The sequence below is a fragment of the Falco cherrug genome, chromosome 7 (assembly GCF_023634085.1).
Source record: "Falco cherrug isolate bFalChe1 chromosome 7, bFalChe1.pri, whole genome shotgun sequence".
In the NCBI taxonomy this organism is placed as follows: domain Eukaryota; kingdom Metazoa; phylum Chordata; class Aves; order Falconiformes; family Falconidae; genus Falco; species Falco cherrug.
The window spans coordinates 25,284,324-25,345,271 of NC_073703.1; the positions used below are offsets into that span (position 1 = coordinate 25,284,324).

General features: G+C 46.5%; 2 long non-coding RNA genes across 2 annotated transcripts; both read right to left on the reverse strand.

The window, feature by feature from the left end:
- Positions 1-29,198: 29,198 nt before the first annotated feature.
- LOC129736551 (uncharacterized) lies at positions 29,199-33,651 on the reverse strand. The gene is made up of 3 exons (XR_008733315.1): positions 32,791-33,651; positions 30,503-32,703; positions 29,199-30,278 (listed from the first exon to the last, which is right to left on the reverse strand). It is a non-coding gene; the product is annotated as an uncharacterized LOC129736551 (long non-coding RNA).
- A 60-nt stretch (positions 33,652-33,711) lies between these two features.
- Positions 33,712-60,618, reverse strand: LOC129736552 (uncharacterized). Its single transcript, XR_008733316.1, has 3 exons — positions 59,959-60,618; positions 36,731-36,861; positions 33,712-33,975 (listed from the first exon to the last, which is right to left on the reverse strand). It is a non-coding gene; the product is annotated as an uncharacterized LOC129736552 (long non-coding RNA).
- Between the last annotated feature and the right edge of the window lie 330 nt (positions 60,619-60,948).

Below are 60,948 nucleotides of genomic sequence, written 5' to 3' on the forward strand. Positions count from 1 at the left end.
ATGCTTGATTTGTTCATTATAAATTATTCCCTTCATTATTCAGATTTGTATACATCATTTCACACATATAAAATAGTAAATACACTCCCAAGAAATCTCTGTTTAATATATTAAAATGTTTCGTTAATTCAAACTATCAGGAAGGGTGGTCCAAAATAAAATCCCCCAGCCTCTGCGAGGTTTTATACTTGGGTTGCATTCAGCAGAAGAGCCGTGCCACCTCCTTGTAGGGATGCTGAAGGATGCAAAGCAGTCTCTTCCTAGACAGCTGACTAGTCAGGTTTCAAAATACTTAGTTTTTCAGGGAACAACAAGAAAGAAGAATGTGCATTTGTCTGCATTAATAGGCAGCTTTTCTCCTGGTGGATTTGAAGCACAGTGAGTTTATGATATAGCACAGGATTATTACAGAGAAACAGACATCAGTGTGCCACTGCTTCACTGAACCTGTCTTTATTTTTCTGTAAGTATGGGGAGGATACTGGAGCCGTCCTCTTCCAGACCAAAACACTCCCTCTGGTCCCCAAACCCTCAGTCCTGTTCACTTTCATGCTTTGGGGACTACAGTGTCCCAGAGGGTAGGAGGAACCTACAGGGGATATGAGCCAGGATTGCCATCACCCACGCCACTGCCTTGGCTTTGAAGGAAAAGAAAATGTCTAGGAAATGATTTATTTTTTGTCTTTTTGGCAGCTGCTGCTGCTGAAAGAATTTGTGGGGTGGTCCCCTCGCACCTTCACATGGAAAAGGCTTGAAGTTCAGTGCTGGCAATGGGAGGATGGGAGAACTGTGGATGTCCCCTAGCACCAAGGACTGGCAGAGACCTTGGTGAGCCAGCATGCTGTGAGAAAAGAGCAACCAGCCATTCCCTACCTTCCCCAGGTGGACTGGGTCTTGCTCCATCACGCACACAAGCAGCCTTCCATTCTGAATGCAGCCTCAGTGCAAATGCAGACCAGAAGCAGGAGAACAGGTCAGCCTTGTTGAACACTTGAGATATTTCAAGCCAGGAATGAAAATCTGAACCTACACAATAATGGAGCTGGAAACCAGAAAGGGAGACCTCTGAGAAGGTAAGGCTTTGCCAAACACACCTCAGTGCTTCCCATTTACTGACCTACAAATTTATTGGTGTCTTGGCTGAAAGCAGCCTACATCAACTAAGATATAAGTCCTTTCATAAGGAGTTTGATTTAGTTCTACAATACATTTGAACAAATAGCTTCCTTTGGCTCTTTCCAGCCCTCAACTCCCCAGCTGCTAGCGAGAGGTAATTGAATTTCAGATCTACATGGTGGACATTCAGCAAAAGCTTTAGCAGTGAGAGGAAATAATTTCTGGGTAAAAATCTGAATTATGTGGTGTGATCTTGGGTTTAATGAGTGGGAAGGCCAACACACATTACGCAGAAAAACGTTCTAGGTTATTAGTAACTTCCAGGGAACAATACAGAACTGAAAAATCTGTATTCAGAAATTATTTGAACAGGGTTAATTAAGCTGACTGGTGCCCTAAATCTCTCTGCAGCACCCAGCCCTGACCACTCACCCAGATTTGTGCTTTCAGGCAGGAAATAACACTTTTCTATGTATAATTTTCCCCAAAGCTTTCCCACTGGTTTAGCAGTTGCCTCCTCTCAATTCTTATTTAAATCCATTATCCACCTTTGAATCATTTCTTTCCTTAATGGAGATGTATCTGCTTCCTTCTCAAACATTCAAACTAAGTTTTTCTGTTCCATTTACCAAATCTCTAATTTCAGCAGCTGTGGCAGCTCTCCAGCCTACAAACAAAATGAAACAGAAATGAAGAGGCATCTCCAGGAGCAGAGGGGTTACTGCGAGGCAGCAAGGCTGGGCTCAGTGAGGACTTCAGGACAGATTGTGGTAGATCAGATCGCCTGCTGTCCCAGCCTAACAGAAGAAAGCATTAGGTGCTTTCTCCTCTAAGTGAGACATCAAGAGCTGAATCTCCTCTTTGAGCACTTCAAGCTTTTGAAGCCATCAGACCAACCCTGTCTCATCTCAGTGCCACTGGCTGCAGCACCCCTGCTCAGCTCAACAGAATCAAGCTTGGCGGGGGGGGGGGGGGGGGGGGGCCTTGGGGAACCGTCCTCCCCCAGCACCCTTCTCTCCATGCAGGAATGCGGTGCCTGACCCCACTGCATGAGGGCAGAGCTGCTAAGAGCCATCTGCCCCTGAAGAACGCAATGGGCAAGCATGCATGGCATGAGCAGATGGAGCCCAGGGTCTTATCCTTGGGCTTCACCTGCTTTCATAAAAATAAGTCAGATTTAATATCAAACAGAAACTTTGATCAAAACTAGAAACATCTGAGCTGTGCTGCAGTGACATGTGGTAGACAAAGATAACGTGGGACCAAAAAACTTCTGCAGATAGTTGAGATGTCAAAAAAATTAATTTAATTGATAGAGGAAAAAGCAACAGGCTGCACTGCTCTAAGCTCTCACAGTTATTAGTGGCTAGTAGCACCAGGAGAAGGAAGGCTGGAGAGGGTTTGTTTCAGCATCATAGTTGTTTGTCCTATTACAGTTTGAAAAACCTACCATGACAGTAGTTGGGTCTTCATCAAACGGAGGAGACGCTCCAGTGACATTGCCCATCCCATTGTGCCACTGCCTTCAGTGCTGCAGGTAAGATGTACCTCACTGACAGTTTTCATACTCCTCATTATGTTTCTTTTCCCAACTCAATTTTTTTTTGCTTTATTTTTTCCTGTTTACAAAGATTTGTCTATAAGGCAATTAAATACAAATTCATTCCCAGAAATCTGTGGCACCAAAGAAGGCTGTGTCTCACCATTTGTAGAGCAAACCTGGAATAGTTAGAATCATAGAATCATTTAGGCTGGAAACAACTTTTTAGACCATCAAGTCTGGCCATTAACTCAGGACTGCCACCTTCTAATTTTGAAGGGTCAGCACGCTCGCTTTTTGCAATCATCCTTCTGTTTCAGGAGGAAACCAAACAACAGCTGGATAGTATTTGAGAAAGAAAGATGCAGCTATTTTAGGGGAAAAAACAGCCCCTGACTTTGCCAGTAGTCACCTTTGCCAGAGCAGACTCAGTTCAGCTTTGGAAAAAAGGAGTGGACTTCAGCACCAGACAGGGGTCAGGCTGCCAGCCCATCTCAGTTAAGTTGTTTTCTTCTTCAAAAGGCAGAGAGATCCTTTTTGGAAACTTTCTCCATCTACAAAGAAAGGGAAAATGAGGATTTAGAATTAAAGCTTTCTTTAACCCATCGCATTTCCGATGTCTTAACTGTTTGACTATATTTCATAATTTTTTTCAGTCTCATCCCTTTGGAATAAGGGTAATCTGCAGAAGGTGCAGCAAATAGCTGGAGGACAGGTTCCTGGAGAAAGTGTCGTAAAAGTAAGAAGGCAGAGTGCATGTAAGAGAAAGCTCTGGGGATTACCTGTTCTTCCATCCAAGAAAGAAAGGTGGCACAGGGAAATGGGAAATTTCAGGAGGGAACTTGGATATGGTCTTTATCGGTGAGGACTATGAATCCCTGGAGCAAAGCATTGCTGCTCTTCCCATGTGCTGGGCTGGACTTCCATGAGCTGGCAGGGCATGGAGAGGACACCATGCACGGGCTGGCACCAGCTGCTTCTCCCCAAGAGCTGTGCACTACCCTGCTCCAATGCTCCTCGCCCAGCTCCAGGTCTCTGCACCGTCCCCATCCCTTGGCATTCTCCATTCAAGCCTGAGAATGGCGCTGGGGTACGTGCGTCAGCCAAATGCAAGTGCCCAACCTCCACATAGGAATAAACAAGGTGGAACATGGCTGATACCATCAGAAGTTTCTGACTAAATGCCATCAATGTGCTACGAACCTTTATGAACACCCTGTGAACCCTTATACAAATACAGACAGATAGGAGTTAGCTGGTGCTTAAGATTTATTAGAAAGACAATATATTTGGATTGGTGTGCAAAAAGTCTGGTGATTCTGATTATATTAATGTTATTTGCAACTGTTTAGTTGTTACAGATATTTAGGGAAAATATGTTTGCCTAAACCACAAATTGTTAGTTTATGGTAGTTTATCTTGAAACTACCTTGACACGATACATATACCTACATGTGTGTGTATACATATTATCCAAAGATCATATGGGGACATAACGGTATGCAAAATCAGACGATAGTGAGGGCTAACATGATAAAAATTTGATATTTGAACTTAATATTTTACCACCTACCTGTACTGCAATTTGTTTAGGTTTTACTCTGCTGATCTCCCAATGTATCTTGTACTCTCTTTTTCTACATGGTAAAATTTCTCCTGTGGGAGTCTCCCATAAGGATACATCAAGCTATGAGATATACACAGATGTTAGCTATTCCTGGTTCTGACAACTTCTGATTCAATAAAATATCTACATTGCAAAATGGAAAATGGAGTCTTTTTCTCCTCAAAAGCAGCAGCAGCAGGGAAGAAAACACTGAGACTGAGTTTCAACAGACACATGGATCTGGACAGAGATCCTTGGCCAAGGAGCACAGAGGACTCATAACTCAACAAAAATAAACAGGACAAAGAAGTAAAGAATTCAAGGAAGGCTTAAGCTCCTGAATCCAAACATCTACCTACAACCCATCTTCTGCTTCTTCTATGCCCTTATCTCAGTCATGTTACTTTCAGGATTGACATAATTGAAACAAAACTAAAAACACATCAAGAGCACAGGCATGGGACTGCACTGCAGGAGTGGTACCATCCAGCATCCCCCTGTCCACTGCTGACCATGGTGTCTTCTAAGGGCTGGTAGAAATCAAGCATTTTCCCACTCATTTTCTACCCCCGTGCACTGCACGCCCTTGTGCTTTCAAGGGGGAGCAGAACAGACCCTCCCCGTGCATTCCCCGCACTGCACGGAGATGCTATTGGCACCTGCCCCGACATTGACATGGACACGTTTTCCCAGTACTTTCAGGTCCTGCATATCCACGGGTCAGCCAGGCCCCAGGTGACCACCGGTGCCTTTGGCCAATTTGGGCAAAACCACCCAAAGTCACATTAGTGACCATCATGCACTGCCGCAGCTGCCACAGCTCTTCTTGGCTGCTGTCCTCACCGTGCCCACTGGAGGCAATGGGTTTTCCACAGCAGGTGGGTGGAAAGGGTGAGATTACAGGAAGAAAGAGGAGCAGCCAAAAAAAAAAGCTTTGTGCCTCGAAACCACCTGGGTGGCTTCAACAGTGAAAGAAAATGACTGCTAGACCCAAGAAACAGCAGCTCCCTGCCTCCTCCTGCTCAGCAGCCAGTGTACACGGGGATTAACTCAGCTGGAGATGCCCCAAAGAGGCCATTAACCTGGAGACAAGTGCTGCAGGACAGTGTGGCGACACCACCAGCTGCCACAGACCAAAACAGGCCATGGCCGCTTGGTGGAAACCACAGCTATATTTACATGTCACCAGGAGCGTTGCACACCCTTTTTGACAAACCCCTTTGCTTTGGCACCAGTGACCCAAACATCTGCCTTTCAGCATGCAACTCTGTGTACAAGCGTTGCAGCAGGACTTCAAACCAGACACATTAGATCAAATGTTCTTAGTCAAATCCTTGCTATAATCCTCAAAAATGCAGTGCTACAAAGTTCCCATGACTGGAAGATGTGGCGGGAAGCGGGGCCCCACAGCAGCCGGGACCTCCATGTGTGGACACCCAGGCAGAGGTTTCTGCCATGGGACACGAAGGCTGCTGAGGTCCCTCAGCCCAGGAAGACACCAATGGCTCCGTAAGAAGCCATGTGCCTCAGCTCAGAGCACAACATCCTCTCCATGCCAGCCCAGGTTTCTCATGCACCGTGGCTTGCAGCTCTGTATGCTGCTGACTGGGAGGTGTATTTTCTTTTGGAGGTGCATTTGGGGGTCACTGAGCCTACATATATTTTGGCCTAATATGAGAATTTTCTGATGCATTTTTACCTTTTGCCTTCCATCTTGAGCCCTTGCCTTTTTTCAGTTTGGCCAAAACCCCCATCTAACAACTCCTTAAATCAAGTACCTGCACATTCCCCCCATGCATTTCTTGTACCTTGTAGCTCCTACCTCTACTTAAACAAGACTCAGGCTTCACTGACCAGCGCAAACACAGCATCCAGCAGCATTAATCCCCAAACATCTATGGATTTTTGAGGCGCTCACTGCGGGTCAGACCACACGCTCATGTATTCGTTAATTGCCTTATCCCCTAGCTATGTGCACAGGGAAGCTGCCCAGCAGCATGCCATTCTCAAGTAAGGCTCTGCATTTGGGGTATAGCCTTGTCCTTATGGTGGTTATTTTAAAAAGCACCCATCAGCCAGGGCAGTGGCACCAGCAGAATAACCTCATGTCATAAATGCAGGCTGAGGACCAAGCGATGGGCCATGCACCGTCCCATCTGCTGTTACTTTTAACAGCTGAGAACACAGGAGGGCATAGTACTAAGTGTATTTTCACAGCACATTACTAAATCTGGGGGGAGAAAAAAAAATAAAAAACCCTATATAAACAGCTAAATCAAAAATATATGTACTTAAAAATTATTAAGTTGGAGTGATGAGAACTGGGTTGTTTTAATTTTTTTCAAAGATATGTAAATATATTTATATACACCACTGCCCTTTCTCCTTCCCCCACCAGACTTCACAGCTCCAAGTGATGTTTGATTTTTTTAATAATATGACTTAATACTCTAGCTCAATAGTCAGGGGTTTTTTAAAGTAATGTAATCCTCTCAGCTTAGCTTTTTAATTAAAAAAAAAAAAGCAAGCAAATATCTGAGCTCAAATAGGTTAGCAACTACAGCGAGTCTTTGCAGAATGGTGTTATCTTTGAAGAAGGCAGGGAATTCTTCATACCACTCAGGTTCTGACTTGAAAATTTTCACCTCCTGCCACGTGCCCCCTTTACCCCCACCTCCTTAATGGAACAGGACTTTAGGTAAAAATTTCAGAACAGCTGAAAAATTAATGCACCTGAAACATCTCAAACACCAGCTGCAAAAGACAGCTGGGTGCTTTGGGGTCTGAGTGAGGCCAAACTGCAGATTTACAGCCTCACATGCCCTGGCTGGGGAGGGCGGGGGGGGGGGGGGGGGAGCAGCAGCCCCCAGAGCATCACAGCTGCTGTACCTGTAGCAGTGCTCCCTCAGACTAGTTTAAAGCTTGTTCATGTATAATTACATGAGATGCCATTGCACCTCTAAACTGCAGATTGCCTTAAGTTATTTTTCACTCAAAAGCCAAGAGCATTTCAGTGAAGAATATGTCAATTACAAGCTGATATGAGGAAACATGATATATCATTGCTAATGGATACAAAGTTTTCTGCCAGACTGCAGCCAGAGACCACGGCTCCTTGGGCACATGGGGGTCCTTGCTGCCTTCCAAACCCTACACTTGGTATACTGAAAATAACATTAAAAAACCCCAAACCACCAGCTTCTAAAATGTGGATCTGCTTTGCTTGACCACCTTCATAACTCAACCAATTCACAATTAAATGATTTCGGATCAGGAGTAGCTGTTTGTTGTCCCTACCCCAGATGCCAAATGGAACATCCAGGCCACCTGATGCCATGTAGTGCTATTACGGCACTGACCAAACTCAACCAGGGATGGACACCTGTGGGGCTGGGACCACGAGACCTTGCTTAAAACCCTAACATTCAGCACACTGACCATGGTCCCAGTCTCACATAGCACTGGTTAGCATCTGGGGTGGAAGAGAAAGGTGTGGAGGACAAGGAAAGACATACAATCTCCTTCCTTGTCCCCCCATAAACCAGAAACCCAATAGGTGGGGTGTCAGGTCACTCACTGGGTACATAAAATACAGATTTATGTCCTTGCTCAACACCACCAAGCAACACTAGCAGCAAGGACCATTAATGTCAAGAACTTTTCTCCAGCCCACCTGAAAACCTTGTGGTTCTTTTGTTCTCCCTTCCGTGGCAAATTATTACAGTTCTTGATTTCAAGTGCTACAAAACAAGAAGTGTTGAAATCCAGAAAAGAGTTCAGAGACAACACATCAAGCTCAAATCAGATTTAATTATAAATATTTTCTGTTGCTGCACTTTGGACGCACCATAAATCTTCAACTGTTTCTAAAGTTCCAATACTAGGCAGCATGTTCCTGTGCCATCTGCTGCAGGGTCACTCCTATCCTTGCTGTCTAAAATAAAACCTTGGTTCCCTGGAATGTCTCTTTTCTGAAGAGAAAGAATACCCTAAACACTTTGGGGGGAAATTCATCCATTAACACTTTCTCACATTTGCGGCTTCATCCAGGAGCCGAGGTATAAAATACTTGCCATTAAGGAAAGTAATATTTGAAAGGAAACACTCTTAATACAGTGCAAATTGAAATATTCCTGTTAGATGAATGTAATATTAAGGCTGTAAAGCGCATTTGGACTTTTATAACAGCTATTATCTATGTAGACTTGAGGTCAGCAGTGACCATGCAGCTTAGAGGTAACATCATGATACAAGTCATTCTGTCTAGTCTTCAGCAGTAATAAAAACCAAATTGCATAAACTGGCAATTTATTTGCTCATTTCCATTACAACTAAAATTTCTTTGAACAAGACCGCTGGAATTGTGTTACCTAGCAAGCTGCAAGGCCACAAGTTTTCTGTGCCTAAAAATGAGGCTGAAGAATCTATTTCCAGCTAGAAGTCCCCAGCTTGCAAAGGGAAGATGCTTTAGCAGCCTTGGGGGTTCTCTGTGGGGGTATTCAGGCTCTGTCAAACTGAGAAGACTTTGGTGTTTTTTTGCTTTAAATCCTTCCCATGCTGTTAGGGATCACATCTGGTTTACAAGCAGTAAGAATCAAAATCCTGGAATGGGAAGCTGAGCCAGGAGTGCTTGGTCTAACACCACTCAAGGAGGAGGGGAAGGTCCTGAGGCTCAGCTGGACCAAAGGTGCAAAAGTTTGGATCAGAGAGGATAGGACTGGTGTACCTGCACGGGAGAAGGTGGCCAGTTAATACAAGTACAGACTTAAATCTTTTAGGTATCAGTCTTTCAGTTGTGTTTTATCTTCATAAGATACCTGATGTTACATTTGCCATTTTCTGATTAAAGGGAGAGTATTTCAGTTTTCCACACCTTAATTTTGGGTAAGACCTAGCATCTTCAGATGACACTGCCTTCTTGTGGCATGACAAGTCCCAGGCCTCCCACTCCAGAATGCTATAAAATTCACATGGGATCACTTCTATTCCCATCATAGGCTGGGAATTCTAAACCTGATCCTCAGGTAGCTTTGCTTAAATGATGATGAATTTATCCTTGAGTTCAGCTGCACAGCTGAAATTCTCAACTCTGCTTTGGAGGTGACAGAGGCCTCACATGAATGATCTGGGGCTACTTCTTCCTAGGTCTGGGTCCCTGCCCCCTGCCTGCATGGTCTCCAGCTTTCCCACAGATGGCACGACCATGCTCCCACACTCACTGCCCCATGGATGCCCCATCCCTGGCAGTGCTCAAGGCCAGGCTGGATGGGGCTGGGAGCAACCTGGGCTGGTGGGAGGTGTCCCTGTCCATGGCAGGGAGGTTGTAACGAGACAGTCTTTAAAGGTACCTGTCAACCCAAACCATTCTGTGATGCTGTGGTTTTTGCCTGTTGCTCCTCACCTTTGGCAGGGGAGGAAGGAGCTCTGCACCAGGAAGGGGCCAGACCACCCAGAGCAGGGGTCAATGCCAGACAAGCTCTCCAGTTACAAGCCCCAAAGCCACTTTCTTTTTACAAAGTCTTACTCCACAATTATCTCAGCAGCCACGGGACTGGAAAACGCTTTCCCCTGGAAGAACTCAGCATCCTAACAAACAGCTACACCCAGTGCTCCCACAGCTGGGCAAAGAAGTCCTACGTGAAAAGCATTTGAAAAGGCACTGAAGACATCATTTCCGGTCCCTGAATTCTAGGAAAAACTGCTGGATCCAGCTGAAATGTGAGCATGGGTGATGGGCTTGACAATTTATCTTCTGAGCCTGTAGGAGCAGCAGCGGCACCCTCCTCTCACCAAAACTCAGCCCATGAGCTGTTGGGTGCTCCCATCTCCCAGAGATGCTGCCACATGGCTTGGGCTTCCACGCTGAGAACTTCACAGCACAACCCCGTAGGAACATCTCTGATCAAACATTCATTTGAGTATTTGGTCTCCTGGGAAGAACCAGTAGTAGCAATAGTCAGAAAGTGAGATGGCCAGCTAGGCTACCCAGCTCCTCTGTAGTTTTACAATATCATCAGCTCCAGCACAATCACTCAGCCCCGTGCACAGCCCCATCAGACCAGAGTCAGGAAAACACCAGAAAGGCATCAGAGTGAGCTGTACAGCACTGAAACCTAGCAGTTATTTTCACAAATGACTTCACAGCTCAAAGAAGCCATGTGCCACCGAGATCCGTGCGGTATCAAACCCAGGCTTTACAAAAGGGGCACACTCCCCCCGCGCGGCTCAGCTGCCCATGGTACCCAGCAGGCACTGGGTCTGGATCTCTGCAACACAGCCTGCCCACCTGGTGCCAGGTCACAGGGCTTAAGAGCTTTGAAAGCAGAGCGCTGCTGGGCTAAAGTGAGTGTGCCCGTGCTACCCCCAGCACACCTGCCTAGTTATACCTAAAGTACTTTTTCTTCCAGCCAAGTACTTCTAAAGTACAGTAAGGAGAAAAATGCTGAAACTTAAAAAAAAGAAGAATTCAATATAGTATAGTTAATTATTAATAGTTCTCTATTAGCTTTATCTGTAGTCCCAAAAGTCAGCTTGTTTCTCCGAGTGCCGGATGATGGACAGCCAAAATCTAATCTTTTTGGATTTACAGCATTCTGCAATGCCTATTTGCTCATCCTCATTTCTAGGAAGACACACTTGTCCCCACAGGACCACCAACATTTGATGCAGATTTTTAACCCAGGGTCATATTCTGATTTTTTAATGGAAGAACCATGTTGGTCACCCTCCCTTGTCCGCTAGTAAGCACCAGCTCCAAGGTGAGGCAAGAAAACACTGTGCCAAGGAAATTACACAGAGAAATCTCCAAATAAAGTGCCAGTGATGCTGTGTGCTCAGGAGACGATAGCTGTTCACACCCATACACACAGGTTCGGTTTGGTTGGTTGGTTGGTTTTTTTCTCTCCCCAGGACTTTCTAAGTCTTTAAGCTTAAAACCCCCCACCTTGTAGATCTCAATGTTACTTGTTGTTTGTGTTCATATCATAGCTTTTCCAGTCTTCTTCCCTCCCCCAAGGCCCGGAGACAAGTGAAAGCTTGGATGAACCCGTTACCAGCCCAGCTTTCAATAGCAAATGTCCTCAAAGGCTGCTCCCTCACAGGGACCCCTCACGCCTTCTGGGCCAGCAGCTCTAATTTGCATTGAAACACAGGCAGTAAAGAAAATCGCCTGTCAGCCTGCTAGAAACACCCACCAGCAGAGCCAAAAAAAGCTGCATTCTGTCCTACTTCTGCACTTAAAACAGGTGAGAAACAACAACAAAACAAGAGTGACCACCTGTCCCACGACCTGGAGCGATGCTCCTGCAGAGCACGCCACAGGCAAGGCAGCTTGTAGGTGCACAGGGGCCTTCCAAGGAGCAGCAGGCATTGCCTCGGCAGCATGGGGATCACCCAGCTTGCTGAAGCCCTGGGGACCACCAGTGCCAATGCAGCACAACCTGTGCAGGCTCGGATGGGGGCATTTTTATTGACATTATTATAAAGCACTGAAGAAAGTGGGCCACTGGGAAAAGCAAGTTATAATGAAATTCTGGCAACAAGAACTGAATGAAAGAGTTAAAACAGCTGCCAGATGCTTGTGTGAAACCCAAGTAAACCTCAAAAGCCAGCGCAGGCTGAGGGCTCTGGCACAGGGGTCTCACCAGCACCGCAGATGCATCTCCAGCTGGGCTGCCACCGCAGCAGCAAAGGTACCCGAGGCATCACCTGGCACAGGGCTTCCCAAGCTTCTTGAAAGGAGCTGTAGGACTGGGGATTTTAGGAAAAGCACAACTCAGACCATGAGATATTACACCAGGAGACAGCACCAGTCACAGGGGAGACAAGGCAGCCAGGGAAAGGAACATTAGAAGTTACGAGCAAAGAGACTGCTACACATTTGCATCCAAGGCCAGTGGTTTAGACAAGCTCAGAGCAAAATCTCTCATATTTGAGCTGCCAAATAAAGGCACATAACTCCTGGAAGGTCGGAAGACTTGAAGCTCTTTGCACCTGGAAAGCAGGTTTCAATGGGCTTTGAGTTTTCTTAGATTTGAATTGTCATGATAAAAGGCGTATCAGCATAGAAAGCCAGCTGAATGTCACACACATGCAAATCCCCAGCTACAATCTGGAAGCCCAATACCAGGCTCATTTTCTTCATCTTTCAAGAAAATGCTTTTACTCACTATCAGCAGTGCTACTGTGAACGTCAGAAGCAATGCTGGGGGGACACCAGGACTAGCAGGAGAACTCTGTCACCCAAGGGACTGGGATAACTTGATGGAAGCTACTTATGGCACCACAGAAAACCATATTTTATCATAGAAATCTAATTGAACTCCACAGAAGGATGCTGTAGGAAAGCTTTTGTAGCAAAGGGCTCACAAGAGGTGCCAGATATTTCCCAAGAAGACCAAGCACAGTTTTCACCACTATCTATTAGAAATGTATACAAAAGCATTCAAGCCATCAGTTGAACTAGTGAGGAACGAAAAACCCCAGAGGCTCACAGTATAACATACCTCAGAGAGAGAGCAGGGCATGAGCCAGCTTGCACAGCACCATATTGAGCAAGGGCTCCCAGGGGGATGAGACAAGGGACCCCAGCATGGGAAAAGACACACAGGGCCTTGCAGAGGCAGAACAAACCAGGGACAAGTCATAAGGCTTTGGGCAACTGTCCATCCTTTCAAGGAGAACCAAAAGTAGGGCTGCTCCACAAAGGATGGTGAGCCAGGGGCTTAGAGTGATCACAGCACAAGGAAAACCCTCACCAACCTAGCAGATCCAGCAGCATCCCAGACAGCACAGGCTGGAGATAGCAACAGGCATCTCTGAGAACCTGGTCATCCTTAGCCTAGGTGAGGTCTAGAATCCAGAGCAGCAGAAGACACAGTAACCTACAACATGGGTTTAGGCTGAGTCAGAAGACTGAGCACAGGCACCAACAGCAAATCCCCAGCCAGGTCTAGGACCCAGGCTGAGGCTTAAACAGAGTTCAGCCCATGGCCAGGGAGGTGGGGCTGCAGGGTGGTGAGGCTCCAGGTGGAGCTGGTGAGGGTGGTGGTGGGGCTCCAGGTGGGGTTGGCCAGGACAATCAGCACCTACAAGGGCCACACACACTTTGTGGTGCCCCTTGCTGGGAGGCTTGGGGTCAGCATCACTGCCACTAGCTGCATACCTTGTGCACCACGGCAAGCAGAAAGCTGATGTGGAGTGTTGGGGAGCAAACGCTGCTTCTTCCCTGCTTGCCTTTTTCGGGTCTTCCCAGCAGCAAATCCTTGACTGTCAGATGCTCCTTCCCCTCCCCCTGTGGACTGATCTGATCACCACAGGACGAATCCATGAAGCCCCTGGGGACAGGTCCTTCCTGAGGTTTAACACCCAAAAACTGCACAGCCCAGCGCTGCAGGCAGCCCCAGGCAGCAATGTGCTGGGGGTGAGGTGTCCCCGCTGTCCCTTGAACCCAAAGGACACCACGACCATCGGCAATGGGCTCGGGGAGGCAGAGGTGTTTACAGCAGCTGTTCTTGGGGGACACAGCAATGTCTATGTTGTAAAGAGCATCCCCAGCTCTGATGCAGCTGTAGTGTGGGGACCTGAACAACCCCCTCAGATATGAGATTAAGCTGTCACCTGATTAGTTTTTTCATGAAAATGGAAAAAAAGAGAAATCAGCAACTCTTTTATTCTCCTGAGTTAGTTTACCAAAAGAACATTTCTCTTGACTTTGGTCCTGAGCTGCTGTCATAACCTTCCCCAGAACTGTTTATTTCCAGCAGTGAATAATAAACCTGCAAGACCCAGTCACCTTGTACTAAAAGTCAGAAACTAAGAAATTCTTAGTGATGCTGGGAAAGAACATTTTGGAGCCGGTACCACAGACACTTGCTGCTGCATCGACACCAAATTTGTGCTGGGGGGGGGGGGCGGGGGGGGGGTGGTGCGGAATTGCCAAAGCAGGCCAAAGCCTGGCCAGGAGATGGCAGCTGCAGTTCTGAGCCCAGAGGTCCGTGCAGGGGGTGCATGTAATGATATGGGTGATGAATTGTTGGTCATAAGGAGGTGGCCTGAGAAAGGAGGGTTTGAGGGACAGCTGTGCCTCAATGGCAGTCACATCCCAAATCTTCTGTACGCTGCCTCTGCTGGGGCTGCATCCCCCCTGTGGATTTATGGATGCTGTCCCTGGAGAGGGGATGCCTGCGGTTCCCCATCGCCTCATAACCCCAGTGTGAGATTGACTGCACCTGATGCAGCGTGACCTACTGTTTGGCATTTCTGGTCTGGCTGGGAAAGCTCGTTTGCTCACTGCTATTTGGGCCAGTGGCAAACATAATTACTCTTACTGATTAGTTAGGAACTGCACACACAGCTATTGTACCTCAGACCAGTGCAGTTAATATTGCTATCCATCTACCCCGAGCCACACGCCTGGTGGACTGTGACCTCAGAGAGGCAAAACCTGCACATCTAGAAATACATAACAAAGTCCTCAGGCATCTTTGTGATAATGCTGCTATTTGCTAACCACGATGGCGAGTGTGTTGTGTTATTTATAAAAGAGGAAGGAAGCATCACTGAACGGAGCACCCATCCTCCTGCCGAGAGCCAGGACCCACCGCAGCATTGCCCAGGTTCGCAGACAGCGCTGAAACCAGCCTGGCGCATCGAGCAAGCCACCCAGCACCAGGAGCGCTGTGTCCCTGTCCCAAGGACCTGAGAAAAACATTCCCCCATGCTTAACCTGTCCAGCTCCTCTGCAGTTTACACGGTAACATCTGCAGATGCTCAGAGCAGTCTTCTTATGGTTTATGAACATTTTGGGTATTCACCATGGGAATGGCAGCCAGTCCCCAGCTGCCTGTAGTTACTCATGAGGCATTTCACATCACCTACCGGGTAGCCTGTATGTGAGACATAACCCGTATCTGGAAATGACCAGTTATATTGTGAAGCATACTCAGCCTAGCCACTTTCTCTGATCCTTTTGTCTTGAATTATCTGCCTTGTACAGACAAAAAAAGTGTACATATGCAAATGTTTAAACTCCTTAAACTATAACCCTATTGTATCATCAGCTTGGTAGTTTTAAATCTATATATCCACCTAAAGACTAACCCATTTTCAAGATTAAAGAGGAAAACAAAAATAACTCAGTACCTTCCAGCTCAGAGAAAAATATATTATTCACTACATTAATCTAAATCTAGGTCACTTACTAAATACACATACTATTAAGGAAGACAAATTAAAATTTTCTCTTAATAAAAGCTACTATTTCAGAAACTTGGTTTTATGCTATAAAGCTGATCTGCAAAAATGTCAGTACTGTCAGCCAACACCAACGCATTGCTAAGAGTTAAGCCTCTCGCTGTCCTTTTGAGAAGGATGGAATGAGAGGAAAAGCCTGTTCACAGAACATGCCCGGTACGGTGAGGCTCTACCAGAGATGCAACAGAGGTAGAGCCCTTCAGAGCCTCCAGCACTGCTGGCACCACATTGATGAGGCTGCTAATGAAACGGGTCTGTGTGGAGGAGGAGGTGAGAAGCTGGCCAGCCTCTCATTGTTACCTTGGATGAGAGCACCACGCTCCTCCTGCCCAAGGGGCTGTGGTAGAGCCAGGGGAAGAGGTGACAGGTGGGAGTGCAGCATCCCCTGGGTGACTGAGGGTGTCCAAGGGGTGCATGGCCATGGGTCAAAGCTGGGGTAGTGTTATTTTCCAGGAAACGGACTGCTAAATGCAGCTCACTGCTACGCCAAGCCTCAGCATAACACAAACTGTGTCTGCCCCAGCAAGCTCCCAGCATCTGAGCTACATACCAACAGAGGCACAGGGTGGCCTTGACATTAAGTCTTCCAGTGCTTATTTTTTCAAGATATTCTCTGAATGGTGTACACATTCAGGTCTATGAAATGGTCTAGGGCTGCAGGGACCAGGAGGAGTGACAACCAGATGGAGGGGGAGCAAAGCAGATGCACTTTTCTCTCCACTCATGGAAAACATCTTTTCCCATGAGGGGCAAAATCTGTGCCTGCCTAGTACTTCTGAGCATCTCCCTGCCTGAGCCAAACAGCTGCCCAGCCAACTCACTTCAACATGCATGAAGAAACAGTTCAACATGCATAAAGCACGAAAGGAGAAGCAAAACCCAAATCAGGCACTCTACTGGCATCCAAGAATCCTCCTCCTTGGTTTTCTTTAATGAATTTGAAACATTGTGCTGCAAATCTTAATTAAATTCACATTTTCCAATATTCAGGTGCGTTACCAGAAAATGTTCAGCTAGGTCCTTCCACGGGAGCACAAAGGAGCTTTCTAAGTTTTTAGGACTTTGTCTTCCTATTTTCATTCTTAAAAGGTACTTTATGTTCTTCATTCTTTCAGATCTAGACTCCAGGCACTCAGGTTTTGCAACTTGCACATTTTTTTTCCATCGTAACCAATGTAGTCTTTAAAAAAATAGCTATAATTCAAAAGTTTCAGTTTTTCACTCAAACCTTGTTTTTCTCAGCTGTCTCCTGGGTTGGCTATACTTTTAATGCAAATTTTCTGTGATTATGCAAAAAGATCTAATTAGATTGATTGATATTGTCATATCAACAAAACCCAGACCTACTTTCAAATCCCTATGAAATATGTGTACCAGCAGTATTATCATTTCAAGCTTTTTCTTTGGGGACTCTGTTTTGCATTTATTATTGTTTCGGAAACAGTGGTTGCTCCTCACACCACCTTGCTTAGAGATCATATTTCTTTAATCAGAGCTTTCATTTGTGGTGCTAATAATTTCAGAATTTTCCAGATGGCTTCGATGCTGCCAAAGTAAGGGGAGTGGTGCTGGGCCGTTGTGCCTGCACAGAGAGCAGGGCCAGAGATGAGCGTATCCCAAATTTTCCTTGAAAATATGAATTCTGGGGGTTACATGTTGAGATCAGTCCTGGTTCCTGGAGAAATAGGAGCTAGCTGGTCCCAAGGTCAGATCAGTGTAGCTCAGAGCTTGAAAATTAAGTTTTCTTGGGTGGAAGAAGCAGGGAGCACCAGTCTTTAAATACAAGCTCATGTGGGTCTGGTACATCCCACACATGTGACAAGCCATCAAGATGGAAGGGGAAATTTTCTTCCCCAGCACTGTGAGTCTGGCAGACCTCAGGTCCCTGGTTTGGGCATCAGCAGTGCCTGAGCCCTTCACACACCCTGCTGCAGCCCCCAGCCCCTTCCCAGGCAGACCTTAGCATCATCTGCACAAGGCAGCCAGCCCACGCTTGGCTGCTTTTGGCCACTCAGTATGTAGCCAGAGAGGCTGTACGGGCAGGAAAGGTGCACAAAGCCAGGCAGGGAGCACAGCACCCATCAGTAAACCCCCTGCTCCCCCTGTAGGAGTGCCATACAGACACCGCCAAGGTGTCCGACGCTGCTTCTCACGAACACTGAAACTCTCACTCTCCAAAAAAAAATCCTGTTGCTACTGTAAGTCTATTCTACATGCACCCAAATCCAGAGAAGTGGAAGAGCAGCCTGAAAAGAAGGAGGGGACCTGCGAAGGCAAATCCCAGGTCTCACACAATGATGCTCTTACCCAAGAAAGAGCATCACCGAGGGTGTGGAGGTCAGTCCTGCAGCTGCCCAGCAGCTCTGCCTCCCTCTCCCAAGCCCTGAGCGAGGGTCTGCACCTGCCAGCAGCCAGCACAGCCTTTGTGACAAAGTTATGTGACACAGGATTTGGCAAGGGGTTGAGGTTTTGACTGCAGCTTAGTAAGAGCTGTACGAGCGAGCAGCATCCCAGCGGGGAGAAGCAATGCTCTGCAGCATCTGCCACATTCAGCCACGCAAAGTGAATGGCAACAGCCTCATCTGCCCCTCGTCCTCTCCCTCCCTGCTCTCCCACAAGGTGGACAGCGAGCTCAGCTGCGGGGTAACCTGGGAGTCACTGAGGGAGGAACGTCTCCCTACAAAATCCCACCTGGTTAAATTTTTGGTGAAAGTTAAGAGAAGTGCAGCAAGCTCTGCAGGTTTTCAAAGCAATACAACCCTGCTGTGAAAGCGGCTGGTAGCGCGTGTGAGCTGCAGGCCCCAGTTCCACAGGACTCCCCAGGAGTGCGGGGACGGGACCGTGGGCATCGGGGGCTGCCCGGGCCCTGCACTGCACCGGGATTTCCTCAGCTGCAGGAACGGGTCCTCCAAGGATTTCACACAGCTAATTAGTGGCTGCACAGGTATTAAGCAGCTCAGAATACAGAGTGTTTTGAACTCAGTTTGCTCCACACCACTGAGCTTGAAGAGGGAAAGCAATCAGTGTCATTTTTACAGCAGGAGACCTGTACCTTTTACAAGTGGGAACCAGCAGCTTCGGAGGAGACTGGTTAAGCCCAACCTATCACTTGGAGATCGACGGTACGGTAATGCTTTTTTTAAGGGACAGGAGAATGCAACCGGACAGTGACAGATATGGGAAAAGGCTGTCCTGCATCTTGTTGCGCTTAGTTCAGAGCTGCACGGTGGTACGCTCTGCAACAGGATGGACTTCAGGGCTGACACTCTAAAATCCCCACTGCCCGTGGGAGAAACATGCTGGACAAACAAAGAAATTCATCCCACCCACCTGCAAATAGCCCCCTCACTTTGCTGGAGGCCTGTGAGTTCCCCACAGACCCTCCCAAGACACAGCAGTTGTCTCCTCCAGTCACTGCCAGTGCATTTTGGTGTTCCCCAGTTTCACATCAGGAACATGTATGGAGGGAAATGGCCACATTTCAGCCTCAAGCTTGATTCAGTGGCGATGGTACCAGCTTCCTGCTCTCCAAACTGCAAAATGCAGCCTGTGCTTGGGACCCGATGTTGCGGTCAGTGGCACTGCACTGCGAAGAGGGGCAGGGACAGCAGATGACTTAATTTTACCGGCGGTTCCATGCTGACGAGAGCAGCAGAGCTGGCTGCTATCCTCAGCCCTATCACCAACACCGCAGGAGAGCCCGGAGGCATTGCTACCATCTCTGTACTGTCTCTTCCCTCTCTGCAAAAGAAGGGAGAGACACGCTAATATTGACATAGCTTTTCAGGCAGGCTTGGAAACCCGTGGATAGAAAGTGATTAAGTTAGCATTGTTATTAATAGATTTCCCTGCTAATTCACATAAGTGGAAAGATTACTAAGAAACAGAGTGAGTGTAATGCTTTGCAATTACCCTGCAAGTAAAGGCACATGATAGCAGGAAAAAATCTGCTTAAACACTAAGCGTGCTTAGTGAGCCAGCTCACAGGAGGGTACCCACCGCTGCAACTCAACAGTTTTCTCTTCATCTAATTCTTGTATTTTGCCATATCAGGAATATGTATGGAGGTAAATATTTGTGCGTGACAATAGCAAGAAGTGCCCAGATCAAAGAGTGCAAAATAAATTCTTTCTCCTCTGCTTTGCTCAAAGGTGTTAGACCTGGGGAGGCATGGGGATGCATGTGGTGCCCGTGGGGTCTCCAGGGCAGAGGAGGGGAGGGACTGGCCAGTACTGACAAATGACCACTGGAGGTTAAGTGAGAAAGCTCTAATTTCCAGTGAGAATATGAAACACAGAAGCCTAAAGAAATGAGAAGAATAAAATATTACCTAGCTTGGAAAGCTGCTAGCCACCCATCTGAGGAAATAAGGAGAATAAAGATAAATATACTGCAAAAGGAAAAACATCAAGCCTTTGGAGAGCTGATATTTTTGCAGTACGAAGCAGGGCAAAAAGCTCAAGAAAAGTGTCTCTAGTCTTTTTAAGTCCTGCAAGCCTCTTTAAAGCCATGTTTCGTAGTAGTTCTTATTATTTCTTCAGATACTAGTATTTTACCCCATTTCTGCTTTCCCAGTACTGAAGATCATCCAACTCTTCCTCTGTTAGAAGGATGCCTCCCAGCTCATTGTTACCAACACATTCCCTTGGCATATTTCTGGTTGTTGCACCAGCATTGCTAAAGACAATATTAAATAAAATTGGTCCTCACTTTTGTCTTTCAGAAAATCCTCTGGAAGCCTACAGCTTCCACTAACACTGTTGTTTTTAATCTCTCCTCTAGGCAGTTATTCATCTCCTTGGTCATATTAGGGCTTTTCATTATTAGCTATCCTCTCCTATTTAAGCAGTAATATCCCATCTGGTACAGCGGCAACGTTTTTTTTCCCCTAGTCCCTATGTTTAACATAAACCATCCTTATTGAATAGAGAGGTGATGCATGTACTTCGTTTTGGCCAGTGTGCAAGTAACTTGTAAGTTCTGTTCATCCTCCCCACTTATTCCTTTATTTCTTTTTACTTCTATGAACTTTTTATTTATATGAACATTTAGTGTTTAATATCCCTTATGAGACATGGCTGAGCCTGTCTTGAGGCACTCATCATTTCTCTCTCTGTTTCCTGACCTAGGAGCTGCTGGATTTGATAGCTCGTTCTTTTCTTCATTCATTGAAGACTTATCCTTAATCCCTTTCTGAGGCGGACTTGCATTTTTTTACCTTGAGACCCAATTTTGATTAGTTTTGGCACTGTGGACTCAAACAAATCGGAGTTTTATCCATATTTAACTACCCGAGTTCTTCCGACCACGTAATTTTACTAACAAACTCCCTGGGGTCTCAGTTTGTCCCTTTGAGATTTAAAGCTTGGTTGAGAGCTCGGTCTCTTCATTAGCAGCACAGCTCCAGCCTTTTTAATTCTTTCAAACACTGTAATTTGAACTGAAGTGACTTGCAAGTGTTCAGGGCTTTTTCTCAAAAAAGACACCAATTCTTTACAATGTTCTCCCTGCTTACACAAACACTCAAAATACCATTATCTCCTATTGATCAACTGACTGCCAGGTAAATAAATCATTTGACTCTATGCTCTGAAGTATTATTGACTTGCCATTATTGCTGCAACTTTTTTGTCTTATTTATGCCTGGGAAGATAAAGTCTCTTCTACTGATTTTATTCTCATTTACCCATATGAAGGCAATAAATGGGCATATTTCCACCTGCCTCCATACCCTCCCCACAGGCCAAGAGCAGGTTCCTCTGTTACGCCAAAGAATCATTTTATCCACTTTTATTTCTTTTTTTTTAATCTTGTCATCCAACGACTCACCCTCTTTTCCGTAGCTGTTGCTGTTTGTTATTATTGTTTGATTATCTGGTCTCTGGACCATGAAATCAGAGCGATATAATACCAATAAGAAATATCACAAGAGGGAATGTCAAAAAATAAAATACTTAATGCTCCTTAAATATTTTTATAATAGTATTCTACATGGAAGGAGCAGAGGCTGTTGGCAATGCTCCTTTGAATTAATGCTGCTTAAATATACCAAATTTTGCTTTGATCTTATTCATCCCTATCAGAAATGAAGCACGGCTTTCACTCTGGGGTTGGTTTTTTTTTTTTCTTTCCTGAAAAAGATCAAAATATATCTTGTGTCTGGTAATTAAACAGTTTGTTTCTAAAGTCCATGAAGTTTAATATTCCACTTGAAATACAAGAATAGGAAGCTTATTAATTGGAAATATATTAACCATGCTTTATGCTGAGCTTAAATATTTTGCAGTGATACATTAAACTGATTTTGACTTATTTAAAGGTTTCTGAAAAGTGAAAAGGCAGAACAATGCTGTTCCTGGAAGAGAGATGACGTGCAGTTCAGAGCTTCCATCAAAACAGTCCATAGGACATGTTTCTGAAATTTTTTTAAAAACCCAACAAAATAGAAAATAGAGCATTGCAGTGCAGCTCTCCTTGTGTGGTATTTATGTGTGCTTTAATTGCATACCAAATGCTTTGTACAGCTAGAGATACTGTGTTATGGAAATGCTTTCACTGAAAGTCCCACATGGAAACAAGCCTTTCACCTGTGCAGGTTTTCCCAGGTGGCAGCTGTGCACCGGCTTAGCCTCAGACCTCAGAGCTGCTGCTTTTGTTGCACTTTCTTTTTAGAAAATAACAAGTTGAGCCCTTTGTAGATAGTTAGAACATAAAATTGAAGAATATTAGCTTACCTTACCGGCTCAAAGCCGGAAGGGAGCATTGGGTAATTTATTCCTACTCCCTTTACAGCAATATTCAGGGGCTGTAATTTTTCTTTTTTCTGGAGCCTTTTGATAAGCTAGGCTAAAGCACACTTGCTAAAAGTGTAACCACGCCTGATGTGAATACTGCAGGAGATGGAACATCTACTCAGTTTATGGGTGGTTTGTCCCAGCAGCTCGTTCAGTCACAGTAGGGCAATTAGCAACCAAAACACCATGTTTGCCCGGAGATCCTTTACCCACCATGATCACTCTGGGGGATGGGAAGATGCTCTGTGCTTTGCACAGCCAGTCCTCTAAGCAGCTTTTCTCAGATGGCAACAGCCCAGCAGCAGCACCTACAAGGAGCTAAGATGCTTTCTCAGAGGAGCTTGCATTACTTTGCAGGAAAACAAACGTTATGCCTCCTGCTGTTCTCCCGATGTAGCAGGCAGGAGTGTTCCCCTGGGGTACCAGACCTGCCCGGTTCCTGTTGCTCATCCTTACGCTCCTGTGCTGAACGCTGCTGGCCAGCCCCACTCTACCAGGAAATGAGTCTGGCAGCTCCAGCTGCTACCAGCGGGTCCTTCCCAATTCCAGCAAGCAGCTCGGCCTGCATCGTTGCCGGAATGGCTTTGCATCTATCATCTGACATGCTCAACAACACACATTTATTCTTTAATAAAGTTCAGCAAAAAAAACGGTATTTGCTTTCTGTTTTGGTGTTTCATCTCACTGCTGACTTTTATGGAGTTCTCATAAAGCTTAAAAGCTCATCTTGTAGTGTAATCAAGCTAAAAAGTCATGTTATCACAACAATGTGATTGCTTATGCAATATGTTAGAGGCGTTTTAAAAAAAACATATGTTCAGTCTGCTATAGAAGAGCAACAGGATGCTGTAAAGTTGATGCCTGTTGTTAAATCTGTCATAAACTATAATTTTTTATTTAACTCCAAGTAAAACTCAGCTGACAAAAATACTTTATGGTTGCCTATTAATGTGAATAGGAGCTGTGCATCATCACTAACGCAGGAAACAAATCATGTGGGCCAGCTGTTTAATAAGAAATATCTTTTGTACTGTATTTATCTTTGCCATCTAGCCCAACAGCTTTATCTTGTGTAAAGGTTCTTCCCTTGCCTTGTTTGTACTGAATATTTGATGTCACTGCTAAATGCATTAATTTCTGCTGAAAAGATAAGAAATATTTCCCTAAGTTTATTAGGGTGTCAGAATACAAACAAAATGGCTGTAATTTATGCATGAAGCCCACTGAGACAAGTTTAGCACAACCTCCCAGGAAGGACCAGCCCTCCCTTTCCTGGGAAGCCCAGGGAGAGAGTCTCCACAGCTCAAACCAGAAAGCATCAAACCTCCCGTCCACTGCTCTCTTCCCAGGCATGTGGGTCCTCCCAAGACCGCTCCATCTGCTGCCGATGAGCCACCACAGAAAGCAGATTGATTTTAACATCAGACTCCGCTTTACCTAATTACGGCAAGAGTTGTTTTGCAGAGGTGAAAACATCTCAACTGAATCCACCCTTTCCTCTCCCCAACTCCTCCCACTAAAGCGGATGACCCACGCAGCCGTCACACAGGTGATGTCCGTTCAGGCTGTCAGCACGTGCTGAGGGGAATATAAGACTGCATAAGTTGTCATGCCCCTGTAACACTTTGGCCAGTGAAATATTTACAAATCACTAATCTCCTTACCCAAACAAGAACACAGCATCAAAGCCAAAGAACAGGCTATTGGCAAGACAACCACAACAAAGTTGGGCAATAACACACAAGTGACATCAGCTACCTAGATGCTTGTTCTCTTCTTCAACCCTCTCTTGGGCCACATCCACACTAATTAATTAAATGGGGCCAGTGGGATCCAAAACCACAAGTTTTCCCTTGTGCCCAGGATGTGTTGTTTTTCTCCCTTCTATAAAAATTTTCAGAAATGAGCGGTAAGTCTTTCATCTGGAGTTTAGGGTTCAACTCACCTCTGCAAGCTGTCATTTCATTCGCTTTGAAGAAAAATTTCTTCTGACATGAAACCTCCTTATCTGTGTAGATTATTTCTATTTCTACAACCAATTATTCAAAAGATAATAAGTGTGGAAGATACAACAACTAAATATCAGGAGACAGTCTCTTAACAATTGGGTGTTTGAAGGCACAATATTCAATGTAGGAAAAGTAGTGACTTGAGTAGCTGGTCATGTCAGCTGCCGTCAGAAATAGCTACAAGAGGGAGATCAACACACCCTGAGCAGGCAGGAAGAGGAGCAGCCACCAGGCAGGATCCTGAGTGGCTCCTCCGAGCTTTCCCCAAACCAGAAAGAAATGCAGGGTACAATCACTGCCTGACCCTTGGCATTGGAACATTTGTCTTGGTTGAAAGATACTTCAAATGAACAGAGACACTTAATTTAAAGTCTGAAGAAAGAAAAAAACCCACCAGACTTAATGTGTGAAACCAGCAATTATATCAGATATATTAGAGAATGGGCCTTGAGAGCAAGCTGCAAGAAACAAGGAAATTCTTGCTCAGGGTCATTAGACTCAGTACCTACATACGTGCATGCTCACATGTATAGGTATATAGTGATGTACAAATGCACTTACAGCAGAGGAAGGGCTGTATTTTCAAATTACTATGTTTTGCAAGAACATAAAAGTAAATTCTTACATCGGCGATAGCAGAAACGCATTTTCAAAACGAATGTGCACCCTGGGGCATGTGCTAACCCAACCTTCCCACCCAAATGCCCGTTTGAAGCATCAGTGTTGCCACCACCCCAGGGCAGCAAAGAACAAACCCTCCCACAGTATTTCTGATGAAAATAAGAGGGGACTCAGCAGGACACTGCATGCTGAAACCCCCACTGTAAAGTCATGGTGATGCTTTAACTGAAACACCCGACGACGGCAGCTCTTTGAGAAGCCTGTGCAGAAGTGTCCTTAGGAAAGGAGACAAGAAGAACACAGACTCTCTGTGCCACCCAGCAGTAAAACAACCAGGAAATGGGAATGGAAATAATTGTATTATGCAGCTCATTTTGCCACAACACTCAACTTGATGCATGATGCAATCGATGACTCACAGGTACGTTGTGCTGCGAGAAGAGGACTCAGGCATGAAGCTGTGGTGGTGGCATGCAGAGGGAAAGAGAGGGGCAGCATCGGCAAAGCCTGTTTCAGAGCAGAAGGAGGTGAGAGAAGAACAGGCTGTGCAGGAGCAGATGCTGGGGATGGAGGGGGATGCTCCACCAGTCATCTTTACGGATTCCCTTTGTCTGCTGTAAGCAGACAAATTAATTTTTTTGCAGCATTGAGTAGCACAAGGATTTCTTCTTCCTTGCCTGCACTCTCTCACCCATTAGCATCCTGGATATGAGCTGTGCGGGTTCCTGCAGGGCCCTGAAGACCCACTAAATCCTCTGCCTGAGGCTCTGCACATATGCAGCAGGAAAGAGGAGCAAGAGGGTCAAGCTGGAGGCACTCGTGCTCACATAGCCTGTTTCTGACTTTCAGGCCCTCCCTTGCCATGGTTCCTCAGAAATTTTGAGCTGAGGTCACAGCAAAGCCGATGGCTGTGGAGGGACTGAGCGGCGCTGTGCCTCCAGAGCTGCTTTTACCAGAGGCACAGCAGGGAGCATGTAGCTGGAAGATGCTGGTGGAGCGGTGGGTGAGGTCTCTGTTGTCTGCTGAGCAGAGGATACCAGAAACGTGCCCTGGGGCATGCGGGGGCTGCTTGCCACTGATGGGAGGTGAAAGGGGAGCCGATACCTACACTCAGCTGTCAGAAACTGCTAGGCTCAAAGAAGTCAAACTGGCAGCTTCCATCTCTCCTCAGAGATTCTGAAAAGGTCGTTGCACATTACTTACTCTGTCCTCTTCCATGCAATGGGGGAACATCAGATTTTGTCATGTAAGTGCAACCGTGAATTTTTCTAGCAAAAACTGATGGGTTTCTGAAGTGGAAGCAGCCTAGACAAGCACTGGGAGGACAGCTGAGCACCTCTCCTCCCAGTGCTTGGCTGGCTCAATACTCACAGCATGTGCAGTTTCTCTGACCAGCATATAAGAAATAACCAGAGGTTAACCCATAACCAGAGGTTAACCCAGAAATAAACCAGAGGCTAAAAGGAGTGGCTGACTCTCGACCTCAAGGCCTGATCTTTCAGCTCAAACTGTGTAATTTGAATACAATGTTCATTTATTATCCTTCATGATATGATGCATAATGTTGTACCAAAGTGTCTTCAGCAGGCTGTAACAGAGAAAAGCAGATGGAAGCCAGAAATGTGCTAATTAAGCTCGATAATAGAACTGTTAATTAAAAAACCCTGAAGAGGAAAGGACATTCTGTAATATCCTGGTGCTCTCAAGTGATGCAAACATGTCCAGCTGGAAAAAGCAGTCTTGTTAAGAAACAGTCGGGCAGGACTCGCAGCTCTGACCCCAAAGCCCTCCCCAGGGAGGGAACAGGGCATGAGGCAGGGCCCATCCCAGGGAGTCGAAGCAGCTGTGCATTAGGAACAGCTTCGGGAAGGAAAGCCATTGTCATGGCTCAGCCTCATCCCTGCATCTCCTTCCTCCCCGCTGGCCACCAGTGCCATCCCACTGTGCTACAGCCTGGGAACTGCTCCAAGGGCTGTGCTTTGGGGAGCTAGGGGGCTTTGGGGAGGAGGGGCATTGAGCAGCAGCATGCTCTCAACTCCACTGAATGATTCCTGCCATTGAGGTGGTCTAGGTTCTGACTCTCACTTCCAGGAAAAAAATTAAAATAAGGTTAAAGCTGAATAAACTGACAGATCATTATTGTTTCATAAATTAGACAGAAACTGTAAAGCAACAATTCTTCTGAGCCACTGCTGATTGCAGAAATCTGTCACTTCTCAGGTGACTAAGCATTGCTCTTGCTGAGTATGGGACTTAAAGTTATCTGACCTAAACAGAAAGGATGGTGAGTTCAAGAGGAACTGCTGCAGTCCCCAACCAGGAGGAGCCCTCAGCTACAAAAACACCCTGTGCAGCCTTCAGCCACTTTCCCTGAACCCAGGCAAGGTGTCTTTTGGGAGGAGACTTCAGTCAAACACAAACCAATGAGTGCAGCTGGGAGACATGGCAGTGCTGGCATGACGACAGTGTCCAATATTGCAACAGGCCCCGCAGAGGCTGGCATCATCACAGGACCTGTCTGAATGCACCAAAAAAGCCACAGACACACTTTCTTGATTCCATGCTCTGGTGTTATGGATGTAAAAAGGAGACAATACTTGTTGGGCGTAAATCTACTGAGAGCACAGCTGCAGCCAGGCATCCCTGGGCAGGTTTGGAGGCTGGAGAAGATTGATGGCATTTGCTGGACAAATTACTCAGCTCCGTGCAAGGCAACTTGGTTATCGTGCTTATTAGCTGAAGTTGAGTGCAGAGTCGTATGAGAGGCACATCAATTAGCAGGGATAAAATATATTTCAAAGATCCTCTACAATTTATCAGTCAGCTGGATTAAACCGGGGAGCAAAATTAGCTGAGTCAGCAAGTGCCTGTATTATCTCAGTGCCTCTCCAAGATGAATATCAAAACCTTTCTTGGGCTGCCTCAAAAGGAGTTCAGCTGAAACAAACTTAATGAAACCAAATTATCAACAGGAACGTACTTATCAGGATAACCCTTTAATTCTGTAAAAAGCTGCTGTGATAATTGCAGGTAATTAAAGCATGGAGCCTCGGCCAGTGGAGAGGTCCCATTTGCACAGCTGGGAAGGAGATGCTCCAGACATGCTGCTCAGATGTGAGTTCCTCTGGGTGCAGCGCAGTTGGCTCTTGAGCTCTGTCTCCACCCCAGTGGTCACTGCAGAGTTGGTGCAGGAATGAGGCAGACTTCGTCTACCTGAATGTCCAGCCTGGCCTCATTTCATGATTTAATGCTACATTGACAATGAGAAAAACCACACTTTTCCAATAGGAAAGTGATGGGGTAGATGCTGCAGAAGCTAGCGTGCCTAGCTACCTAGATGCCCAGATGTGGTGGGATTTCAAGCTTTATAACCTACTTTTTCTGTGTTTTCTCTTCCCTTTCTGCTGTATCTTTCTTCGAGTCACATCAGTGCACAAGAAGCTCCTTAGCTTAACAGAGGACATAGCAGCATAGACAGAGGCCGTGTTCTTGCTGCCCTTCCTCTGCCTGAGCTCTACTCCCGCAGCTGCTCAGCACCACTGTCCTGGTCATTCCTGCTCCCATTCCATTCTGCTCTTGCAGGTCAGAGACTGGAGTCACTGAAGTGTTCAGAATACCATGTCCAGCCCTCCCGTCTTCACCCCCCTGCCTATATCCCTCTCTCACCCCGACTTAGCATCGGAGGTGCTTCATGAGTCTCTCAGGAACATGCAGTGTGTTACATAGTGTGGGAAAAACACTTAAATGACAGTGTCCGAAGGAACACAGATAACACAAACCATACAACGTCCTTCAATTAATTCTCATATAACTTTTAAGAAAGTATCCAATCTTGATTGTATTAATTTCCAGTGATGGACAGTCCATTACAACTCTTGTTAGGATGTTGCAGTACTTCATTACCTCCAGTGATTTCTTGCTTCTGATTGGAACTTATCCCGTTTCAGCTTTGGCCACCAGATCTCATTAAGCATTTATCTCCTTGATGGAAACACTCTGTATTGACAGCAGTCCTACACTTAAGCAGGTACCTGGTGCAGGGATCAGGTTATTTCTTAACTCTTTCTTGAACTAACCATCCTTTTCTAAGAGACATACTCACACCCACTTTTCCTTCTGCTGGTTCTCCTCTGAGCCAGTGTCTTTCCTGACTTTCCTGATGTCAAAGCTGGACATCACTTGCCAATAACAACACTGCTTAGCACAAGGTAGTATCACTTCCATCCACTTGCTTCTGAGATGCTTTCTTATTTTGTAGAAGAATATACTCACTATGTTCCGGTTCTAGTAAACAGAAGATTTCTCCTTAGTGAGAACTGATTTGCTGATATGGCTTTAAATTATATTTAGAATCATAGAATTATTTAGGTTGGAAAAGACCTTTGAGATCATCAAGTCCAACCATTAACCCAGCATTGCCAAGACCACCACAAATCCATGTCCCTAAGCACTGCATCTACATTTTTTAAATAGCCCCAGGGATGGTGACTCAGCCCCCTCCCTGGGCAGCCTGTGCCGGTGCTTGACCACCCTTGCAGTGAAGACATTTTTCTTAATATCCACCCTAAACCTCCACTGAGGTAACCTGAGGCCATTTCCTCTTGTCCTGTCACTAGTTATCTGGGAGAAGAGACCGACCCCAACTGCCTACAGCCCCTGTCAGGTATTAGTAGATCTCCCCTGAGCATCCTCTTCTTCAGACTAAACAACCCCATTTAGGAACTATTTAATGTTTCTTTCTTGGTTAGTGTCATCACAACATGGTCAGTCACCATGAGCAGATACAGACATTTCACCTAGGAGCTATTGCACTACCGTTTTGATAAGTCGTGTTGACACTGATGCCCCAGTTTCCCCTTTGTAACTCTTTTGCAAGCCCACAGGACTGCCACCCTCCCTCCAGCTCAGCACCAACAGCCAGTGCAAAGCCAGTGGGCCAGGCAGTCTGTCAGACCAGCTCAGTGCTGAACGGAGCTGCCTACCAGAAACTTCCCATCTTCAAGCGCTATTCCATGCACGTGTTCAGTGAGGAGGACCCAGCAGTAAGTGTTCACCATCACTTGCTGTTGTCCATGCAGTGACCACGGAAGACCAAGCACCATATAGAGAGATGGAGGTTGAGCAGAGATCATCTACGAAAGTCATCCTCAGAGAAGCTGTTCATGTAGCTTGAGTACATCCTTGTTGCTAATGAATCCCATCTATGCTGTCCCACAGCAGCTCATATAGGCTGCCAGCCATGGTGGCTGTCACCATGTCCACATGGGCATCAGCTGTCTTTCAAAAGCCATATCATTTCATTTGCAGCAGTGGCCTTCAGAATTGCCTCAAGGCTTTTGCTGGTGACATTAATACAAAAAGTGAGACGTTAGAAGTGAGAAGTTAGAAGGCTTTAGGGGAAAAAAGTTGGATAAGTTATAAGTTAGGTGGAACTCAACAACTCCCCCACCCCCGCAAAAAAAAAAAAAAAAAAAAAAAAAAAAGAGAGAGAGAGAAGAAATTTAGGATAGGTCCTGAAAACAATGGTAAAAAAAGTGCTTTAAAAACCACTGTAAGGCCTTACCTGTCTCTCCTGGTTGAAGAATTTGTCATGGGACACTTTCATAAATGCATAAAAGCAGGAAGCTTTTATGATCCGACCAGATACCACGTTCCAGCCCCACCATGGGAAGGGGTCCTTCCCAGCAGAGAATGATGCAGCCAGTCCTTTAAGGAACATAAGGACAAACCAAGTTCCCATCCACTGAACCATAACAGACTGAGACTCCTGCTGCTGGCCCTCAACCACACCAAGGGTCTGGGTAGCATTACATTTCCCAGGGAAGCACATTTTGCAATAAGTAGAGGAGGTCTTGATACCAGAACTGTGTCAAGATGGCCAACATAATCACAGCTACCAGCAGTCCTCCTTGCTTTATCTTGACTAAGACATGCAGAGCCAGAGGACTAGATGGATAGATATATAGCAGTCCTCCTACCCATTAAAACCAGGAAAATTGTCAACAGAGACTTGTGGAACGTTTCTTGGGCCAAATCCAACATTTCTTGTTGGTTTTCAAAGCAAGCTGCTTCACTTAGCTCATCTTCCATATTTAGAAAAATTTCTATGGGGATGCTAGATGAAAACTTCTACCGTCATGCAGCACACAGTTGAACTTGATGAAAATTCGGTCAGTGTTACTCAATCACTAACAGCTAGACACAAGTGTACCACCAATTCCACCTACTTCAGACCACACAGTGTCCTTCACATGCAAAATAAAATTATCTTCTCTCCATGAGCTTTAGGAGAAGCTTTTGGACCATACCCCCATGTAGGAGTATCTTCTGAAGTTCTGCCAGGGCTCTACCAGCTTGCCTTCCACACTGCAGATTGAGTTTTACTCTTCCTCTCTTTTTTTTTTTTCCTTTCCTTTTGTTGCAAACCATACTCTAGATGTTTTTGCCTGCTGATCAGAGGCATGCCCTCCCCCAGAAGGTGTTCTTTGGGTGGCATGACTTGACTTCCATTAGGTCAACAGATGCATATACCTGTGGCTCTGTGGATGCAAAGCATGCAAAACAGCGTTAGAAGAGACCACTGGCATGAGATTCACTAAATGGAGAAAATCCAGACTGATCAGGAGCGAAACCCCCAGATGACGTGATGTACTGAACAACCACCCAGGCAAAGCGAGGCCGCTGTGATGGGTGCCTGCCATGAAGTCCACTGCCTCCACCAGGCAGCATGAAGGAGCCCAGATGATGCCAAGGATACTCTGTCTCACAAATTCACAGCCAGACACCAGGCAGGACACTCATGATGTGCCCTCTGGGATATCAGAGGGTAAGAACAACCCAACCTCTACCAGTAGGGCACAGGTACACCCACAATGTACGTTTAGACATAGGCTGGCAGCAGAAGACAGAAAAAAACCCTGCACCCCCCTATGCTCTCTTCCCTCTATCAGTGTCTCCGTGAGCATCGATGCTGCCTGCTTAGCCAGATCTCCATGGCAACCGTCCAGGCTCAAATTAGCTAATGGCAGAGATAAGGTGGAGAATACTTAGGAAATTCTTATCAAATCATTACTGCTATTCCAGTTTGCTTCATTTCACAGTGTAAAAACGTCTTCCTGCTTGTGCAGAAATTACATGAGAACGCATTGCAAAGTGTTTGGTTTTGTGGCTTGGCTGATTTCCCCATAACAAACCTGAATGAATTATAAAAAATACAGAGTGCTTACAAGCATGAGAAACTGAAGTTTTATTTAGGTCATTACAAAAAGCCTCTATTAACTCACCTTGAGAAGAGTGCATATTAAAATGAAAGTATGTCTCTTCCTTAACTGCCTGTATCTACTCACTAAACTGGCTGTTTTTCATGCCACATACTATTATAAGTGCAATAAGTTGTGTAAAATGTTTCTTATTGCTTGTTGTTTGTCCTGTAGTTCCTAGAAAAGCAGACTCCAGCATGCATGTTAACATGCAGTGTGGCTTTTGGGCTTGCAGCTTACATGGAGACAGAGGCTCATGCTCACTGCCAGATGTTAGCTCCTGACCCTGCGATCATCTCCTGGCTGGGCAGATTCTTTTTGACCCCCAGGATCAGAGGATCTGTGCTTTGCCACATCACCTTGCAAGTACAAAGCTGTTGGAACTCTTCTGGTGCTATCTTCCTTTTTCCAAATATTGCTACTTGCAGCATCCAAACCATAGTTTTCCTTCATATCTCCTTTGCTTGATGGGTAATTGCACCCTCCCAATGGCTGGTGACCTTCCCTGGAAGCAGACGAGGTGATCATGCCTTACACTGGTGTCCTGTGCCATCCATCCATCTAAGAAGCTATCTAAGGCTTCTTCTATTACCTGTGTGAATTGAAACCCAGTGGTCCCAAAGCAGACAAATCTGAAATCGATTTTCTATTTACTGGTGCCTTGCTTAGTTTGATTTGTACTTTGCTCAGGCAATTGAAGATCAATGGTTTTTGCCACCTTTGGAAAAGTTAGTGGGAAGTGATGGTGCAGGACAGGAGCAGGCAGAACACGCCAGTGCCAGTGCCACAGCTGTGGAGGAGGATGCCTTCAGCCAGAGAGGTGCCTACGTGCCCGTCTTCCAAATCAACCCTCTGCAAACTCCAAAAACCCCCAAGTTACCTGAAGCAGAAGAAACTAGACATCTGTTAAAAATCTGCAGTTTTAGGAAGGGCCGCAAACTGATGCTCTGAATTCAGTGCTTTGGAAGGAGGAGGCTTGTCTAAAGCTCCCACACTGGCCAGCTGGATGCTCCGTATATGGAAGCAACATGAAAGAGGAAAAACCCACGAACCTCAAGGACTGATGGCTAGGGGATGACACTGGAGCTTTGCTTGAGGTGACACCTGAGACGAGGCTGCCCTTGCCCTGGAGCGGTGATGCACAGGGATGTCCCCCAGGGTCCACTGCAGCTGCAGCATCTGGATTCTGTCCCACCAAAATGCCGTGAGAGCAGTAAATGGGAATGTCCTGGGCTCAGAGATAAAGCTGACAATCGCAGCACGCCTGTCGCAGTTGGGCAGGGTCTTTCCACCGGGGGTGGGACAGTTCCCTGCTGCAGGGCTGGAATATTAACTCCAAGGGAGAAAAAGTACCATTGAGGTATTTTTTGCTGTCACAGCAAAAAAGAAAGAAGAAGTGCTCTGTGCTACAGCATGCTGAATAGAAAACAAGTTTTTTAAGCATGAAAGCAGTCTTTTCTATGCTCTCCCCCCCCCCCATCCCCCCCACCCCCTCCCACCCTAGTCTTTTTAATTCTGTGACATACAGACTAGAAATAAGAGGGACCCCAGGGTGGTACGCAGCCTCCTAACAACACAGCAAGCTAGACAACAATGAATTGCTTTGAGCACTTTTCTTATGAATTTTAGAGGGGGTAAAAGGGAGAACTTTTCTCTATTTAGGCTTTCTTTCAGTGCTGTCATATTCAGACTCACCTTTTCGCTCAGAAGCTTGCTCACGTCTGCTGGGATAAACCACACATGCTGAGGAACAGAAAGCGTGCCCAGGCTTAGCCACCTATGGAAAAGAAATGTTATTAAATTGTTCTCTTTCTTCTCCCTTTGTAGTCCACTGATCCTGAAAACGAAGATGACTGCTGGCTTATTGAGGCTTGTACATCCTGGGCTGTCATAAAGGAAATTGCCTTCTTGATCCGGGACGTGTGAGCCTGAGCAGATAAAAGGAGTTGGTGAGCGGTGGGTCAGAAAAGGCAATCCACTGCTGTTTACTGGGCTTCTGCAGCCTTATAAAACTTGGCTATGACTTGAAAAGAGATCCTCATTTAACGTTTAAGGTTAGCTGCAATGGATGGCTGTTCCCTTCCCCTAAGTTGGAGAAAGAGTCATAAATATTTTACCACCAAAAAATTGCGTTCCGAAGACGTGACTACAGACCTGGCCTGATTTCTACAGCCCAGATGTTCCTTTTGCCATAGGTACTGCTGCACTGAGGGATTCTTGAAGAGGGGTTCTTGGGGTTTGTTCCTTACTGTATAATTTTCTTTGCTTTAAAAGAAGAAATTTATTACCCATAACTAAAAAAATAGAGCAAGCAGGAGAGGTATACATCATTTGTCTATCACATCTCTTAAAAACTCATTGTTTTTTCATTTACAGCAAATAACCTGAAAAATTATGTGAAAATAAAATCCTATCACAATAAAAATGGCTTTTTAGAGAGTTGGTAGAGACAATTTCAAACTAAGAAAAATAGAACACTGGGAAATAACTTGATATTCAAGATATCAGACAATCTTTATCAACCTGCATTACTAGATCAACTTGTCAATGGAAAATCTTGATTTAGTGTTTCTTGCAGAAGTCCTATGACTTAGTTATTGAAATTTTCCAGTAAATAAAGTTGTACATGTGGACAGATCAGCACCTTCTGTCAAAGCATTTGTTTAGGGATTTGATTTGTGAGTAGAATATCTTATGACATTTATTGTCAGATCACTGAATGACAAGTTTAAACTTCAGTTAAATATTCAGTCTTCTTTTAATATGGTACTTTCACTGTTTATGTATATCAAAGTATATTTATCATTCAACGAATAAAGTTCAGATATGGGAAAATAAGCACAGGAAGAAGAAAGTCCAATATTGAAGAGCACTGAGTATGTTTTAGCTGTACTGCAAACTAATTTTGAGAGTAATTACTCACTGAAATATTGTCTTTAGGAAAATTTTGTTAACTTGCAGATTATAGGGTAATTATGATTTATTATAATTTCTCTGGGTCCCCATGAATATTCCTGGTAAATGCCCAGTCAACCTCCTGGGCAAGGACATAGGACCCATCTAGAATATTTAATATGTCCCCACAGGATCACATCACATGATTCTTTTCATAAAATGCTAAACTTCATCTTAAAATGTACTACACGCTTTTTTCCCCACTTTTCCTATTGGGAACTATTCTACAATTTATTTCTCTGAAAGCCATAAAGTTTCTTCTACTTCCCAGCCTAAACTTATTCATGGAAATTTTAAAATTCACTTGTCCTTGTGCCAACACTGTCCTTCAGGACAAATATTTCCCTTCCATCCCTGGTGTCCAGTCCTCAAAGTATTTCTCCAAGGCAATCATATCCCCTTTCAGTGCCTGCTCTGCTCATTTAATTAAGCCATCCTTTTAGCCTCATATCAAGGGAGAAGCTCTTCATTTCAACTTGTTTTAGACAGAATTAATTTTCAGGGGATGCAAGTAGGACACTTAGGCTGCTGGTCCGGCTCGGAGCCTGACCTCCTCCCAGCTCAGGACTTGGGATCGTATTTTCTTCTACTCCTACATGACTCCACAGCTTGCCAGCTCTGGTTTAGCAACGTTTGATGCCTTCTGCACCTACCCTGCAAAACAGATCCCAGCACACTGTGATATCCATCTGCTGTCATGCAAATAAGTGAGGAGGGAACAAGCTGTCCTTGCTCGCACCGAGTTCATTACTTCTAAGTGCAGATTGTGACTCTCCGAGGCTCCTTGTTTTCACTTCTAATGAAACAAGCTAAATTCCTTTCTGTTACCTGCAGAATACACGTGTATATAAAACAAAATAAGTACAAGAAGCCAGGGTGAGAGTATTTAAAATAGTAATCTCTAAGTGTTTTACTGAAGCAAGCCTATGAATAAAACCGATACCACCGCACAGGAAAAAAAAGTATTACCATCAGAAATAAACTTCACCAGCTGACAAGCTCCTAGAGGCACTGACTGAGAAAACCAGCTTCAGCACTAAGCATTAGCGCAGACACAGAGACCCCCGAAAAGGATGCACGTGGAATTAGAGGTGTTGTTTCACCCATCAGCTTTTACAAGAGAGTTCAGAACAGTGAAGTCACCTTGAATTTCCAGTTTGTTCTGATTCCTTTTGCTGATGAAAAAGGCTTCAAGCAGTTTATTTGTCTGTCACATGCACCCTTTACCTTACAGCACATCATCAGTGAGCACACTGGTAATGTGATGTGTGTCACCTGTTCTCCTGCCCAGCCAGACGGGCTGGTGTCTCCTGAGGATGCAGGAGACAAGCAGCTCTGGCAACCATCAGCAGCCCCGTGGCACCCTCGGTCCTGCCAACAGGACATGGCTGTGGAGGAGTGACACGGACAGACAAGGTGATTTCTCCCAAGCACAAAACTTCTCTGTTCAGTGTTACTGTCATGGCAAGAACGTTCAGGGGTCCTCAAGGAAAGAAGCAGCGGAATAAGTAGCTGACTCCTTTCTTTCACCGTCTTTCATCTGGAGAGCTTAGAAAGAGCTTGGAGATGTTAATTACCTTCCCCAGGCCTTGGAGACGAGTGCTTCAGTTCACGTGCACCAGAAGTCCATGGTGGCTGCTCACTCAGAGTCTCGTGCAGTGGCCAGGGGTCAAGGCAGGAGCCCTGGCACCGAGTTCATCCTCTAATCCTGGAATCACAGAATCATGGAATCATTTTGATTGGAAAAGACCTTTAAAATCATCAGGTCCAACCGTTAACCCAGCCCTGCCAAGCCCACCACTAAACCATCTCCCTAAGTGTCACATCTATTAAAACATTCAATTACTTCTATAGAATTAAAAAAATTACAGCCAAAGAATGGTGCACCGGTTCATGGCTTGTGTGATGATGACCCCAGGTGTGGCAACCTATAGATTGTCCTCAGACACCAGCCCATCTTCGTGGGATTCTGAACATAGGGCTTCACTGGCGCTCGGGGCAGTTAGAGCAGCAGAAAGCTGCCCACACACCACCAAGGTATGGGCAGCTCTATATAAGATGGTCTTTTATCACCAGACCCTGGTATGCTGCTTCCTTCAGCAAATGTCACAAAACCAGGAAGAGAATAAACTAGATTTTCTTTTTATGCCAAAGGGATTCAAAGCAGTTGGAACAAGTCCAGAGGAAAATAAATCAGTATCCTTTGTACAGAGAAAGGAGTGCATATCTCAGCCCCCTTGTAGCAGTGACAGATTAATGGGTTTTTTTCGCTTGTAGGAATCAACCCTATCGCAAAATGCATCTGTAACACAACTTGCAATACCTGCCACACATTATAATGTAGTGTGTTACTTTAAAGCAATGTGTACTTTAAAATGGAGCAATGTGAAATAATAGAAAAAAATCTTTTTCATTAACACCTGCATGGCCTGACTGCCACCAAACACAGGAGCCACTGTTTGACCTACATTGACAAGACTCCTTCATGCCATAACCTTGTCCAGCAAATTATTTTTTCTCAGCTCCCTGCCCCTGGAGCTCATCCGTCCCATCCCCAGTGTGCCTGCAGCCCCCACCTCCATCGTACCCCCATAACGAGGGCAGGGAGACCCTTGGACACAGCTCAGCTGCATCTTCTCAGGACCTCTGCACCACTGTTCACCATGGGCTCATGGCCACAAGATCTCTGGTGGCCTTTCACCACCTGAAACACTCCCAACGATGGACAACACTTCTTCGCTGCCACTGGAAGCCAAACTGCTAACATCCTCTCCAAGATAATAAAATATGGATTCACACACATCTCACCTCCAGACTGGGAAAAAGCATCTCCAACCTGGTCTCCTTACAGACAGCACCCATCAGTGCAATGGAGCAAGAACAAGATGGGTTTTGCTTGGGGCATGCAGGCATGTGTGTTTGCATGTGTTTATATGACACTGAAGCACATTTTTGGCTCCCATTAAAAGAAACCACATCAGATAGACCGGGTACATCTGCCCTTCTGCATGGAGGAAGCCCCAGGACCATGTGCCCCAAAGCCAAGCAGTTGGACAGGCTTCTCAGCAGACAGAGAGCACATCGCCTATTTGGTGATGTCTCAGAGAAAAAATAGCCCTTCTTTGGAGCCCAAGAACCACTGACCCTTCCAGCCTTGCAATTCGGGGTGAACCATTGCTCCTGACACTTCTGCTTTGCCTGAAATTGCTTTGGCAATCTCCAGTGACATTGCTACAACAAAGCAACCAAAAACTCACCCTAAAACTGGATTTGCCACTTTCCCACACCCCTGGCTGGTCATTCAGAGACCATGACTGGTTTCTTAATGATATGCAGCCACCACCACCTTGTCCAGCAGCCTGGGAGCACCCCAGGCACTGCTCACACCTCCTCTGACCTCTGAAGCCATATCAGCCTCTATTTCAGACAGTGGAGGCAGTAACAGGTTTCAAGGACATGGATCTCTCTCCAGCCGGCTGAGATATCCCTGGAAGGCTGCGGAGCAGCTGGCTGGGCTGGCTCAGCTCCTTCTCAGCCCCAGTGATCTGGTTAAAAATTGCTTCCTTAATTTCCCCAAGATAAAGCTTTTTTCCTGATGAGGATGGCAGAAGAAAAAATTTGTTCTTGTCTATAAAGGGCTTTGAAGATGGAAATTTCCAAGTATTGTAATTTGTACAAGGACTGAAATTTAAATTAGAACCAGGTTTACCTTTCAGTGTAGCATATAAAAAGCTTGCTGTGTTTTCTTCTAAGCTTTCTTCAGCTTCACCCCCAACTGCCCACCCACCCACCTGAAAGCAGGAGCAGGCACCCCTCCCCACCCCATCCCTTCAGTCGCACACCACTGCCAATTCCGCTCCGCCACTCAAGTTTAATGAGGTGTAACAAGTAAGGATGAATCAAAACAATCAGCAGATTTTCGGCATCCTTAAAGCTAATGGCTGTTTGAAAGCTCATCAGCAAAGCAGATGTTGCATTTGATCTGCAAACTGGTGTGTGGCACTGTCTTAACAAACCCCACGATGGCGAGCCAGCACCGGTGGCATGGGTGCCACCAAGGGAGGCAGACCTGCCAGAGGATTGTTGAGCACATTTGCATTGGCTGTTTGACTCCTTCAATGAGGAAGGAAAAATATGGTCCAAGTACTGGTGGAAACATCCCTTTACCAGGGTGTGCTGCAGCCACATCCATCAGGGGCCAGCAGTACGGCACCCCTGTGAAGGCCGTGAGAGTGTATTTCCTTAATATTTTTCATAAACTCATGTTATGGTGACACAGAAGCCAGAAGAAGAACTAGGCAGGAACAGCTTTGTGGAGAAGCTGCCCACACTCCTGCGCTGCCTGCAGCCCTTCCCCTGGCCACTCCTGCTCCCCGCTTGCCCTGTGGCACCCTGGCACCAATGTTAGAAGATACCAGTGTGTAACCAGTTACACCCTGTCACTCACAGCAGACACTGACATCCTGCAGCATGTCCAGAGAAGGGCAACAAAGCTGGGGAAGGGTCTGGAGGAGTCTGATGAGGAGCGGCTGAGGGAACTGGGTGTGTTTAGTCTGGAGAAAAGGAGGCTCAGAGGAGACCTTCTCACTCCCTACAACAAAGGAAGAAGGCTGGAGAGGGGTGGGGTCAGTCTCTTCTCCCAAATAACAAGTGACATGATGGGAGAAAATGGCCTCAAGTTGTGCCAGAAGAGGTTTAGATTGGATATTAGGAAAAAATTTGTCACAAAAAGGGTTGTTGAGTATTGGAACAGGCTGCCCAGGGATGTGGTGGAATCACCATCCCTGGAGGTATTTAAGAGACGTGTAGATGTGATGCTCAGGGAGATGGCTTAGTGGTGGGCTTGGCAGTGCTGGGTTTATGGCTGGACTCAATGATCTTAAAGGTCTTTTCCAACCTACATGATTCTGTGGTTCGATGGCAGCACTAGCCACTCGTGTATCAGCACCTCTTCTGCAAAACCAATCCCAACTAGCATGGAGGCACAAGTGGAGATAGCATCTACCAAAGCCCCATGACCCCCCTACATGGAACAGATAATGCTGCTGTCAAAGTGGTATGTTGTGTCCTAGGATGAGGTCTGGGGGTGTTTTTCTGGGAACCTTACCTACAAACGGCAGAACTGCGCGTTACCAGGCTTAAACACACACAGTTTATGACCATACACAAATTCAGGGATGGGTCTTTCTGGCAGTTTATTTGGAAGAAAAGGGACGTGTGACCTATCAAAACTCACTCTTGCTTTAGCAGCTTGACATGATTAAAGGCTTTGCCAGCTCAGCAAGGCCACAAGGTTGTCTGAGAAAGACACCGAGAACAAAGAAAACTGGATCTTTGGCAGTCGAGCAGGCAGAAAAAACAGGAAGCTGAGTTGGGAGCTGACAACCACAGGAATGTCAACAATTCTAAAAATGGGATTGAGTGCTTGTATACCTTTAACCAATTAGTATATCTATAACAGCGTGTGAACAGTGTATGTAACCAACAGAATTAAGGTGACATGTGTATGGATATGAAAATTGTATATAATTTTGCAGAAACTTAAGCAAAGCGTCCTCAACTAGGATCAGATTGATAGGTCGTTGAGTCCATTATTTCACTCCTGCAGGTCTCTACCATGCTGCACATCTGTCTGCAAGTGCGGGACCCACCAGCTGCATGGGTGCAGAGGCACTGCTCATCCAGGAGCACTGCAGGGGCAAGGTGTGTTGAACTGGGTGCAATTCACACACCACATCTCCCTGGCCTCCACACAGGCTGTGCAGGGCACAGCATGCCACGGTGCTGCTCATGGTATTGGATGTCCTGGTGTAAGAAACAGGACCAGAAGAGTCATGTAGCAGCCAACCGTAAGCAGCATGCTCATCATCTTCTCATCAGGTATTTAGGGCCAGGGACATCATGCCAATTGGCCTCAGCTGTCCATCTAATCCTGTGTGATTCAGACTGGAGCAGGTATTTATGCATTTCTCGTATGTGCACCCAAACCCCTGCAGAGACTGGTGCCTGTAACAGAAACCTGTGAAGGAACAGGCACAAGTACTCAAGCTTCATGACTGTGTGAAGCTCACCTTCAACGCAGTGATGAAGATCAACATAATAATGCTGATCAGAGAAAAATTTATGTGCTCAAAGCAGGTTTTCAACAATACACAATAGAGCTAGAAATGATGCAATTAAAACAAGAAAAGAAAAGAAAAAGAAAATATTGATTGCTGTGCAATAAGATAAGTCCCCACTGAAGCTGCACTCCATTGGAGGTCAAAATCCTATGGAAAGCAGAGCACATAATCATTTTTATTGCACAAGAGAGGCAGGTTGCAGAAGGAAGTCATCTCTTTCACTGTTGCCACTTCACTATTTCTTCCAGCTATACCAATTGACATAATAAAATAAACCAAAATAAAATAAAAGAGAGCCATCTAATTAAAAATAAATACCCTGAATTGAATTCTGCAGAATAAGGAATGGACAGCACGTCATTCCTGCCATTCCAAACATTAATGCTTGAGTAGTGCCCCAAACCACATAATTAGAGCATCAAGCTAAAATCACTGCCATAAGGAGGAAACCTCTAGTACATGAGGAATGCTCTTAGGAGACAGAAATGCATCTTCAGCTTCAACGGTAAACACAGCTCTTAGTCTGTCATGCAGGGGATTTCAAGTGGCTCTTACCTGCAAATGAAAACCCATTAGAGGAAGGATCAACAGCAACAGCAAAACTTCCCTTTCATACAAAATACCCAGCTCAGCTGTTAATCTTGGAGCTGGACCTGCCACCGGTGAGCAGCCAGCCAGCCAAGGCGCATGGGAAATTGGCAAAGGGGAAAGAAGCCAAAACTGCAAGACCTGTTCCAGAAAACTGTGAAGAGTGGAGCTCCTTCAGCTGGCTCCAAGATACGCTAGGACCTTCGCAAGGAGATCTTCCCCATGGTATGGAGCAGCATCTCCATCAGCACAGCTCTGGGGGAGCTGGGGCTGATGGATGCCCATCTTGGCTGTGCCACTGCTGCCATTGTTGGCAGGCCTGCAAGGAATTTGGTGCCTCCAGGAGGGCAGCTAGGTATAGCACAAGCTCTTTATTTATTAAGATCAGCCTTTATTAAGGGGCACATTTATCATTAGTGAGTAATTATCCTTTAGCTATGAGTCCTCTGTATTTTCAGAAAAAGAAAAAAAAATAGGAAAAGCACAAGAAAAGAGAAGACTTCCAACAGCTCAAGCACATATATCTAAATTCCACCCAAACACAATTAAACTGTGGCTTTCTCTCTCCTCAGCTCCTCATTTTACTATGCTAATAACCAACAGCACAACACAAAGCCTGCCTTCCTAAAGCGATGGGCTTCAGCTAAGGAATTTCTTGGCATCTGAGCCAGTGCTGCTTTAAGTCATGTCCTTACCTCGGCATGGGGACAAGCAGAAGAAGTGGGAGGTTGGGGGTGCCCCCAGCCCAGCCAGCGGCAGAGCCCCCCCGTGCCTGCATCAGCACCCGACAGGTGGCAAGGGGCTTGTGACACCGCTCCTGCGCCCTTACTGTAACTGCAATTCTGTATCACTTGTATTTTCTAAATCAAAAAATGGGGATAACTATTAAAGCAGCATTGTAAGACCTTTTAGATTTATACAGTGCATGCATCAAAAGAAATGGATGGCTCCATTATAATGAGAAAGGAAGAAAAACCATTTCCAGAGACCATTACAAAAAGAAAAATCATCAATGTCTTTTGTTCTACAAAAAAACCCTCTAATTCAAAGTTTATGACAAACATGACAAAACAAGCGCACACTTAGTAGTATCATTCATGAAACACAGCAATAGACTGAAGAAACAGCCATAAGTAATGCAGTAAAATTTTGTTAATTAAACATTTAATGTAACAGAGCCCATGAGCTGGCATGGGGTTTCTCTGCAGTTCTATTTTTAGCGCCTGCTGAGCTGAGCAGCAGTTCATCTACACACACTCAGAAATTATGGACTTGGAGTTCATTACAGATTTAGAAGTGCTACCTGAGAAATTCATTTTTATGCAGACCAAACAGTTAGACAGGCAGATGTCTGGTGCTGGCCGGGCTGGAGTGACTGCTGGTCCCGGCGCCCGCGTGGGGCTGGCTGGGGTCTGTGCTGGGAACAGCGCTGAGCACACAGGGCTGTTCCAGTCGCTGCTGAGCGGGGCTTGCCCAGAGCCAAGGGCTTTGCTGCGCCTCAGCCCACCCCACCGGCAAGCAGGCTGGGGGGCACCAGGAGCTGGCAGGGGACACGGCCGGGACAGCTGACCCCAGCTGGCCCCAGGGACGGCCCCGACCATACGGCGTCACGCTCAGCATGTAAAGCTGGGGAAGCAGAAGGAAGGGGGGGCGCTGGCAGGGATGGCGTTTGTCTGCCCAAGCCCCCGTCACCCTGATGGAGCCCGGCTGCCCTGGGGATGGCTGAGCACCTGCCTGCCCTGGGCAGCGGTGGGGGAACTCCTGGGTTTGCTTTGCTGCTGTGCGCGGCTTCTGCTTTGCCTCTTCAAGTGTCTTTGTCTCAGCCCGGGAGTTTTCCCACTTTGACCCTCTGGTTGTCTCCCCGTCCCGCTGTGGGGGGAGTGAGTGAGGGGCTGCGTGGGGCTGAGCTGCCGGCCAGGCTTAAACCACAACCGTAGACAAGAGAGAGGCACTTCTCCTGCAAACAAGCAACTTCCCTGAAGCCCCTAAGCCCCTGGTGCCTTTGCCTCCTTTCTGCCTCGGACTCCCTCTGAAATGCACCACCCACAATCGGCAATTGTTCTTATTTCAAGTGGCAACCCCAGGGAAGAACAAAATAAAGTATCCTTCCTCTTATGACAGCCTTATTAGTATGTGTGTTCAAATGCATCAACCTAATGAGGCCGTGCCACTACAGCAAACTGCTGGTTTGAGTATTGTTGAAGCCTCAGAATATCAGAAGAATTTTAGGGCAAAAGAAAGGCTATTAGTTAAACACAAATAGTCACAAAGTAATAGTGAAGACTGCCAAAAAATACATTCTTTTCACTAATAACTGCTGTGCAAAATGTAAAGGGGAGATTTTAAACATACTCATATTTTATTTCAAGACATGAATAGCTACAAGCTACTCTCAGAGCAGCACAGACCATATAGCACTTACATAGCACAGGCAAGATCTATCACAGCTCTCAGACAGGAACATCTGAACCACACATTAAATTAGGCAAGATGAAAAAAGGCACATTATTCTAAAATGCCAAAGACACTCAGCTTCCTTTTCCCTTCAGCATTCAGCCAGTTATTGCAGATGAGGCTAGAGCTGAAATTGGCTTCAATGAGAATAAATGGGCATTCACAGCACGGCAGGGAGGGAGCAGAGAAATCTCCACGTGCCTTAGCCCCCAGGAGCACGGGGTCAGAAATGTCTGATAGAGATATTTAAGAATATCTATCCCTAGTAAGCTTTCAGCATTTTTGTTATTTTTGCTATTCAAAAACAAAGCTTGGGGGAGAGGTAATTCGTCACTGAGTCACTGAACTGGGACTCGGGAAGCAGCCAGCCAGTTTCTGTCTCCAGCAGATCCACTATGAGACTTCAGGGAACTTGTTCCTTCTCAGCCTGCCTCTGCCTGCAAGCCATATTTGCATCTTCCTAAGGAGGTAAATGGGTATTTATTATCCCATAATTACAGTGAGTTATAACCCAAACAAGCAAAAAACTCCTCAAGAAACGTGTAGGTGGAAGAGTAAAACAGTCAGATCTGTCCACTCTTCTACAGAAGTCTCCACTTTCCCACCGCCTGCACAAGCTACTTGCTTTGTGGAGCAGACTCCAGTCACCAGGAGTTTGTGTCAGTAGTAAATTTTATTACAAAAGAAAACAGCAATGGGGAAAGTGACTGCCATGAACCGATGAGCCAATGCCATGGCCCATTTCTAGCAACCCACAAGACCTTCCCTGAAACCATCACTTGCCTGCAAATATTTTAATAAAGCAATGTCCCTATTGCACTTGAATTTTATTTTGTCTTTTATGAACCCTGTCATCTCCAGGTAGCCAGATGTCATGCTGATGCTCCCAAACTTTTGAACTAGCTCCTTCCAGCAGAAGCAGAGCGGGGGGACATCCACCCCGGGCAGGGGTGCGGTGGGCACACAGGCACCCTGACATTAAGGGCAGAGGCTAACAAAAAATAAAATTCTGAAGACAGTTGAAGCCATCCACGAACTTTTATCACAGCAAATACATCATGGCATGTAATTTATTACTTGCCAAACACTTTGATGCACCATTAATAAACTACGTTATATAACAGGTTTTTATTTTTAAGGAGCTCAAAGCTTCTTGCAGCAGAAACCACAACTTGTCATTTATTCAGGACCAAAATATATTCAAAAGCATTCATGCTGTGTATTGAGCAGTCTGTTTGTGCCTGATACTCTAGCAAAACTGCTGAAGAACACTTTATCCCCATGTAAAGATCTGCTTTGTAACGCTGACGGTGGCAGCCAGGGCTTGGGTTATCTGCCGCCTGCTTGACAGCCAGGACAAAAGAGTTTTGAAGAAGCAGTTTTAACTTTCCAACTCTTTCTGAATCCACAATGTGATTTCTCAGTGAAGTTTTTTTGTTTTTTTTTCTTCTTAAAGTCTTCCACAGCCTTTAAGACAGGCAGCCCTGCTCCCTGCTCATGCCCCAAGGTGGCCATCTCTAGAGGGATGCAGGCCTCAGAGGTGGGAGCCTGCTTCTGCCCTGCTGTGCTGCAGCAAATGACCTCCTCAGTAAAGCAGGCTCACAGTGCCCAAGCAAACCAGCCACAACGCTCTGGCACTCCTCTAGCTCTGTCAATGTCACTGGGCTTCCTCCCCTGAGTGATCCTCTTCCTGCCAGCTCACCCCCATGGAGCTCAGGGATTCCCTTTTGCCTTCTCGCTGCTGCACATTGCTCACTGGCATGCGCCGAGCCGCCGGTAGAGCCAGACCTCTTGGTTTCAGGGGTTTTGCAACACCTCCCTTTCACAGGGTTCTACATTAGACCCACAGCTGGTTCGTGCCTTCACAAGCAGCAGCAGATGCAGACTTTGCTTGCAATAATTGCATCCTGAAAGGAGATGCTTGCCTCCAGGGACCAGCAGGTAGGATCTTCTCTATAGTTTAATCGCTCATTCAAATGATACAGATAAATACCCTTTAAAAGTATTTAACAAATATGGGTAGAAGCTTTCCAACTGCAAAATGACACTTGGCTGCATTCATGAGCTGCATAAAGACTGGGATTTATGTCTGCCGAGTTAAAGGGGGCAGGATGCCAGCTACAGTTTTAAATCTTGCCCACGTAAGCACAGCAAAGGAGCAGATGCCGGGAGGTCAGCCCACAGGAAGGAGCCCTCAGACCACCGCTCCACACCACGTGGTGATGCCAAGATAAGCAATGAGAGCATAGGAAGCACATAGTGGCTGTCACACAGTAAGAGGTAGGGTGCTGAAGGGTGCAAATAATGTTTTGATAAACAGAAAATAAAAAGGTTGATGCCTTGATTGAGGATCGGCACCAGGACACCTACCCTGTAGCCCACAGCCAGTGTTTTGCCTGTAAGCCCCGCCAGGGCTGCCCACCAGCATGGAAAGAAGAGCTGAGACTGAGGCGTGCAGCTCTTTGCTGTGCATCGCCTGCCCAGCAGTGCCTCTGCTCACACTCAGGACTCCTGAGCAAGTTAGAAAAGCAAAATTTTATATAAAAGATTTTGACTGACACATCGGTAAAAAGGCTGTACAAAGTGCTTTGTTGAAGTACTGCATCCAGTTTCCGGGTTTAGAGTCCCGGGATTTAGGAGCATCTTTTCTTCCCAGTCTCTGCAGCAAGTCCTCGTGCTCTGTCCCTGGCTCAGCTGCTTTAGTGGCTGTTCTTCCAGGCTGCCAGCCTCTTGCACTCACTCAAAGCAAATCACCCCTCGGAGCCCATCAAGTCCCAGGAAAAGCCAGAGGCAGCACCAGAGGAGCTGTGAACCCCTGGAGAAAGTAAGGGGGGGCTGGGGCAGTAATCATGGCAACACCAGCACATGCAGAAACATGCTCGTGGGTCAGACACCTTCATCCCTCTGGTCTGGACTGGGCTCGTACCGTGCCAAAGCACCCAGTCCACCAGCAGAAGCCCTGGGCTGAGATTCCCCAGCTGCCAAGATGGACCAGTAATGCCATGGACACCAGTAAACCCTTCCCTGGATGCAGCAGAGCCCTCTCCCCTATGCTTTTTGAAACCCTCCAGCAGCTTATTGCGCAGGGAATGCTGCTCATATACAGCAGCTCTAAGCATATGGTTCGCAGTTGTGAGCATAAGGAAACGCTGAGCTAATTGCTGCTCTCGGAGTGGGAGTGCTCTCGGCAGCCTGCAGTCACCAGCACGGAGCTCCAGACTGGAGGGAAATAAACCTCTCTCCCATCTCCTTCCCTCAGTGCCCTCCTTACAGAAGGCCCATGCTGCCCTGGACACAGCAGATGCTCTCGTGGGCGCCCGCTGCACCCACGCTGATCCCCGCACCTCGGTGTGGGGGGACAAGGACAGGGAGAGAAATGGGCTGGGAGGGCACTGAGGGCACCCCGAAGCGAGGCCGTAAGATGCAGCTGGTGGGGAATGGTTTCTTTGGCAACAGAAAATTAAAATATGAAAAGTACGGTTTGGAAGAGCCACTGTAAAGCAAGGGCTGTGCAGCCATCTCCATCACAGACTGGGCTTTTTATTAATCCTGCACTTTTCAGGGGTGAGTTATGAGTTGCAGAGCTGGGCAAAGCCCGGCAGCAGCTGTCGCTGCAGAAAAGCCCCAGCCTTGGAGCAGCCCTGGAGTTTTCCCTGAACCTCCTGGGCTCCGCAGTTAACTGCCTGGTCCTCAGTCAGAAACAGAGGCAGGACAATGAGAAATCATGGAAAGAAAACAAACCACAATACTAAAACAAATCTGCCTAAATTATTTAACAACCCTGAAGGTGTAACACCAGTGAGCTGCAGAGATGCTGGATCATCCCTTAGTGCCTAACACAGGTTGGTTGTTTATGCCCCATGAAAGAGATTTCAGATCAACCAGCACCCATTTGCCCTTCTATCCATTCCCATCACTGAATTTTGCCTTGAGATGGCTTCTCGAGCATCTTCTCTGATAGCACTCCCACCCACACCAGTGGAGCTTCTGCCTGTGTGACAGCGCCAGGTCCAGCTGCTGTTTACACCACAAGACCTAGAGTTCCCAAAGCACAGTGCTCCTTGGTAAGGTAACTCCATCACCTCAGCTGAAGAGCTGACCAGCTCTCTTCTCTTGCACCTCACAGGCATTGCCTCGTTAGGGCAGCGGCTCTGCGAGATGCTTTGAGTTTGGAGAGTACACTGAATGAGAAGGAAATCCAGCCTGCAGGTGCAGATCTCATTTAGGCAGAATGCAAAACCTGGAGCAGCACTGGTAAATTGGAGGAGAACCTGATGACAATTCACCGGGCCCTTACACAGACATAGTCGGTCTGGTCCTTTTCAGACCATCCAAGAGGCACATTTCCATCTTCCTCCTGCTGCAGCGCGTTGCACAGCCATCACAGATGAGCTGCGGTCTTTCATTACACCTTGTTCCAGTGCCAATGGGACACGGTAATTTAGGATTTGCAGGTGCATTCAGGATTTTGCATTTAGTCTGTGTTCAGAAACAGGAGGGGAAAAAAGTAATTCCCACCCTTGGTTCTGAGCTCTTGTCTGAAATATTATGACAAGAAAATAAAATTCCTTCCTTCCCCTACCTCCAACACACATGATGATTGCTTTCTCACTTCCATTTGGGAAAGTTCAAAGGTAGCTAATAAAGGTACCACTGCACGGTGCTAGCAATCAGCTCGCAGAAGAAAATTGCTAGAGCCAGACAAATTGGCAAAAGCTGGGTGCCTTTCTGTTACATCTTCATGTGCCAATTACAACAAACTATGAAACCTTACTCTGCAAAACAGTATGTGATTTTGCTACAAATCTGGGAAGGCTGGACTTGCAGTTGCATGAGCTGTGTTTTCCAAGGAAACATGGAGAGATCATTCCCATTCCTTTGAAGGTAACAGAGGAAAATGCAAGCAGTTGCCTCACCAAACAGAACTAAATTCCTATTTTTTTTAAATTTAAATAAATGCAGCAGACCAGCAAGTTACCTGTTTTACCTTTCTGCCACCCTAGGAATTAAAGCCACAAAACGATTTACACATATAAACACGAGACCCACAGACTCAACCCTCCTTTTGGCTGTCCCTCTCTGAGAGCACCCAAATTTCACCTCATTCCTGAGCCACAGCACTCTGCCTACGTGCCGGCACCCCCACTGCCCAGCCCTACCCCATCCCCCTCCAAAACACAGGACAGCTCCACAGCTGGAGACATGAAGGGAGGGAGATTTCACTTCTCCATTCTCTTATTCCTGTTTCTCCAGATGTTTCCTCCGTGCTGCATCCTCTGCCATACATCTGGCCCATGCCTGCGGGGTTAAACTCGTCTCCTAAACCAGGAGTGTTCTCCACGTTGATTTACTTAGAGGCCACGACCAAGCCACATCTTAAGTCCTTTCTCTAGGATACCTGAGATGTGTCCTGGTAAAGCATGCTTCCCAAACCTCTCGCCATGTCTCCTGTCACACCGTGCTTGTTAGGTGTCATCAAGAAACATTTTCCTGAGCTCAAGAAAACAAAAGAAGGAACACAGAGTTTCTACCCTAATTACGAACAGGTTGTTTCCTTTTTTTGTTTCTCTTGTTTAGTATAAGACCACTGACTATTATGGCAGACACGCTGAATAAAATGAGCAACCTCCAGAACCATGTACTTGCATTTTTGGAAAAAAACTAATTTTTTTGAAAGCCATTCTGAAGGGGCAATATTATACCATTCCAAGCATATAAAATCATTTAGACTTTACCCTTCTCGCTAACCTGAGAGCTTACAAACAGAATCACTAACGCAAAACTCTGAAGTCTGAATACATATGTTTTTTCATCCACACTGATGTTAATACTCAGCTCCTGGCCAGCATCAGATAAACAGCTCACACTGTCACCAGCAGAAGCAGTTCCTCCTGCTTCAGAAACCGCCTGTTGCAAGTGAATTTAGAGTGAGCATCTCCCCTCACCTTTTTTGGAAGCATGGCTCAGGTGTGCAGAGGGATTTGGGAGAGATGCTCAGAAAAGGTAGGGTGCTTTCAGATGGCATTTGTAGGAATAGGCAGGAGGTGAGTTTGCCATCCCGTGCGTTTGTCCCTGCGATGGCCAGATGATGTGATGCATCTTCATTTCTTTTGTAGAAATCTCAGTAAGTCTGTTACTTTCACTCCCATTTCAACTGCAGCTGGAGAACCTGCATTAATTTCAGCTACGAGAGGGTCCTCCAAATCAAAATCTGATGCGTTGCCAATTAATGTTTCAGTTGCCAGCTGCAAATAATAATCCCATGGATACTTTAATCTGTCCCTCTATTTTTTATTTTTTCAGGTTGAGCCTGAATTCCTTGCTTTAAATGCCAATCATCAGGGAATGTCCCAACCACCTCCAGGCCAGAGGGTCCCTGCACAGTGCCTGGCAGCGGGCTGACTCTCCTCCACAGCGAAGGTTTGGCCTCCTTGTCCCTACAAAATATAGATTTTACCAAAGGCAGAGGTAGCTCACGGTTCCCTTTGCTGGTTAGGAGCTACTTTCATATATTTTGAGAATGTAACCAATGGACCAGGATTTTCTAGAACATTTTCTTTGCTCACTGTCTTGCAGCGGGTGAGGGAAAAGCATGAGTGGGTTGTGCCACGTTGGCTGTCACCTCGCATGGCCAGGTGACAGCAACCAGTTTCATCTCAGCATGTCTGTGAAACTCTGGGAGCTTCCATGAGAATGTTGTTTTTCAAAGAGGAAGTTTAGCTTTAACATTGTCCAGTTATTTATAAAACAAGAGATCCATTAGTACACAAACAGCAGTTAATGCTGTTTTTATCGAAAACCGTAATCTTTTTGGTATGTTGCGTGGCTGTGTCTCCTTTTACTGCCTGGGGCAGTGCAGTCACACAGCTGGATCCTCCATGCTCATCTGCTTGCACCTGGTGAAACATCCCCATCCAAAGGTGACATTAAGTAGGGGCAAGGGGCGAAGAGAAGCTGGACACACTGAGATAACACTGCTGTTGTGAAGAGCTGGGGTAGCAGCGGCAGATGCAGTCTCATCCCTATGCCTCTGAAAGCCTTCCCCAAAAAATAAAAATGTTTTCTGAGCCACACAGAAAAATGAAAATAAAAATACATAATCAAGGCATCTGGGATAACTTCCAGTGAAGATGTATCTGGCTTTTCTACTGCTTTGACTCACTAGTTAGAGAGGAGTGTAAGCTTTTCCCCAGCATCACCCATGTGAGCATTCCCATGCAGGTTTTAATGATGTTTACATGACCTGCTTCATGATCTCAAAAAAAAGAAACAAAAGAAGTGAAGCTGATTTTGCTGGTCTGCTAGGTGAAAGCAGGTCTCACCACTCTTGGCTCCCTTCTGCAAATAAGATTTCAATAGCGTTAGTAACTTGGGTCATGTTCAGTGTGGTCAGGTCCAAACCCGAGCGCAGGGTCCCCTCAGCACAGTGGGGCCAGGGTGGCCGCATGCCAACCCAGTGACATCATCAAGCCTGACAACGGCAGTGCTACCATCCCACTGACCCTCCATCCCCGTTTTATCCTGTGGCTCATTCCACCTGTGACGATAGAGAAGCTCGTCCTGGGTCAATCACTTCAGCCATCCATGTCAGCACCAAGGGATTCCCCCAAACCCCTTTTTCCCAGTGCAAAACATGTCAGAAATCCAAAGAGAATTGATACACGGTGACCTTTACAACACTTCATTGATAAAATCCCTGGACTGCTTTGACCTGAAATTGTTGTTAGCACGTATCTTCCTAATTCCACCGAAACAGTGTAGGACATTAAAGTCCTAACTAGACCAAAGTCTTTTAAAATACTTATGAAAGTCATTTTACACACAAGATAAGGCACAATGCATGATAACATGATAACAATTACACAGTCTTTTTACAGCCTGTTTTCCAATGGCCACAGTGCAAACTAGCAGATGATGTTTCCTTCCTGAAGAAATCTATCTGCAAGGAACTGTCTGGAGATCTTAATTCTCAAAATAATGAACTTTGGGAGCCTCAGCTGATGAACAGCCAGGACTCTAGCTCATTTACCCTTCTATTATGGACATATCAGCTTTAATAGTGCAAAACAGCTGTGACAAGACAGTGCCAAATTTTTTCCCTGATCACATTTGGCCATCAGTACTGGCCATGACACCCACCAGTTCAGCGTAGCCTCAAGGAGCAGCCATCAGCTGAAAGAAGCACCGGTGTTTGGGGACTTCACCATTGTACATCTTTGCAGCTGGGCTGGAAGAGCTTTGTCTGACACGATGCAGATTTCTTTAAGCACCTTCCCCTTCAGCATCTGCACGGGTGGCTCAGAGGTCCCCTCCCCACAGGAAGGGCTGGGGGCACAGGAAAGGCTGGAAAACAGCAAAAGTTCAGCAGCAAAATCTGCTCAGCAGAGGGACCTGATGGCTGAGGTCATCCCACTGTGATGAGCAGCCAGCAGCGCGTGATGTTTCCTGTCTGAAAAAACATTAACCCCTGTGTACTTTCAATTTTATTGTGAATCCCACAAGAATATTATTCTACATTGGTATTTTGGGGAACGAGTGTGCAGCATGCTGCTTAAGCACCGTCATTGCTTGAAAACAAGGTGATTTCATGGCAGATGGATCGAGGCACTGGCTCCCAGACACAAATGGGTCCCACTAAGCCTCAATAACTGGCCAATAGCTGGTGAAAACTGCCTTGTAAAGAGAGCCCTCAACTTGAAGCTGGAGGATAAGGGTACAGCAGTGGCAGCTCATGGCATACAGGGAAGACTGGCAGTAACCCAGGGAGTCTGAAGCCTTCAGTAAGAAATACTTTTGTCTTTTGCACTTACAATTTCTATGTTAGATGTGTATGTATTTCTAGTTACTTTCATGCTATGCTACAGGTTTCTAACATTTTGTCTTTTGTAGAACTTCAGACATCAAATGGACTTGCATTTTAAAGCAGGATGCAGATTTCCAATACAAACTATGCTTTTATGCCCTCTTTTCCCCGAATCCCCCACTTCAAAAAGCAATAGCTTAGTGCTGCTGTAAATTTCCTTTAAAATACATAAAACCATAAAAATCCAAGTTCAAGGAGGGAAACCAAAAGCACTATGTAGCCCTTCAGATTTAAAGTCAGAAAAAACCCCAACATCTAAGTGTATAAAATTAAGTCAAAAGGCTGCCAATGTTCATGAAAATGATTTGAAGTCACGGTATCTAAAAAAACAATAGTAACTCTTGGGACTTTCTGTTTTCTTTCTGGAATCTAAATCTTTAGGATTTGTGTTTTAAAGCTTGATGCTACAAGCTGAGGGTTTGCTTTGGATTTAAAGCAACCTTTGAAAAGTAGTGTTGAAGGGTAAAAAGCTCACAACATCTTAAGAATTAGGGAGCTGGTGCTTTAGGAAAGAACTAAATCCTGCAAGGCTGCAGACGAAGCCGTGCAGGGGAAACCAGCATGGTAGGGAGCCCTGCACCCCTCCCGGCCACGCTCTGCTCTGGGAGGAGAGACCAGTGTAGCCAGGACGGGCAGTGCGCGGGTGACGGGCAGGGAGGGAAAGGGACCTCTTATATGCAATAGAATATATTGCCTTCTCATGTTGTTCATGCCTAGTGTAAGTCTAGCTCTATATTGCTTTTCTGTTCTGGTTTTGATGGGAGATGTGGCAAGCCAGGCTTTGCCTTGGGATTGCATTATCAATTCCTAGCTGTGCTGAGCTTCCCCCATTCCCCTTCCTCAGCATCATGCACTGCAGACCTATCCCAGCTGCCAGCGGAGGAGGGGGTGTGGGAGTCTGGTCTGGAAGAAAAATATTCCCCAGCAGAATAAGAGTTCAAGGCATTTTTTTTCTTTATCCAAAAGCCTCTGCTGGGTTTAGAAAACTTTTGCTTTCAGCATTGTACATGCACAGAGGGTCAGGACAGCTGCTCTCCTGAAGTTTTCATCATCTCAGTAAAGCACAAGAGAAAGGAAAGCATGCTTGTCCCCATTTATGGGTGGAAAAATGAAAAAGGAGAGTCTGAAGGAAAAGTGGGGCCATTCCAGGACACAAGGGACCAGTGGCTCCAGATACTGGCTATTGGTGTCCAACTGCAACTCACAACAGGGGCTTGCTGAAGTGCAAACCCAATACCATGGCTGAGCAAGTGAGCCCAGGAAAACAGGTGGGATGGAGGACCTTGACTTGCAAACAAAGGTAATGAGGATAAATTCAGTGACTACATACAGTTGTTTTCCATTCTCTTTTATTGTTTTTCCTGTTTGATGTGGGTTTATTCCTTTTGACAACTTGCAGCTGTTATTTTTGGTCTTCACTGTTCTGCCTTCTCTTTTCATGTCCCAGATGATGATTTCAGTACTCCCTGGACCCATGCCATCTCTACCAGCTCCTCTTCCCCATCACCTGCAAGTGTCTCTTCCTTGCTGTCACTCCTCACAGAAGGGTTTTGCTCTTCTCGCCCGTGAAGCGGCTCCTGGCCCCGTGCCTTGCCACTGAGCTTGGCAGAAATCAAACCAAACCTTGTGCTCAGCCAGGCAGCAGTGCCGCTGTGCCCACAGACCACACGAGGCTGAGGGGGAGCTGACCCAACGTCCTGAGGATTTAATGCTGATGCCTGTGTAAATGGTGTCTGTGCATCCTGTTACTGGCAGGGATGTAGCTGAGACGAGGGTATTAGAGACCATGACCCCTCTGAGCAGTGTGCAGAGACCTGTGCAGCAACAAGCATCGTTCAAACCCTCTGGTGAGGTTTTTACAGCCAGAAGGTACGCGTCTCCTCTCTTCCTAAAGTATATCAAGAGAAAGATGTTAAACAGGATAAACTATGCTGACATACTGGTGACCTTTGTAATGGCATCACAGCACAAGCTAAGCTGTTATATTTCTATAAATGTAATGAGGTTACTAAGTCAGGGGCAGAGGTGTGCATGAGGGGGGGCAGTGAGGCTGCGAGGGGAGTAGAACAGCTGGAGAGGTGAGAGCAGATGCTGCCCCATCCACCCCTGCCCTTGCCCCTGCCAGCCTGCACGTAGCCCTCTCCTGCCTGCGCTGGTTGGAGAAAAAACTTTCCGTGTACCAAAGGGAATTTTTTGTGTTACTCTTCAAGCTGCAGATTTTTGTCACCCAGTTCCTCTACAAATGCCCCCACTCCCAAGCCTGGCGACCCTTTGCATCCGGGGCTCACGCTGGGATTTCTTCAGCCGTTCCCTGTCAGCCGTGGCGAGGCAGCTGGCTGCTGCACGGGGACATTCGCCCGTGAAGTTCTGGTACATCCACACCTGACGGGTGGTCTGGGGTTCACCCCACTCTTGCTCACCCCATGTGCAGCCTCCAGCTGCCTCCCTGCTGCTGCAGCATCCTGCTTCCCTCTGCTCCTGCACTGTGTCACTGCCTTTCTGCAGAGGGGCGACACTCATCTGTCGGCTTTTATTCTTCAGGAATTTGCCTGTTCTCCTGATCCAGAGACCCTTCCTCTAGAGAAATAACACTCTGTGTCTGCTGAGCAAACCTCTGGGGCTGTGGGAGGCAGCCGGGAGCCCTGAGGCAGCTTCTCCACTTTTGTCTGCCCCACCACTGTGCCAGGACTCAAGTCCCACCACTTGCAGCATTCCCTCATCTGGCTCACTGCACACCTTGGGGATGCTGGTGCCCCTTCCCTCTGGGACTGCTGCCTGGCAGGGTGCTGAGCTGTTTCATGGATTCTCTGAGTTACAATGTCACCCATTTCTTCATCACAGCTGATCAGGATTTTCCTTGTTCTGTCCATCCAGGTCCCTCCCTCCAGAGACAGGAGGCTGCAGGTCTGCTCCACTTCCCCTAGCCCAGCTGTGGAGCCCTTGAAGAGCTGCTCAGTGTGTTCTGCTCTCACCTGATTTTTCTTTCTCCAAGGTTTAGCTGTTTGCTCCTCCACCACAAGCTCTATTCCCTGGAGACTGCCACACTTCAGCTTGAGCACCAGCAGCAGGCTGCTGTCAGAGGGTGATGCAGAGCCCTCACTTTGCCTGTCGGCTTGCCCTGACTCCTCTTCTCCAGGCTGGAGGGGCCGTGACTGCTGCCCTGGGACCTGCTCACTGCCACACCATGACTCCTGCTCCCATACCGGCTTGCTGCCATGCCGTGATTGCTGCCCCGATACCTTCTCACTGCAACGTTGTGACTGCTGTCCCAAAGCCTGCTGGCTGCCATGCCGTGACTCCTGTCCCAATATCTGCTGGCTGCTGCACTGGGACTCCTGCCTTGGTACCTGCTCACTGCCATGCCTTGCTGGCCATCTTGTTGTTTCAGGGCACATACCTGAAATTTCTCTTTCTGCCCCATTTAATGATTTATTCTTTGCATCAATACTGCTCTCAGATATTTGAGCAGGGGACTTCAGGATTTCTGCCAGAGCCTTCTTGCTCCAAACTCTGCTCATCTGCTGGCTCCTGTTCATGACCTCTCTGGTTGTTTTTCGGCTGACCCAGGTCATCCCATCCTTGGGGTGGTAGGCCACCCTCCGCACTTGCTCCTGTCTTTCCCTGGAGCCAGTGCTGAGCGGCACCTCCTGCCATGGGGGCTGGCAGCCACTGTGCCATGGCTCGTCCCCCAGACAGGACTCTGGCCCCAGGGGCTGCCGGCTGCCCTTCCTGGAGATCCGCTGAGGGCTGTGCCAAGAGTCCTGCCGAAGGGACCACTGGGATGCTTTCCGCAGATATTCCTGCTCCCGGGCAGGTCTGCAGGTTTGCTCCAGCTCAGAATCCTGGCCCCAAAGTTCCTGCCTTTGAGAAACATCCATTTCACTGCCAGGCTGCTGAACTGTGTCACCCATCTTACTGCGTGAACCTTTACTCTCCTGAGTTTCTCAGGCATCATCTGCTGGTTCTGGTCCCATTAGGTTTTGGCTGCGGTGCTGATGCTTCTGTCCCCATGCTTGCTGGCTGCTACCCCACAACTCCTGTCTCTGTGATGCCAGCCCCTCTGCTGCAGCCATTTCAGGATGTATATCCAAATTTTTCTCTTCCACCCTGTTTACCAGTGTATCCTATGTATTGATGGTTCCCTCCTGGTTTTGAGCAGGGCACCTTGAGGTTTCTTCCAGAGCCCTCTTGCTCCAAATGTGACTCGACTGGTGGCTGCTGTTTGCCACCTCCTTGCTGGCCTGAGAGCTGGTGCAGGCAGGACCCTCTTCTGCACCCACACATGGAGCTAGGACAGGCTCCTTTGCATCACCTGGGAGTCTCCAAGTGAGGGAGCACCGGCTGCTTACCCCCTCACTCCCCAGCAGATCATCCTGGGGCATGAGGGCCAGCACGTCCCCATGCAGGGGCAGCTGGTGGTGGTGTGGAGCCGGTGGTGGCGATGGGTTCCTCTGCCTGCCCCTGCCCTTCAGAATCTCCCACCACTATAAGGTCACCAAACAGCTCCACTGCTGCCCGGCTGCCACCCCCACCCCCAGCCACACTGCTATCCCCAGACTGTGCCTCCACAACCCCACAGCTATCCCAGCCTGTCCCCCCATCCCACAGCCTGCCCCTAGCTAAACACCCGCACCGCTCTCCAAGTCTTGTACCCCCCTGCCCATGCAGCCCCTAATCATCATCCCCGCTGCCCCCAACTTTCCCAAGCATTCCTCCCTGCAAGCTGTTCCCTGCTGCCAGCCATACTGTGTTCCCAGAACCTGCATTAATAACCTGTCTTTTTTTACCCCCTCGTTTATGTTTAATTGCAAAATTAATTCAGGTTTTAAAAACCTTTAGCTCATTGCCTGGCTTGTTTGTTTTGTTCAGCTTATTCTGGAGAAACGTCTGCTTTAGAGTATTTTGGCAGAGATGGCTTCTCACAATCTGCAGCAGACGGGGAAACTGTAATTCATGAGCCAATACTGCTCCTTAACAATCTTGCACTCTTACGTGCATAATTTTTTTTAAAAAAATAATATTAAGAACCCTGTGGCTGCCTACAAAGATGTAGATGAACTGTGTGCCTCATTTGTGCTGTATGTACAGCTGAAAATCCCTTTTTAATTTGCTCTGTCACAGTTAAATATTGCTGCTCATACAGCATATAACATCTTTTACGGCAGTAAGACAAAAAAATAATTTGGATAAAAGAACTACAGAAACAAATTTCCACCCAAATCTCAGTGCAAACAAAACCCCATTCCTAGTTCATGGTATATAATCAAGGCTTTATTAAATCTAAATCAGCAGGTATATGTAGAGGTATAATGCAACAAAAAGGTTAATAAAAGATTTTTTAGTGAATTCACAACATAAGGACGCTAAATTACTGAAAGGCAAAAGTGCCCAAGGAAGCAAATGAAATCTTAAGGTGTAGAGGCCAAAACTCCAGGCTATAGCCACTGTGATGTGTGCCCAACATAAACCTGAAAATATCCTTAAGCCCTGCCAGGAGTGACAGGACCTGGCCAGGTTGCAATGAACTGGAGCGGGTAGTGCTTTCTAAGCAGCGGCAGACACGTCACGCTTACGCACGATACACTGTGCTCTACCCTTGCTCTTCCCAACAGATCTGTAAAAAACCCATGCAGAGAGCGAAGGCAGAAGGAAAAGTGGTTTGGTCCCAGCTGGTGGAAGCGGTGCTGCTTTCCTCACCTGCTGGAGCGTCACACCGTGAGAGCTGCGTGCCAAGCGAGCAGGTCGCCAGCCCCAGAAAAGAAATAATTCACTCATGCTGCACGCTGCATTGTCATGCGATTGCATGACAGGGTATGGCGGGGATGGTTCCCTCTGCCGCCACTTTCACCTGGCAGCCAGAGAGATGTGACCTCCTCCAGGTGCATTAACCACTGAGGTGTGAGAGCCAGAACTGGAGCCGGACTGCTGTGCCCTCATCCCAGGACGAGCACCCAAGGGTGCTACCCTGTGCCCTGGGACCAGGACCACATAGTCCTTTGTTCTTCATCTTTGTTTTGACCCAGCTGCGATCACCTTGCTTCAGAGTGGTCAAATGACATATGAAGTTCAGACTAATAGCAACCAACTTACCTAGTCTCAAAATACTAGCAGGTAACTACACTACTGATAGCCACTAACTATACTAATAGCCACTTTACCTGTAGCTTACTTGTTTCCAAAGTGCCAGTTTACCATATGCCACCAACTTACATGGGCAGAATTTCATGTTAGCAGAGAGGTGGGGTTTGTAATCAGTATTTTTCTTCCAAGCCTCGTAAGATTTGGCTTTTTGAATTTTCTTGCTTCTATTTCTTTCCAATGTTTTAGAGTAAAGATGCAATTACATTTGGTTGTGCAGGAGGTCATCTGAGCAACACCCAGCGGTATTTCACCACTCTTGGTAAATCCACTCTGTGCAACACCATCAACCTGCTTGAAGGTCCAAGGCCATTGCAATATAAATACTGTGAGTTTACACAGCTTGAAAGGGAGTATTTGAAAGACGAAACACTTCCAAAAGTACTGCTGGAGAAAAACATGCAGTTTTCTCCTTCCTTTGCAAGCCTGTAGTACTTGCTGGAGCACTCAAACTTTTGTGGAGGATTGACCATGGGGTAAAGCACGTGGCCAAGCTTTTTACTTCTCTCAGAAAAGCCACAGAAAAGTCACAATCCACACATATTCCCTATAGATTTGTCAAGCCTTTCCAAGTAAAATTCCCAAATGTTCTGTCCATGCCAAGCATGCTCCAGCCCAGGATGGAAGATCTGCCACTTACCCTGTCACTGCAGCAGCCCTCCCCAGCGCCCAGCACACTCACTCCTGATGTCCTCAGCCATGAAGAAGGAATTGCTCCTCCAAAAGTAAAAGAGCAGCAGAGTGGAGGAGCTGCAGATGCTCCCACATTGAGCAGCAGAACAATATTCCTCCATCCCATGACGTGCTCTGAAGGTGGTTCCACTGCTGCCTGTGCAGCCCCCCGGTGTCACAGCAATAGCCATAGCAAAGCCCAAAATTCCTGTTTCAGAAGAGACTGCAGCAAGCTAGTTCTGGCGAGGAAGGGCAGCAGAAAGGGGATGCTAAGTGGTTATCCAAGCTGCACTGAAACCATCAGGGTGAGACAAGAAGACTGTGTGGTGGTGATGTAATTAAGGACTTGCACATATGCAGATGGGGAAGCTAAAGCGAAGGTCTGGCTGCCCGGCAGCTTGCTGATGTGCTCAGACCACAGCTCGCCATGCTGAACTGTGTGCTTCTTCCCCTGCCTACTCATATATTTAGGCTCTGCCTCTTGTTTTATATTTCAGAAGCAGCCCTTTGGGGAGAGAGATCATCTCCTTGTTTGACATTTTGTGGAAATTAGTTTGCATTTGCTGAGTACTAAATCTCCATTCCTCAGCTAGAGAGTTCAGAAAAGTGCTTTTCCTGGGGACTACCGTCTTGAGCATGTATTTTCTCCCTACAGAAAAAGAATAAAAGCAGGAGAATTCCTCCATCTTCTCTCTTTCTCTTCTCCTTTGATTTATTACTATTGGCTGTTTCAGGTTAGAACTAGATATCTGTGTATATACAGATATATATGTGTGTGTATACAGGCATATATATAAAAATATAAAATACCTATCAATCACTTTGAAATTTTATTCTTTGAAAGTAGGCCAAAAACAGTATCATTTTTTCTCATCTACTTACAAAAAACCTCCAAGGTAAAAGTTCTCAAAATTACAATAATTTCCTGCCAAGAAAGTCAAATTTGACATTTGAAGCA